General features: G+C 46.4%; 1 protein-coding gene and 1 long non-coding RNA gene across 3 annotated transcripts; one reads left to right on the forward strand and one right to left on the reverse strand.

Annotated features, from left to right (window-relative positions):
- Positions 1-7,262: 7,262 nt before the first annotated feature.
- On the reverse strand, positions 7,263-46,101 carry ANP32A (acidic nuclear phosphoprotein 32 family member A). Of its 2 annotated transcripts, none has more exons than XM_070796981.1 (7): positions 45,947-46,101; positions 15,501-15,650; positions 15,146-15,268; positions 12,365-12,563; positions 10,888-10,985; positions 8,690-8,753; positions 7,263-8,489 (listed from the first exon to the last, which is right to left on the reverse strand). In XM_070796981.1, exons 1-7 carry the CDS (start codon positions 45,998-46,000, stop codon positions 8,428-8,430), a joined length of 750 nt encoding a protein of 249 aa, XP_070653082.1. In that variant the 5' UTR covers positions 46,001-46,101; the 3' UTR covers positions 7,263-8,427. The 2 variants fall into 2 exon arrangements, with proteins under 2 accessions (XP_070653082.1, XP_070653083.1); XM_070796982.1 differs by lacking the exon at positions 45,947-46,101 and adding an exon at positions 42,569-42,685.
- LOC139185199 (uncharacterized) lies at positions 42,893-53,374 on the forward strand. The gene is made up of 2 exons (XR_011568736.1): positions 42,893-43,556; positions 46,023-53,374. It is a non-coding gene; the product is annotated as an uncharacterized lncRNA (long non-coding RNA).
- Positions 53,375-71,738: the final 18,364 nt, after the last annotated feature.

Below are 71,738 nucleotides of genomic sequence, written 5' to 3' on the forward strand. Positions count from 1 at the left end.
TCTCCAGGCAAGAATATTGGAGTGGGTTGCCATTTCCTTCTCCATTATACCCAGTGTCCGTTCTTCTAAAGATTGTCCATTTCCTCTAGGTTGTTCATTTTGTTGACATATAGCTATTCATAGTAGACTTTTATGATACTTTGTATTTCTGTGTTATCAATTGGAACTTCCTTTTAACTTCTCATTTTATTGATTCTGTTTTTTTTATTGATGAGTCTAGCTAAAGGCTTATCAATTTTTACTTTTTCAAATAAGCAGCTTTTAGTTTCATTGATCTTTTCTATAGTTTTTTTTTTTAGCATCTATTTCATTTGTTTCTGCTCTAATCTAATCATATGATTTCTTCCTTTGTACTAACTTTAGGTTTTGTTTCTTCTTTCTCTAGTTGCTTTAGATGTAAAGTTAGGCAGTTATTTGAGATTTTTCCTTTTCCCTGAGGTAAGCTTGTATTGCTATAAAGTTTCCTCTTCAAACTGCTCTTGCCGAGTCCTGTAGGTTTTGGATCATCATGCTTTCATTTTTGTGTCTTTAGGTTATTTTTTATTTCCTCTTTGATTTATTCAGTGATCCATTAGTTGTTTAGTAGCCTATTTTTTAGCATCCACTTTTTTTTTCAGTTTTTTCTTGTAGTTGGTTTCTAGCCTCATCGCACTGTGGATGGAAAAGATGCTAATATGATTTCAAGTTTCTTACATTTACAAATGCTTGTTTTGTGATCCAGCATGTGATCTATCACAGAAAATGTTTCATGTGCACTTGAAAAGAATGTGTATCCTGCTGCTTTTGGACAGAATTCTCTATAAACATCAGTTAAGTCCACTTGGTAACCTACCATGGTACTCCCATCCCAACAGTCATTCAGTTCCAGCCATTGTCCAGTCTACCAACCATCTCCTGCTTTATCACTCTGTCATGACTCACTTCTCTCTTTAGCCAACTTAGAATGCATGGTCCGTTCTTACAACTTTCTAAACACCCCATCTTCCTTGCCCCCACACTCTATGCATTATACTCATCTGGCTAGTTAAATCCAACTGTCTACAACCTTGATGCCTGCACTAAGCAGCTGAGCCATGCTGACAGGTCCCACTTTAAAGCTACGGTCATCTGTTGCAGGTAACAACAGGCTTTCCAGAGGTGGTGGTTTTCCCACCCTTTAGAACAACATTTCATACCTTCTTGCCTCTCCTCAAACCTCAACAGCCATTCTGCTCCTTTCTGCTCCCACTGGTGACCTTGCCTCACATTTCCCTCAAAAGCAGATGTCTCCTCCGCCAAAGCTATCCACCTAACTTTACCTATCACTTCTCCCTTCTCTTCTGTCACAAAGGAAGAAGTTTCCTTTCCTGTACTGAAGACTAAGCCTCTATTACAGGACCCCAGGCCTCTGATTTTCTCCCAGATTCTGTTTCTTCTCCATCTTAAGTGCCTCCCTCTCCTCTGGACCAGTTCTATCAGCACACAGACATGCTCTGTGTCTCCGGACACTTCTGGGAGGATACCCACTCCAGAAAGGTGGCTCTACCCTGATCATACAGGCCTCCCAGCTCTAGCTCAGGATGGTACCATCAGCCATGCTATCTCTTCCTATTTTTCAAGCATTAGAAAGCGTTGTTGGGGGAGGGGGGCAGTTGTTGTTCGCTTGTTTTTGTCATTGGCCATGGGGCATGTGGAATCCTAGTTTCCTGACCAGGGATTGAACCCAAGCCCCCTGCATTGGAAGCACAAAGTCTTAATTACTAGATCACCAGGGAAGTTCCAGAAGAGGTTGCTATTTATCCTTCAAAACATCTAGTGTCACTCTCTCCAGAGGTAGCCATCCATCCTCCTTGTTCCTGAGGTTCTGATCACTTTTGTTTTAAGACATCTATTTCCACGGACCACGGAGAGGCTGATTTTTGTCACAAACTTAGAAGTCTGGAGAACCACAGAGATGAGTGGGAGGAGCGCACTGGTTCTGAGAGCTAGATTCTTGAGAAATGTTGTGAAATTAGTCAAACCAAGATTTGCAGAAGATGAATCTCTCTGCCATTTGGTGTAGGCTTCTCAGGATCTGAGAAGTGAGGAAACACCTCCATCCTTCAGGCCAGGAAGCCATGGGTTCTGATACCAGCTCATGCCTTCCTGGGCTGTGTAACCTTGAGCAAATGACATAGTGTCTCTGAACCTCAGTGTCTTCATCTGGAAAGTGAAAAGAATCATAAGTATCTCAAAGCAGATTCGGCTGCGAGAATGAAATGAGAGCACCTGTGTCAAGCTCTGGGTACCTGGTGAGTGCTCAGTTCAGACTGGTTTTCTCTCTGTTTCGTTATTGGGCTAGCTGGACGACCCAGGCAATAGTGGGTGTGTAAAGACTGGGCTATCTACAGGTTGGGACCTCAAAGTCATTTTGCTAGTTTCTCATCAAAGAGCTCCTACCTCAGCAGAAAGACTGCTTCTCCCACATTTAACCCTTTTGTTATCCCAGAGTTCTTACCATGAATACCTTTCCTAAACTTCACATTCAACAAAGCCTAAACTGGAGCCTCAGGGCAGAGAAGGAAAGAATGTAACAAACTATCAACTGAGGCTGTCAGAAGATGCACGGCCCATGTCACTCTTCTTACAAGACATAAAGGTGACTTGTCCACAGTCACCCAAATTGTTAGTCTCAGAGCTAGGACGTGAGTCCAGTCTCCTCTGAGTCACAGCCAAGACTTGTAACACTTTCAGAAGTCCATCAACAAGACTTAAGACATTCCCAGAGAGTTGATCCATTTCTTTTTACAACTAAGATCTATAAACTAAAATCTAGTCTATCTGGTGGTTGACACAAAGAGCGAATTTTATTATATGCAAATTTTAAAAGGGAGGAAAAAACTTCCATGTAGGTCATCTCAGTTACCAAGTGGTTTAGGGCTTTCCTGATAGCTCAGTTGGTAAAGAATCCGCCTGCAATGCAGGAGACCCCAGTTTGATTTCTGGGTCAGGAAGATCCACTGGAGAATGTATAGACTACTCACTCCAGTATTCTTGGGCTTCCCTAGTGGCTCAGTTGGTAAAGAATCTGCCCTCAATGTGGGATACCTGTGGGTTCAATCCCTGGGTTGGGAAGATCTCCTGGAGAAGGGAAAGGCTACCCACTCCAGTATTCTGGCCTGGAGAATTCCATGGGGTTGCAAAGAGTTGGACATGACTGAGCAAATTTCACTTTGAGGTCTTTTGTTTTTCTCTTGTTACTTGGGTTTCTTTTTCATAAATCACCACTTCTCTCTCTGGGTAGTGGTTTTCACTTTCCACTTTGTGACGTTCTTTCCATCATTTGAGTCTTTCATGACCTGTGAAACATACAGGCAGTTGTTATCATCCCCTTTCCACAAGGAGTGTGAAAGTCAGGTAGATCCAGGTTCAAACCCCAGCTTGGTCACTCGCCACCTGTGTCAGCTTGGGCAGGTTACCTAACCTCTCTTGAGCCTTGCTTGCCGCAACTTTAAATAAAAATGTCTGTAATAACCTTTCTCGGTAGGCTGTGGTGGGGATTGAGTCGAATGCATTTCCCAAATGTCCTTGATGCTGAGAATCCTCAGGGCACTTGTTAAAACACAGATTCCTGGGCCCTGGTCCAGAGCTCCTGGACCAGAATTCCCAGGGGTGACACCTGGCAGTCTGTCAAGCCCTGAGGATCCTTTCTAGGGAAATCTGGGAAACACCAGGCTGATTGGTACAGAGCAGCTAATATTTATCAAGTACTTATAGGTGTTCAGTCTTTGAAATGGGGATAACGATGACCATCAGGATTATTCTGAGAAACGAGCAAAATAAGGTACAAAGTCCAGCAAACAATAAGTTTGTGCCGGTATGTCGGTATCTTCACTTGTCTGAATTCGTCAGGACTCTCTCAGGCCAAAATGGAGACATCTAGAGTCTCTCTCCAAGAGATGTCCCTCCATCCTCCCAGCCCAGTACCCCTGGTAGCAGGCTTCTCAATTTTCCAGATCCCAAGGACCAAGCCTCATTTAACCAATTTGGTTTCCAGGCTCTCCTCGGACCAGTCACTATGGTCAAAGTTTGGAATATGCTGATTGACCAGGACAGGGTCGCTTGCGCATCCCAGGAACCACAGAAGTGGGGGTCAGCCCCATCTGAACTTCAGGAATGGGAGTGGCCCATATCCGTGTGAGTCCTTTTGTTGGTCTCTTAACCAACAGCAGCTGATGTTTGGTGGGCAACTCCATGATGTCCCCTGCATCAGCCTCAACAATCAGACCGTTAGCAGTCCACAGAAGCCCTGTCAGGTTTGAATCTGTCTCTGGTCTTTCCTTTTGCTGGCATATTTGTGAGTACCTTGAGGGCCTCCGTCAGGCAGAGGAAGCCTCAGACCTGCCCTCATCTGTCTCACCATCTCCAGTCCTTGGCCCCGCTCACCCCTGGTCCAGCCGGCCACAGGGGCCTGTTGAAGGGCTGGTCCCGGGACTCAGGGCTGCCATTGTCCAAAGCTGCTTATTAGGGACCCACTGTGGGAATCTTTCCAACCAAGAACAATGAGTTTCTGAATGAGGATAAAAACAGCCTTTGCAAGTCAGCAAATGAGACAAACTGAACTGCTTATCCCCTCTTCCCTCATCTGCCTGGCTCTTTCGATGTAGTACATGAGAACAAGGTCTCTTGTATCAGAAAGACAAGTTTGAGGCTAGCTGTTTCACCTCTCTAAGCCTTGGTTTTGTCTGAAATCTGTATGAGGATTGAGGGAGGCAGTAGATACAGCACATTACACAAAGAAGGAACTCATGATCAAGAATCGTCACATTGCTCTCTCCATCAAGAAATTCACACCCTTTTCTAGGATGATCAACCTCTCAGACACTACCAGGAAGGCAAACCCACTGTGAATATTGAAACACACAGGTGAACTCCAAAGTCACAGAAAACAGATGTGTCATGCACTCACTACATCCTGTCCCCCCAAGACTTGGCTGTGTTCTGGAAGACATTACACCGTGTACATCCTAGATCTTATGACAGCTGGCTTCCCTGCAACCACAGGATGTAGCTGTGAGAGACATGGCTCTTCAGAAGCCCAGGAATGGGAGTTTGGGCTCTGCCACTGTCTTGCAGGATGACCTTGGGCACATCACTTAACCTTTCCTGGGTTGGTTTCTTCTTTCATCAAATCAGAGGGTTGGTTGAGGACTAGGTGATTTCTAACGGCCCTTCTGTCTCAAGGGTCCATCCTGTGGCATTTGCTAGACCTGGTGGGGCAACCTGGCACCAAGGGTGAGGAGGGGTAACTGCTTCAACACAGCTGGTTGCAGCTTGGGGGAGGAGGCTGGAGGTACTCTGGTGTGTGTGTGCATGCTAAGTTGGGTCCAACTCTTTATGAATCCCTGGACTGTAGCCAGCCAGGGTCTTCTGTCCACAGCTGGGAAAGTATATAATTTCCTCCTTCAAGGGAAAGTTGCCATTTCCTCCTTCAAGGAAATAAATTTCCATTTCTTCCTGACCCAGGGATCTTCTGCACTGGCAGGATTCTTTACCACTGAGCCACCTGCTAAGAGGGATTCCCTTGTAGCTCAGTCATAAAGAATGCCTGCAATGCAGGAGACTGGGGTTCGATTTCTGGGTGGGAAAGATCCTCTGGAAAAGGAAATGGCAACCCACTCCAGTATTCTTGCCTGGAGAATTCCAAGGACATAGGAGACTGGAGGGCTATAGTCCATGGGGGTCGTGATAGTCGGACACGACTTAGCGACTAAACCACCACCACCTGCTAAGAGGGCTGGGGCTGGAACCACAGATCCCTGGTTTATTCTTGATGCTGCTTTTATCTGACTGCATGACCTTGGGCCTGTCACTCTCTGAGCCACCCGTATAACAAGGATTATGGCACCTATCTAAGATGGCTGTGAGGATTCAATCAGGTCAATGAGATGCAATACCAGGTATCCAGCAAGAGCTCAATGAGGAGCTTAGCTTACTGCTTCCCTCCCTCTGGTTGAGCTTCCTCTTCTACTTGCCATACATGACTAAGTTTTGTGAAATGGAAATAGCCCAAAGAGACCTAGGTTTCACCCTGCCTCCTGTTCTTCATACCTCCAAGTCACTGGACCTGTTTTCCTCATTAGTAAAATGGGCACAGTGAGACCTTATCTCAAGGGCTGATGTGACTGCCTAATGACTGACACAGACAGGTTTTTCCTCCCTGGATCTCATTGGCATCAACCCACCCACCATCATTCATTTTACAATTTATTTCCAATCTATGTGATTAACTGATTGTTAAAAGCCCTCATAGGAGTCAGTATCAGAAAACCTGAGACCAGCGTCTCTGCATTTCACTCCACTCCCATGTTCCTTTCCCAGCTCTGTGAGGCAGGGCACACCTGGTCATTCTCACAGTCCTGATGCCAGGCACAGCACCGGGCCTCTGGGGGCCACCTCCCCAACCTACACCTGGAGCCAGAAAACGTCCATCTGCTCCAAAGAAGGGGGCAGGAGGTATCTGGGCACCACCCAGAGGCAAGGTGGGTCAGTCTCTCCTGAGAAGCACCTTTCTGCTGGAATCACATAGGATCTAGGGCTTGCTGTGAGGTTCAAGCTCTTATGGCTGAGAATGAATTTCTGTGTATATGTATCAACTACCACAGTATGTGGGATGATCTTTTTGGAAAACACAGAACCTTGCACATGAGACTTATAAACGTCTATTTTTGGTACAATGACTCCTAAGCATTTGGACTATCAAATCCATAAAGAGTGTAACACAATGTCTAGTGGTTAAGTTGAAAATAACCTGAGTATCTTACCATTTGGTTAGAATTAAGTAAATTAATAGACTACTACATAGCCATTTCAGGTATATGCTTTTAAAGCCTCTTTAGAGGGAGAAACTATCATACTTAACGCTAAATGAAAAAGGTACAGATTTGTTTTGTACATTCCTTTGGTTTTCCTGTATTCTTTTTACGGTCTGAACAACAAAACAATAAAATATACTAAAAATAAGGTCCCAAGGCCAGCTTTTTGGTGTTTAATAAACCTTTTTATGTCTTTATCTTTTTAAACTCCCATCCCCCACCACTTCCCTGCCCAAATCCAGTCTTTAATGAAGACTGCACACCAAGTCTTGAGTTGAGACCCAGAGTAGCCAAACTTCATCAGGTTACAGATCTTCTAAGAAAAACTATTTTATCAGGTAACCAACGTGAAGCTTCCTGCCCCCCACCAGGTTATCTAGATGGCATCACCAATGGCATGTTGGACTCAAAAGAAGCCACCCCAAAAACAATTGTATAAAAAGATTTATTGAAATTTATCAATGGCAAACAGACATAAAACTCAAAAGTTTGGCTCTTCTGAGGGGGAGGAAAACCGGTGCAGATGTTCTTTTATACAGATGAAACATGGGCTAGGAAGTCACGCGTCACTTGGAAAGCAATCCAGAAGAGGGACAGGAAAGCGAGCCTGTACATTCACTAGGAATTTGCAGTCACTTCAGATCTCCACTAGGTAAGAAAATACAATTTTGCGTTAAGTTTTTCCGTGCTCGGGTGTATGAAAAAAAAACCCAGCCGACATGCAGCAGTGTGTCCCGTGCCTAGGTCTGTAAAAATGGTCTAGGCCGAGCAGGACGCACAGAAGAGTTCTCCTGTCATTTTGTAAAACAAAGTGTTCTAATATTTTACACAACAAGATAGGGAGAGTTTTGTTTTTTTATATCTTTGAAAGAGGTTGAAGTTTGAGGGTTTGCTTCTTCTCTTTTAATTAGAATTACTGAATCCATTTTACTCCTAAACTCTGAAGCCTGCTGTTTCCAGCTCTCTGGCTCATCACTCAAGAGTGACATCAGAGTCTTCTCAGGAGAGCAAAGCCCACCACCGTCTGGGAAGAGAGAAAGGGGATGGAAGACAGGGAAGGTCCCCAGACCAGGGCCAAGATTCGCCTTTAGGTTGCTATTTACAAGCCAAGGCGCTTGCTGCCTCTAGCAGGCCCAAGAAACGTGAAAATCATGGGATCCGGAACAAGAGGTAAGACGCGGCTGGTGCTCAGCCCTCCTGGGCTTTGAGAAACCAAACTGAGGCCAGCCCCGGCCTTCCAATCAACTCAAGAGACTTGGGAAGTATCAGGAAATGTCAGAGATCTCCAAATTGTCCTCTCTGAGGGTAAGGAACAAACGTTCACGTGTGTGTACTCAGCTATTGCATTTACAGGGACAGAACCAGACACAAAGAAAAATTAGGGGAAAAAAATAAAGAGTGGCAGTAAAAATAGTATTTTATTCCACCCCCTCCCACCCTCCCTCCCCCCACAACCCCCAGTACACTTTTCCCCTCTCGTTCCCACAGCAACGTTACAATCAGAAAAAAATAAGTTTCAGGGGGCGGGATTTGGGGGGGTACGGGTAAAAACAGTCAAATCACAATAGGAATTTTTCAAAATAGGTTATTCCACTTAGTCATCGTCTTCTCCCTCATCTTCAGGTTCTCGTTTTCGCTTCTGACCCCTTTCTTCTTCTGGAAGAGTAAGGAAAAGGCATTCAGGTTAGACATGGATCTCACCTCTGACTCCGTCCACCCACCAGGAAAGCAGGGAGCCCAAGTCTAGGACGCTCTGCTGCCCCTGGCAAACTGAGGCCTGGTCCTCAGGGCCCAGCAATCTACCATGACCGAAGGGGTCAGCCTGCTACCCTCGGAGAGTAAAAAGGCTGCCATACCACCAAGCTCCTCTTCATCTTCCTCATCGTCTACTTCCCCGTCGTTATAACCTTCCTCATCCTCCTAGAAGAGAAGATGACATTGGATTTTAGGAACGCCCGGGCCTCGGGACATGGGGAAGAAGCCACTTTCCCTGATGCTGAGCTCAGAAAGGTGAGGGCCAGCCTCTCAGCAGCCCCAAGGCTTGGTCAGGTGAATCGAAAGCAGAGGTTCTTTTATATCCAGGACCACCTTTATGCCTCTGTAGAAAGCTTTGAACCTCTTTTCCAGGAAATACCCATATCACAAAAGTACCTGCAAGAGCGGGGAGTTGGGGTGGATTCTGCGCCCAGGTTAAGAATTACTGACCTGAAGTCCTTGTAACTCAGGCAGCTCTGCAGCGTGCCCTCCCAGAGCAGTGAGTTCCCCCAGCGACTCTCCATCACATGAAGCAGGCTGGACTTTCATCTGCCCTCAATCTAGTTTTGGTTCACGGGAAAACCCCAATCCAGATTCCGTGGGTGAGTCCAGCCTTACCCTACCCAGCCCCTTCACTTCTTGCAAACTTGGATCACTCGGAGGAGAGGGAAAATGCAATATCCTCCCCTCTTCCCCGCCTCAAAGAAAATCACTTCCAGCTCCTTGAGATTCAACAAGGGGTGTGAATTCACCCTCAACCCAGGACCACACTTTATGCTGCTCCTGGGGGTCCAGGCTAGTTGAATCTGCATGATACTGTTCCTGAGGCACCAGGCAATCCATTGTTTAAAAAGAACTTGGCAATAGACTTCTTTTTGTCAAGGGAATATCCTTTCATAATGTCACCAAATAGTTCCTTAATCAGTATGTTTGCTAAGACTGTGTGTGTGTGTGTGTGTGTGTGTGTGTAATCTGCACATGGTTAATGAGATTACAGAAGAAGGAAAAAAAAACCCAAAAAACACTCCACCACTACCCAATCCCAAAACAGAAACCCTCTGCATTCTGGAGGCTCCTGTGACAGGAAGAGCAAGTCCATTAGCCAAAATGCCTTATTGCCCTGTCCTGGGGGGCGGGGCGCGGGGGCGGTGTGCTGTTTTGCTGTCTCTATTTTTAAAATACATAATATTCTTTAGCAGTGAACTCAGCAGCCTACACCTGGGCAGGAGAGACACCCGGCAGCACCTCTCGGGGGGAACCAAGCCTACGTCACCAGCTTTTCCTCTGACCCTGAGCTGCCTCTCTGCAGCATGAGGGACCAGCCAGGAGGTCCCACCTGAGAGGGCCTGTGTGGCCAATAGGTGTCCATTCCCTTGATGGGGAGAGACAGGAAGTTATGGGAGAAGGCAGGTACCTTGTCCGTGCTGTCACCATTTTAAACCTCTCTCCATCTAACTTTTGCAGTCAGATTTAGAAAGCTGAAAAGTCAGAGAAAATGACTCTGCTCTAGAAAGACTCAGAACATCCATCCAAGTACAAAACCAGGCACACAGAGCCAGGACCTTGAAGGGTGTGAAAGCCTAAAATAGTAAGTGGTCAAACACTCCCTGTCCTTAGGGATTTTACTTACAAATTATTTTATCCTCTTAACAATCCAGTGAGTTGCTCCCTATTTACAACCCAGCTATAAAATGACACCTATAAAGAAACGGGCTCAGAAGGTCAAGCAACTTGCCCAGGGACACACAGCTAGCAAGTGGTAGAAACGGGCTGCACCGTGTCACAGACACATCCCAGACCTCGCTAAATAAGAATGCCAGTCAGCGTGTCAGGATAACGGCACTTTATCCGCCGTGTGGGGGACCCTTGCCACCCTCTGATGTGGAATCCAGCAGTGTCTTATCCTATTACCCACCAGTCCAAGGCAGTCCTTGATTTTTCCCCAGCATACTGTAAGTGCTGAGTATCTAAATTAACACACAAACGCAAAAAGGTGGAAATGGGGATGTGGATTCTATAAGAACTGATTCTTACATGGAAACAAATGCCAGGCTGTCCCAGCAGAAGAGTCCCCTCCTTACTGGCCTCCAGAACCCCTTCTTTCTTTTCCAGGGCTGACTGCAAGGCTTGCCTTTCCCAAATCAGCCCAGTAACAGGCCCTAAAATGATTCAATACACACTCAGGGCTCCTGGCTGCTAAGGCCGATCAGTCAGGCAGTTAGTGGGACTGATTCAGACACAGCAAAGCAAGTAAGGGGGGCTCCAAGACATGGTCCCCCAGCCCAGCCCAGCCTCTTACCTCTTCCTCTCCACTCACGTCCTCCTCTTCCCCTTCCTCCTCCTCCTCCTCGTCCTCCTCGTCTTCCACTACCTGAGCATCTTCATCATACTCTTCCTCTGCGAGCAGAAATGGGGACAAGAACAAGGGTGTGGTGAGCTGACCCCTCTTTCCCACAGTACAGGCCCCAGGTCGCTGGCCTAGCACGAGATGCACTCCTTGATGTAGGGGCCACGACTCCCACACCCACCCAGCTCACAGCCTGGATGCTTTAATGTGACTGAACACACCCTGAAGTCATCCAAAAAATAAGCATCCTAGAATGACCTCAAAGGTAAGCCCTCTTCCCAAGGATTCTGAAAAGGAAAGATCCCACATGGAGGCTAAGATGGCAGAGAAGATGCCAGCTCAGGGAGCCAAGTTACAGGGCCCAGGAAAGCCAAGAAGTCAACTCATTCAGAGAGAGCATTGAGCCAAACTCTACGAGTCCCAGAGGGGAGAAGTGACTTGTTCAAGATCACACAAGGAGTCAGTTACAGAGCTGGGCTCAGAAGCCCAGTCTCAGGATTTTAGTCCTAAGACTTTTCTGTCCCAGCACAAGATGAAACAACTGGATGTCTGAATACCTAGTAAAATATTCCCACCTAAGAAGGGATAAGCACTCTCATCTGTGAAATATTCAGGCAAAGTCTCAACCCTCCACTTCGGCCACAAAGCCCTGCACAGAAGTGGCACTGAGCTGGCAGTGTGGAGAGGAGATGAGACGGGAGGTCCCCCTTCCTTTTCCTTCTCTCCTTCCTGCAAGTCCCTGAGTCCTCACTGTGCCACTAGGGAGCCCACTGTGCTACCTACAACCTCCTCTGCTTCCAAGATCCCTGGGGCTCCTGAGTCCTCAACCCCCAGGTCCTGCCATGTGGTCCTATGGGTGGCAGCCACCAGGGGGCCCCACAGTCTCTCCAGCCATGACCTCATCTCCACCACCGGACCCTAAATGAAAAGAGGGGACCCTCACGCCTTGCCCCACCTTCCTCTATCTGCTCATCTCCTCCCCGTAAGCAAATCCAAGTGAGACATCGTAGGATCTCATTTTGGGGAGGACTTTGGAAAAGGGAAAAAACTGAAAGGAGGATTCAGATGTTTTTTTTTTTTTATGTGGACCAATTTTAAAGTCTTTTAATCTGTCACATCTTTTCTGTTTTGTTTTGGCTTTTTGGCTGCAAGGCATGTGGGATCTTAGTTCCCTGACCAGGGATGTCCCTCAGATGGTTTCTAAGGAGCTACCATGCAGTTGGAGAACCTCGGGTGTCTCTCTGGGCTCAGGTCCTTTTATTTAGGGGTGTCAACCAATGAGACAGACCATTGTTTGTCTACACAGTAAACAAAGCAGACGGCCTGCCCCCTCCACAGCTCTAGAAAGAGGTCGACAGCTCTCAGGGACCAGCGACGCCCAGTCTGCCCCCCGTAAAACCCGGCCTGGCCTCTCACTGGCGCCACCCACCATCCTCGTCCTCTTCGTCATCGTCCAGGCCCTCCACGTAGCCCTCGGCATCTGAGTCGGGGGCCTCCTTGTCGTCCCGGTCGTAGCCATCAAGATACGTGAGCTGCGGAAGGAGCTTGAACACGTTTTCTCGGTAGTCGTTTAGGTTGGTCACCTCACAATTGAAAAGGTCTAAGCTCTTGAGGTTTTCTAACTTTTTCTGCAAGGAAACAGTGAAGTCAGACAGTGAGCAGGATGAGGAGACTGGTGGGGGTGACGTGAGACAGCACGCAGAACTCACAGGTGAGGGGCAAACCCTGGTTTGGCTGCGCTTGGCTGTGTCACCCCTGGCTGGGGAGCCTCCTGTTCATCCATGTGAAAGATGGGCAGTTGGACCTGAGGATCTTCAGAGCCTCACCCAATGCCAACACTTCTATTCTGCAATTAAAGCCTCTGCCATAACACTGACAAGTTTGAAATTAACCCGGGGTTTTCTTGGTGCATAAGCCAAGAGCTCTGGAGCCTGCCCTGTGTCTAAGGAGCCAGAGAGGAACTGAAAAGGCCACAGGAATGCAAACTACCTCCTTCTGGGAATAATAATAATGGCAATTAATACTGCACTTTGTATTAACTCAGTTTATCCTCAACAGACTGATAAAGCAGAAATAATTATTAGTTCATTTTACAGAAGAGGAAGCAGAGGGCAGAGAACTGGGTTTTGATCAGGCAGTCCAACTTCAGACCTGTGTTCTTACACTCTGCAATACTGCCTGTCAAAAAGGACAAGAGAAAAACCAATGAAGGATCCAGATTTTGTCCACAGTACTTAATACCAATGGGTTTAAGTGACGGGCTCTAGTCCATGTTACACTTGTTGGCAGCTGGATTCTGAGGCCCAGGAAGTGAAAGGGTCACACAGCTAGCAAGAAATTGCTACATCTTTCCAGTTCCCTCATCTTCCAGGAGGAGGTATCCCACCTCAGGCCAAGTCCCTGTTCCAGTGGGGCCAGGCCTAACTGGTGATTAAAGCTACTGTCCCTCAAGGTCAATGTCAGGAACAAGGTCATTCTCTTGAGATTGGTCATTTTTAGCAGAAGGTCAAGGGTAGAGAGGAAGTCTGGGCTGTGGGCTGGGTGGGTGAGGCCCGCCTCTCCCAACCAAAGGCGGTTCCCCACTGTCAGGGGTGAGAGAAACACAATAATCACACTGATAACCAGGGAAGAAATCACACAAACACGAGTATTCTAGGCCAAAGGAACACTGTGTGTGTGCACGCGTGTGTACACAGTCTCCATAACTTGCCTCCCAAAACACACATATACAGAACTTCAAAGATTTTTTTTCAGTTTATAATAAAATTATGAAATTGAGGTTTCTAGCTAGATAAATAGAATTGCTTTCCCCTAGGAGATCAGAAGAAGTCCTAAAATAAAGTTCTATGGGAAATCTATTCTAGTAGCTGACCACATGCCACAGATAGGCAGGTAAGGCCCGAGTTTGGAGGAGAAATGCCAGCCTCCCATTCTGCTACACGGGCACATCAACCAGCCCCTCAAGTGCCCACAAAGTACGAGGAATGCTTTTTGGACAAGAATCCAAACTGAGAGATAGCCCAACTGGTACCCTCTATACCCAGAAAAGGGAAAGGTGCAAACTTGGCCAAATATCCTTATGGCCCTCTCCTGATTCTAAGGGGACCAACTTATGAAGTAATTCTTATGTATATATTTATGCTAGGTGTCAGTTTAATGCAGTAGTATTTCTATACTTCAACAAATAGAAATCAATGATTAATTAATCAAAAATTAATCAATGGTACATCTTACAGTTGATTTCCTTAAACTCAAGTGAATACAGTCATTCGGATATGCGTAACACAGAAATCGGAAAAGGTGATGGCACCCCACTCCAGTACTCTAGCCTGGAAAATCCCATGGATGGAGGAGCTTGGTGGGCTGCAGTCCATGGGGTCGCGAAGAGTCGGATATGACTGAGCAACTTCACTTTCACTTTTCACTTTCACGCATTGGAGAAGGAAATGGCAACCCACTCCAGTGTTCTTGCCTGGAGAATCCCAGGGACGGCAGAGCCTGGTGGGCTGCTATCTATGGGGTCACACAGAGTCGGACACAACTGAAGCAACTTAGCAGGAGCAACATAGAAATTGCTATTCTGATCATGACCTGCCCTTTTCTAGTGAGTGTATCGTGAAGTCTGGGTGTGCTCAGCTCTATGTGGACAAGCAAAGGAGGACATACTGCCCATGTCTTTGAGTCCGTGGTCACCATCATAGCCAGGACTGCTGACCAGGGTCACTCTTCTCTATACCCTTTGGAGAAGTGCATGGGGCTCCTGTACCACATAGCTTTCTGTCATCCCATGGGACCCGCATCAGGACCGACCCACCTTCAGAGGCACCAGCCTCTGGGCAGTGACCCAAGGAGAAAATAGGCAGCGACCTTCAGGGTCAGCTGAGTTCCTGGATGGCTCCTCTCTCCCCAGTGAAAGGCACAAGCCAGGTTCTAAGCCTAAAGAAATGACAGCTCGGGTTTCCGAAGCTGAGTGGAAATTCTAAGAGGAAAAGCACTAGGACCAGAAATTGAGACCCGGGTCCTACGGCACCCTTCAGCCTCTTGGTCAAGCTCTCTGAACTTCTCGAGGCCTCAGTTTCTCTATAGAAGCTCAATTCTATCTCATAGCACATAATTAAACACAAAAGGCGTGTCATGCAAATGCAAAAGTAGCATTCCCTGGTATCAACCCCTCCCATCCCAGAGGAGAGGGGAGGCCCCGATGACTCACCAGTGGCTCTATTGTGCTGAGGTCTTTAATTTTGTTGCCACTTAAATTTAGATGCGTGAGGTTCGGACACTTTTCTGCCAATACTTCCAGGCCCCCTGAGATTCTGTTATCACTTAGTTCAAGCTAAACAAGGCAGGGAGAGAAAAAGCAGAAACGACTCTTACAATGAAGGCTCTGGGCTCAGGCGTTCATTTCCTTGCAGATGGGCCAGGAAGGGAGTCGGCTCAGGGAAGGGGCAGGTGTGCTGGGGCTCGCCCTGGCCCCCCTGCAGTTATGCTCCTTCAACTTGGAGAAATGACCGGGTCCTCCTCCCCAGCCCAGTTCCCGAGCACACCTGCGCCTCCGCTCTATTTACCTTCTTAAGTTTGTTTAACTTTGGTAAGTTTGCGACTGAGGTGAGGCCGACGTTGATTGTACTCAAGAACTCCAGTTCTTCAAATTCATCTGTGAGGCCTTCGATTTTGCCTTCATTCGACCGACAGTTGTCCAGGACGAGTTCTTTCACCTGGGAAGGGAAAGAGGTTGTGAATCAACCGGGGTGAGGAATGGGGGTTGAGGCCAGGGATGGGGGGAGGACAGGAGGCAGACTGGGAAGCCTCGCAGCGCCAGCGCCCACCCTGATCTTTCTCTGCTTTTAGCAACACTGAGGCAGGGTGGGGAGAGGTGCTGGGGTGACTGGAGCTGCAGAACCAGGGGGCCCTTCTGGACAGGTGTCTTGGCTGGACTGGAGAAGACAAATCCAATAATCCCACTGCTGACAGCAAGACTGGGAGTTTCTTTCCAACCCTGCTGCCGCCCCTTAGCCCCCAGGCTCCCCACTGCACCAGCCACAATGCTGTTAGGGAACCTCCGGGCCTTGCCGTTCCTTCTGAGCCCCTCACCCCAGGGTCCGCCATGGTCCCAGCCTGACCACCTTCCTGAGGCCCCCTACCTACTACTCTCCCTCCTCAGTCTCCACCGTCCTTTTACCTCTGAGTCTGTGACCCACTGCATGCGGATGGGTCCCGGGATGTACCTGAACCCAATCCTCCACCACAGTCAGAGACAGCCCACCCAGCCTGGCAGTCATCACCTGGTCACTGGCTTGGCCTGCCCCACAGTAAGGGCTGCAGACCAGGGACCCCTCCAACTCTCCACTCTACAGAATGGAGACCAGTGCTGTCGAACAGAACTTCCTGTGGCGATGGAAACCCATCCAGGAGAGGAGCCACTAGTCATATGTGGCCGGTAAGGTGAGACTGAGGAGCTAAGCTTTAAATTTTATTCAGCTTTAATCAAAGTGCAAAGAGATACATGAAAGTTACCATACAGAATACCACAGCTCTAGATTTTGCTCTTCAGGTCCTGAGAGCCGACACGGAAGGAAAATGGACATCCACAAGCCCAGGATGAACCCACATAGAAATGCTGGGCTTGGCAATGTCCAGAAGTTGGTCTTTGGAGACACTTCTGCGGCCCTGCAGGCTTCCTGCCTCCCTGGAGGTGGTTCTGCCCCGTTAAGAGACCTTAGATCTTCTCTTTTGGCCCTAAGCCCTTTATTTCGAATGAGGGAGAAAGAACTGATAAAGAGCTACCATCTCACTGGGTTGTTAAAAGGCAGATTTGGCTACAAGAGAGGGTCCAGGCTCCAGCACAGATGGTAGGGAGACGGGCTGAGGAAGAGTCATCAGCTCTCAGGCCTGCCATGACCCAGGGGTGTCAGCAAGGGATGCCAGGGTGCCTGGCCTGCCACCAGATGCCCAGAGCTTTCCACTCCTGTCCTGAGCGGACAGGGGGCTGCTCCCCAGCCTTCCATGGATGGCGGGATCCTTAAAGGTGATTCCTCCTGGCTTCATCTGGTGCTTGACACTGCATCCCCACTTGCCTGATCTCTGCTGCTGCTGCTGCTGCTAAGTCGCTTCCGTCATGTCTGACTCTTAGCGACCCCTTGGACTCGGGCTCCTCCGTCCGTGGGATTTTCCGGCAAGAATACTGGAGTGGGTTGCCATTGCCTTCTCCAGCCTGATCTCTGCAGCCTCCAGGAAATGTGTACTGATGTTGCCTGGATCTGATGCTCCCTGGGACTTCCAACCCTAGTTTGGATTTCACACCAATGGGTCACTCAGACCAGGCCTGTCCTGTTGACAGCAGTCCTGCATTATCATTCCTGCCCCTCACAGCCTTTTTTCCTCCTGGATAAGTGAGCAAGGCCTGTCCTAACCAGTCACTGTCCAGGGCTGCTCCCCACCTCTGAGCAGGTCCATCTGCCCAGGGTGACTGTCTGCCACAGTGGTCCTCTTCCTCGGGCATCACTGGACGTATGTCCACGTGGGAGAAGAGAATCCACAGCAAGCTGCTGCGCCTCTCCCTCAGCCTGCCCTTGAAAGAGGTCAGACTAGGAGAGGTCAGGGCTTGTTTGGGCCACAGTGCCCTGCAGGTGCCCTGCTGTCTTCTTCCCTGGTGGAGAGAGGTGGCCTGCTCAACTCAGGACAGCAACAATTTGGCAGGAGGGGTGAAGCCAGGTGCAGCAGCTCCTATCCAGAGCCAGCAAGCTCTCAGCCAGGCACCGGTGCCAAGGCTCACCTTTCCCTTGCATCTGAGACAGGGGAAGTTAAGTCCTTTCCCACTGTTCAGGGGAGGACAGATATCCAGGTCAAGCCCCCTTCTCAAGGTCACCGGCAAGAGACTGGGAGTAAACCCCGTGAGGCCTTCTGCCCTAGGGCAGGAGGTCAGTGCAGAGCCAGGAAGCCAGGCCTTTGGGGAGCAGTGGCGGGAGATCACCTGTCCTGAGGAGGGAGCGCCACCTCCTTCGTGGGCAGTTCTATCTGGGGTCACACAGCTAGGCTCCTTCAGTCACTCCTTTCCTTGGAAGGCCCTGGGAATTCTTTAAGTTCCATTACGGAAAGACAAATATGAGGAGGGTTTCCAGTCCACCTTCAAAGATTTCAGACATGTGGTTCTCTAGATGGGTCAGGGCTTCTATTCCTGTGGCCATCAGCCAAGGAGGAGGCCTCAGTAAGAGGGGGCCAGGAGGTGGTGCTGCAGAGTCAAGGGAATTCCTCCCGGAAGTCTGCCTCTTTCCCAGAACAGCTCAGTGCTGCCTGGGAATTCTCCAGATAGACCCAAGGTTCCAGTCCCAGCACCACGCCCAAAAGGGTGGCCATTCTTCTTGGGGACAATATGCAAGACACCACTACTAACAACGATTGTTTCTTTATTAACAACAATCAAGGGCTCTTTCCTGAGCCCTCAGCAGGCACTCTCTTTGCAGGCACTGTCTCATTTGATCCTCATAATCGCCTCATGGGGTGCTCCTGGGGTGCTATCCTATTGTACAGCCACACATCAGAACCACTGATCCTAAAACTGTAGGAACAGGCCCTGATGGTTAGTGTTGCCACAGACGAGGAGGGTTTCCTTGCTGTTCCCAAGCAGGGCACAGGTTCTCCCAGACCCCCAAATTCAATCCTACAAACTACCCTGACTGCACTAAACCCCCTTCAGCCCCTTTTCTAGCTGTTCCACTGGCGGGATGGGGGCTACTCCCAGAAGTCCCCACGCTGGTTACACTTCTTTGGTAACCAAAGCACAAAACCTAACCCAGCCCCCATTCCAATGACACTGCAGTCAGGAGCAAGGATCTGGACAGAGGCTGGGGGCCTGAGACCCTGTTCCTCCCCAAGGAGCAAAAGGCTGCTTCCTGTCACTCAGGAGGGAGAGCCTGTGGTATATGGAAGGCCAGGTGGCTGCTCCAGGTCTGTGGGGACTTTGGGATCCCCATGGTTTCTGCATTTCCTTCCTGGCCGGGTTTCAAGCACAGTTTGGGGAGAGATCAAAGAGGGCGGGGTAGGTGGGCTGAGGCTTACACCCTGAGGTTGCTGATATTACCAGAAAGCCCAAACCACGGGGGAAACCCACAGTTTCTTTGTGGGGTGATGAGTCACATCGGGGATGGCAGGTAAGCAGACTGTGATGTGTCTGTAATGGACCAAACAGGAAAAAACAAAAGGTCCAGTCCAACAGCTGACCTGTCGAAGGCATGGCATCCAGCCCAGTTCCACCTGCCTCCATGCAGGGCTGCGCTTTCTTACAGCTCCAGGGCGTGTTTCAAAACGTCCAACCCACCCCAAGCTTCCTTAAATTGACTCTTAGAAATCCTGCCGCAATTCCAACCCACTTCCTCCCGTCTCTCCTAGTGCTGCTGCTGCAAACCCTTCCTCCATGTGAAGAGAACATCCTTGTTACATCCAGGGTGTGTTCTGCTTAAAACAGAAAAAAAAAAAGTAAGGCCCATTCCCCCCTGCCAAACCCTGGGTGTGAGCTAAGCGCAAAGTTAAAATTAAACTGAAAATTTGTACTTTGGGTTTAAACTCTCTCCCAATCCCACTGGCCGTTTAAAAATACCAAAATGTGGTTACTCTCTCTAGAACCAAGGACTGGACTTACTCTGCTTCTATCGGGAGCTTTTCAGTCACCCCAGTGACAACCCTCCACAGGAGCCTTTGGCTCATTCCTCAAGTGTTAACACCTAAGAGGTGTCTGCATATTCATACTCGGGCCCCCTTGGAGATGTCAGTAGGGAGGCACTGAAGGTTCCTAAGAAATCAGACTGCCCGGCTCCGCATTTCCTGAAAAACACGTCCCCAAAGCAAGATGTGACAGTCATTTCTCACCAAGCGGAGCTGAACTGTCCGTGATAAACACGAACACATTATTACTCTAAGGAAGAACCCGTTGCTTGTTTCAAAACTGTGAAATCTTGTCTTCACACATCTCTCAAATTTGACCATTCCTCTCTACTGCCAGCAACATGGTCCTGTTCACGGTAGTCTAAGTCACTCTAGGTCTGATTCTGCTTCCAAATGGGGTCTCTGTGACAGCAGGAATGCTAGACTACTGGGCAAAGACCTCCACACGGAGGCCCGGCCCAGGTTGCTGAACGACCCTGACTCTATCCCCGAGGTCTCAGGCTCTGCCTTGCAGAAAAGGGACAATGATATCTGTTTAGCCTATAAAGCACAAACTCTGGCCTAGAAAACATTCTTGGCTTCCCGCCGCCTCCGGGAAAAAAAATCAAGGTTCTAAACTGACCTAAGGAGGCCTTTTACTCTCAACCTCAGCCAACTTCCTCCAATCTCATTGCCCCCCACCCCACCTCTCACCCTTGCCTTCAGACCGAGTTAAGCACCCCTCCCCAGGAAACCTTCATCACCCAGCTCTGAGCATCCCAGGGCACCGAGGGCAGCTGCCACATGAATCATTTAATCGTGTATTAAGCATCCGATCCTCCTAGAGGTCAGGGACTGTCCTTCTCTGTAATCAGCCTAGCAGGGAGCGGACAGCCAAGCAACTGCTTAACAAATGTCCTGTTTATCGTGCTGGCCACAGCACTAGGTGCTGGGCATGCAAAGGGAGACAAACCATAGTGAAATTAACAGTGCAACTGGTCTGACACAGGTTGAATAAGCCCTCCCTTTTAGAAACAATAACAACGTGTTTTGGTGTGTCTTGTGTCCGCCAGGCAAGCCCTGTGAGGAGCGCGGTCAACACCGCACCCTCTCTTGACCTGGCCCAGTGCTCTGCATGCAGGTTCTCTTGCCCGTTAAGAAACCCCCTCTCTCCACCCAGCAAGCTCCTGTGACACTGTCCATCTAAGCAGCGGAGGGGACGTGGAGCCAGTAACGATCCACAGCTGGGGTCCCTGCCAGCAGGAGGTGTGGTGGCAGGCTAGGAGACAGACGGCCGGTAAACAACTCCAGTCCAGTGTGCCAGGTAGCAGGCCCGAGGCTGGAACAGGGTGCATGCTTCACATGCCTCTGCCCGGAGAGGACGGGCACGCTAAGCACAGGCAGGAGGGACCCAGCAAGACCAAGAATCAGGACGCACTCTAGCAACGCCAGGGCTGGCCAGATAATCTGCAGGGCCCAGTGCAAAATGAAACTGGAAGACCCTTGCTCAAAAACTGTTAAGAATCCCCAGACCTTCCAGGCGTGGGGCCTGGGTGGTCACATGGCCACATGCCTGTGAAGCTGGCCTGGATTTAAATGGACAGCTTGGGCCTAAAGCAAAGCCCTCTGAAGGCTAGAACCAGAGAGAAGGAAGCTCAAGAGGGGACTGCTCTTTATTTTTCCAGCATTTCCCGAGGCAACATAGAGAGGTGGACAGAAGGCAGGCTCTGGAGGCAGACCGACCTGGTTCAAGTCCAAATTTCCCATCGCAAGCTCATCACCTCACTTCTGAGCTTCTGTTTCCTCCAACGACAATAGTGCCATCACCTGGGGTTGGATTAGATGAAACAATGCACGGAAAGCACCCCCAGCTTGGAAAAAGCCACCTGCCTTCTCCTTGACCCACAGCCACCTTCACTGCTGTGTCCATGGTCAAGGGACAGAATGGGCGTCAAGGCAGGCCCGCAGCTCTGAGTCGCCTCTGCTGCCCGCAGGGCCCTTTCATGGAACGAAGGCCTCCCCATGTTCTAGAGAGCCGAGAATGGTGTGCCTCAAAGACGCGCCTCTGGATTTTACAGCTACACCTTGTTCCTTTAGTCTTTCCCACTCACCTCCAAGTCTGATCTTTTCTTTCTCCAAATGGGCATGCAACAAATATTTGTAGCTTTGGTTTCAACCTTGTCAGTCCCTGACCAATCTAGTTTTCAGGTCCCAGCCTTACAACAGAAGAAGACTTAAATCAGATTGACCCCGTGTTTTTTTGGTGCTCGTGGGTTTTAAATAGGTCAGCTTTTAAATGGGCCATCCCCTGTTGCAGATCCCATTTCTAGCTCGAAGGCCAACCTAAGACACCAAGGCAGCAGGGAAAGGGGCTTCTTCCCAGAGGTGTTCCATAGGAATGACAGATGATTGTGGTTTTGTCCTTTTAACCATAAAATCTCTAGTTTTGCTTAACAATCAGTGTGGCAAAACCTGCAAAAATCAGTCATGTTCCATGGGGGAAACGTCAGGCTCTGGGGGAAAAGTTGGACATTGATTTCAAAAGCTTAGAAAGGCCTTCAGGATCATCTAGGTCAGTGGCTTTCTGACCACAACCCACAGTAAAAAAGACATCGACACCTTGGCTCAGCACACATATATTTTTGTGTGTTTACATGCACATACACAGAAACAAAACTTAACCCTGTTTACAATTTTTTCTTTTCTATTACATTAAAAAAAAAATTAACGTGATCCACAGTTTTCAAAATGTTGCTCTAGTTTAGCCCTCTTTTTCTAGAGGAAGCAGTAAGGTCCAGAGTTGGCTGAGAGCCGAGGAAGCCCAAGCTGGGTGATTCTCCTGCCACAGCACGCCACTGCTCTGATCAGAAATCACAGTCCCCAGTGGAAGACCCTGGAACCAACCATGAAGTTCTCTCATTTCTGCTAACAGGAGGTTATTCTGCAGCCTCAATGGTAGCTAAGACTGGGATCTCCACACCGCATAAAGATCTTTTAAATTCTTAACTAAGGGGCAGGGTCCTCCCTTACTTTAACACACAAAAAACCTCTCTAAGAAAAAAGCACCTAGGTGTCTGGATTTTGTTTGTTTCCTACAATAGAGCTCTGAAGGCACTGGGTGGGAGCACATGGCCGCGGAAGTCGGTGACGCCATCCTTATTATTTTAGGGAACCATGGAAGGCAGGCTGAGGCTCGCTGCGCCACTAATGAAGCTGCCGGCAGGGCCCGGGTAATAGGCTAAGCGCAGGCTGGGGGAGGGCCCGCATTAACATAAACCCTGTGACTGGCTCCCTCGCCGCCTGCAACCGGCTTCCTACCTCCTCCCCCAAGCGTGCGGAGGGCTCGGCTTCTGCCTCGGCAAGGCAGACAGAGGAGCTGGTGCCACTGCAGATGCTTCCCCGGTCAGAAGAACAGACTCAGGGCGGTAAAGGGAGGACTGGCGCAGTTGGTGCAGGACCTGGGCTTTGGGCTTATCAGAGGGGCCTGGCTGGGCAGTGGCCTCTCTCTTGTGTTAAGCCTTTGCTTTCCTCCCGTAAGGCTCACTCTTTCCTTCCTGCAGGAAGCCTTCCCAGACTGCCCACCCTTGACCTAGCCATGCTTAATTTAAGGGCAGGTGAACAATTCCCAGAACAGGGGAAAAAAAAATAAAGGCCCAGAAGGCTGTTTGGGAGAGAGGAAGTGGGGAGGAGTCAAGCTGGGTCTGACTTTAGTGTGTGTGGGTGTGTGAATGTGTGTATGTGTATGTGGTGGGGGCACAGGGCAGTGGGAACAGGGGAGCTGAAGGCTTTAGAACTGGTCAACGCCACGATCAAGCAAAAGTTTAGCAGGCTGCATCTTTTAAGTAGTGGTCCCTTGCTACCTTCAGTGGGTACTGGAAGGTGTGAGAAGCAGGAGTTGGAAGCAGGCCCCAGGGAGGTCTGCTGGGTTGTGTTTGAATGGACACCAGGAGAAGGAAGGGGGGCAAGAAGCACGGGGGTATAGTGCCAAAGATGCTGGTCAGGAAGGCTCATGACCTGGACTCTGGGGCCCACTTTGCCACCACTTGGCTGTGTGCCCTGAGGGGAGTCATGTCCACCTCTCTGGGCTTCTGCAGTACCCTAATTCGCACACTGGACAGACAGACACAAGATCCCTTCTAATTACAAAATTTTGAGGGTCTGTCCACTTCTAGTCTTAGCCCACATCCAAACTCAGTCATTGGTCCCCAAAAGGAGGTGGGGAATCTTATGGGCCAGAGAAGCCCAGTATTCATCGTTGATATGCCAAAAAGGAAATCTGGGCCGCCAGGCAATTATGTTGATAATTACTGACATTCGAAAATCAATCATATTGTCTCTTAAAACACACCAGGATCATAAAAACAGCCCCCAGGGCTCAAGGTGTTGGGTTTCCAATATGGGAGACTGGCACCATCCATCTGATGCCTGCCACCTTACAGGACAGCTGGGAGCAGGCATCTCAACTCATAGAGTTGTTCAGGCTGCTCTACAGTCCTGTGGGTCATAAAACAACCACGACATCCACGATTATCCAAGAGCTGCAGCACTGGCCCTGTGCAACAGAAGACCCGGAGGAGACTGAAGAGCAAGGCCCAGAGAGCAGAGAGGTACATCTGACAGGACCTTCCCAAAATGCTGTTTTGATCACGTCAAGTCCTGTCACTCCTTGTCCAAAAGCCTCTAATGGTCACGGGAGTCAAGTGTCAAGTCCAGAGGAGGATCCCCAGCCCCCGCCCATCAATGCCTCCGACTAAACGCTGTGCCTCTTTTCAGGTGCATCCCTGCCTCACCCTCTGCCAGCCTTCCTGACTTGCCCCAAGTACAGTGACACCACCTGGTGTTCCTTTCCCATGTTACACTTCACAAAGGGCTTCCCCAGGTACTACACTGAACCTGCAGGCAACTGGATCCTACCCCAGGGAAACCCCCTGTCCACCCACCAGGGTCCTCAGGGAGCCGCAGCTCGGCCACAGGATGCCTGGCCGTCTTTCCTCCTGCGGTCTCTCCTCCAAACAGTCTTGCTAAGGTCTGAGGTCTCGGTGTCCCTTGCTGGTGCCCTGCCCAGAGGGGCTGGCTAAGTAGTCAAACTGGACTGGGTCACTGGAGAGGAAAGGATGGAGCAGAGGAGGGCAAGAGTTCTGACTCTTCATTCACTTTTCAGAGGAGGGCAAGAGTTCTGACTCTTCATTCACTTTTGAAAGCAAAGCACCCGGTTAACTCCAATGGGGCAAATCAACAGAAGGTACAAAAACGGCTTCCTGGGCCCTTGAAACCAGTTTCCAGGGATTTGAGCCCAGCGGGGCTGGGACCACTTGTGGAAATTCCACCGAGTCCTCAGTCAGCAGGGTCTGAAAAGAGAACACAGCTCAGGGTCTCTGCTGTGGGTCTGGTGTGGACAGTGACAGATACCCACCCCTCAGGTACCAAGTGGATGAACGGTCTACAAAACAGAATTTAATTCATTTCCTCAGCTTCATCACGCAGTGATCCACAGGCCGGCAGTTTACAGCCCCTGACCCGCTCAGCCCAGGCAAGCAGCACAGCCCACCTAAGACGACACCACACCTTCAGACACAGACCTGGACACCTTCCACAGCCCTTGTATGGGCCTCTGCCTAACTTCCAGCTGGCTTTAGAAAAGTGCTTCAGAGAACCAAAGGACCCATCATCACACCTCTCGGGAACCACTGGATCTAATCCACCTACTCAGGCAACTGACAAAGCCAGGTGGAAACCAACCCTGTGACTTACCCAGGGTCACAGAGCCCACTGTGAACTGAACCCTGGACCATTCTTATCCTCCTAACTTAGGGCCCACACCCCAGAGTCGCAGGTTTCTCCAGGGTGATCTCCTGGAAGCAAGAGGAAACAGAGGAGGAGAAAGAGAACAACTGTTAGGAAAAGAGCCCCAGGTCTGAACCTGACCCTCTTCGTGCCTGGCCTGCCTCCCCACGTGGCCCAGGAGGGCTGGCAGGGCAGAAGAGGCGGGGGAGGCTCAGCAGACTCGGAGAAGCAGCCCTCGACCTTGGCCTCCTTCCCTGCCACCTCTACCAAAATGACAGCAGCATTGGCAATGACAGGAGCCGAGCAAACACTGAGACACAGAAGCCCTCGTGTCCAGCCACCAATCGGAAACCGCTGATTTGGTCAAAAATGGGAACCAATCACGCAAAAAAACCTGAGGCTGAGGACCAAAAGTTTTCTCTATCCAAGACCGCAAAGCAAATTAGCCAAGGGTCACACATAAGAAGCGATCTAATCTCTTTCTCCCTTAGAGAAATGTGACATGTGCAGCTCGCCTTAGTCTGGAAATTAAGGGCTGATGGTAAAAGTATTGGTGATGGAAGTGCAGGAAATGCTAAGGAGTAATGTTAGTTCCATATGCCACTAGCTGGAAGGGGGAACACGGAAGAGCAAGGATGGAATGGGAGCCAAAGGGCTGATAGGAGGCGGCGAGAGGGCTGGAACATGGAGGGAGAGAAGGAGACAGACAGACACTGGGAAAAGGACACGGGCAGCCAAAAAGAGCAGAGAGGAAAAAGTCAAAGGCTCTGTGGGTTTTTCTTTACTTCCAGAGTTCCATCCTCTTCACCTCGATCTTGGTGATAGAACTTTGCCCGTATTGACTGCATTTAAAAAAAAATATAGTACAGGTTGAATTCACTGCTGTTCACGGATTTACAGCTGCTTTAATCTTGAAAAGCCAAAAACAAAGACAAAACAAAACCTAAAAACCTTTACGATTCTTGAAGAGTTAGGGAGGGGCTGGACAAAGAGACGGATGTAAAAAGAAGAGAAAAAAAAAAGTCTAGGGACTTCCATAGTGGTTCAAGGCCTAAGAATCTGCCTTTCAATACAGCGGACCTGGGTTTAATCTCTGGTAGGGGAACTAAGATCCCACTTGCTGTAAGGCAACTAAGCCTCCGTGCCGCCACTCCTGAGCCTGAGTGCCACGGCGAGAGTCTGGGCGCTGCAACAAAGAGCACATATGCGGCAACCAAGACTTGATGTAGCCCAAAATAAATAAACAGAATAACATTAGAAAAAAAAAGAGCCTAGAGATTTCGCTCTTCATCAGAAGCTCATAAAGGCCCCTGCCAAGGTGGTTAACAGACAAGGCTGTCCCAGGTTGTGTGGACGGAAACAAGGCTGGTGACCAAGGGTCCTCCGTCAGGGTCCCAGAACACTCTGTCTGACGGGACCAAACCCTCAGTGCCAACGCCTGAAGCGGAACAAATCTGAGGAAGGCGACGAGGGTGGAGAGGCTTCTGAAAAGCGTGACACTGGAAGAACAACGGAAGGAACCAGTGGTGCTTAGGCCAGAGCCGAGGTAGACTCACGATAGCTGACTCTCTCCAACTGTTTGGAGAGTCCTATGCAAATACAAGTACATTTATTCTGTGTTCTCCAGCGGCTCAAGAGCCAAGATCAGTGTGCAGGAATTACAAACAGGCAGTTTTCAAGCCCAATGTAAAACACAAGAGGGTATTTAAATCTTTACAGCTGTCCCACGAAAGAAAGGACTGCTCTAAAAAAAAAATAAATAAATAAATGAGTGAGTCCCCTGTCCCTGTACGCGTACACGCTGGAGGCTGCTCGGTGACTGTCTGCAAAGAACTGTACACATACACAGCACTAACCAATTATTAAATGAATTAATAATACTGTGTAACGAAGCTCTGCAAAGAGATGAGCCTCGGGTCTTTTCACCTCTTAAAATGCTATGACTTAATGTTTAGGCCTGATTCACTCATTCAACAATATTTACAGAGTATCTGTCAGATATTGGGCACCCGTCGTAGGCAGTGCCCAGACAGCAGTGGCCAAACCTGGGTGCCTAGCACATGGATTTACAATCTAGCGGGGAGTGAGATAATAAGCCAATGTGTGTATACGTCTATATTCACCGTTGTTGCTCAGCCGCTAAGTTGTGTCTGACTCTTTTGGGACTCCATGGACTGCAACCCTCCAAGTTCCTCTGTCCATGGGATTTCCCAGGCAAGAATACTGGAGTGGGTTGCCATTTCCTTCTCCAGGGGATCTTCCTGGACTAGGGATCAAACCCACATCTCCTGCATTGGCAGGTGAATTCTTTACCACTGAGCAACCCGGGAAGCCCTTATGTCCATATACAACATATATAAATGCTAAAAGGGGGAAAAAAAGAAAGAACCACAATCGTGATGAGAGAGAACTTTACAAAGTCTACCACGGAAGGCCTATCCCAGCTGAGCTTTCCCTGGGGACTTGAAGCCAAGTGAAGAGAGGGCTGAGGGAACAGCCTGGGAAAAGACCCGAGCAGGGGGCATGCTTGGCCCTTTTGGGGAACAGCTAGGACAACAGGTGGTGGTAACAGAATGTGTGGAACAGAAGGAAAGTGGCGGGAAGAAAGCCACTGTCACACGCACTCGTGCACACCCGTGGACATTCTACACCTAACTGGTGAAGGATGATGGATTTCACAAGCAGCAGAAGGCAGAACTGTCTGAACCATAGTAAGACCCAAGAGCTGACCATAAGCCAGAGATTTCTCTTGCTCTTCCTTAGAGGAAAAAAAAGAGCGTTAGGATTGTGCTCACCCAACGTTTCCAGGTATACACACGCCTTGGCTACACTCCTGGGAAGTATCCTATGGCAGAAGTGTTTGCTTATGAGTGTATGGGTGCATAAGAAGTAGTTAGAAAACGTGGTTTCGTTCCAGGCTTTATCATTCGCAACTGTGTGGCTTAATTTCCTCATCTGTAAAATGGGGAGAAGAATATCCCTAAAAATCCCACAGGTCTCTGTGAGACCAGATGAGGTAAACTGTGCTGTCCTGGAGGGTACAGGGAGGAATTTTACAAGCAAGTTTTGTACCCAGAACTTGGCACCCCAGGGAGCTGAGAGGAGGTGTTATGTAGCTCTGATTTCCCCACACTGCCTTGCACTTAGCTAGCAATAAATGTTTGCTGAACTGAAAAGCATAAAAATAACCTGGGAAAACATTCTGCCATTTTTTTCCTTCCTATTAAACGGTAGCACTTTGCCAGAATGCTCAGAACAGTCTCTCTTCTCGGAGATCCTTCACTTTGGGGGAAGAACCAACTAAGTCACATCAGGGCAGAGTGTTCAGAGGATAAAGACCCAGGATGGGGACAGGAACAGGTCTGACTCCTCTGCAGAAGGCTCCTGGCTCTCTGTGTCACCCCAGGCTTTCTCCAACAGCCTGAGCTGATCCAGGTCCAGGCCGCCAACGGAAGAAGGGACTGCAGACTAGGATGGGGTCAGTAGCTCTTGGAAAAGCCCATGAAAACCAGAGATACACAACATATACAACATGCCATCCAGATGAAGCCTTAATCAAACTGCCTCGATGCAGAGAGGGGGAGAGAAGCCCAGATACACAGAACAGCTGAAGTCATTTCCATTCTTTTTTCATTTTTTTAGTAAGTAACACATTCATTCTCAAGGTCTCAAAACCAAAAAACATAAGACACACAGTTCATTCTCCCTTCCATCCTGTCCAATTAAGTGTCCTTCCAGAGTTTGTTTACACATATACAAATTCAGAATCTTATTTTTCTCTCTTTTATCCCAAATTCACATATTATAAATTGACCTTTGCCTTGCCCTTTTCCATGAAGTTTGTGTTATATATCTTTTGCTGTAATGTTGCAATATAGATAAGCTGGCACATGTCATTTTGCACTTATCCAGCTTATTAACCAATGAGATAGAATCAAGACCCCACTTCTGATCTGCAGGGCAACAGTCATGGAGACTTGGGCGTTCCAGAATCTAATGGGCTGACCACTGTACCCGTGTGGACAAGTTATCTCGCCTCCAGCCATTCAGCACTACTACTCAGCACCTGCCAAATGCTGCCAGTTGCACCAGGCTCCAGTGATAAAGGTATCCTGCCCTTTTGCCCCCAGACTGTCCAGTGGTGGATGGACAGGCAGAAGGGACCCCAGAAGCAAGTTCAGTGTGCCTTGAAGGCCATCTGACCTCTGTGGGCTTATCTCGCTATCTGGTAACAGGGTGGCCACATCTGCACCTTAGGGGACATTTAAAGGATCAAAACACAGTATCTGCCAAGTACCTGACATGAAGCAAGGCCTGGAGCAGGTGCTCAGCAAAGGATAAGTCTAACTCCTGTCACAGGAGGAGTCTTGCTGATGGCAAGGACAGCAAGGTGTTCTAGGCAAAATACACGGCCCTGCCATGCCAGCAGTTCACCACACGTGCCTTACAGAAGGCAGCACTCAAGCCCCTAATTACGTCTTAGCCCACTTTTCTTGGAAAATGGTTTGGCTTTCTCCCACTTTCCAGACCCTCTTTCATAGTTTGAGATCTCCTGGGTACGGCTCTCATTTGTGTGCACAAGCTCTCCTGTTTGAAGTACATCAGAGTGGCCACACACATTTTGTTAAGGCCCTGGCACAGACAGGCAAGGATAGGCATGTGCAAAGTTGATTTTCCTGGGATTTCACTGACAGTGATTTAAAATAATCATTTAAAGGGAAAAAAATCTAAAGGAGAAAAACCACTGAAACTCACATTTGTTTTGTTTACTCTGAAATGTGTTCTCTTTCACAATAACACACTTTTAAAAAAATCAGAAATTCTGGCATCATCTGTTTTGCTTTCCTAGGGGAACAAATGCAGCAGACTTTATAACAGAAAAATAAATGGAAGTCAGGAGTCTAGAGTATTTCCATATTAGCAGCAGCTAAGAGGAGGCAAGAGGTCAAAGTTAAGATGCGAGGTTTCACGCACTACTGTGAAGCCATAACCTGGCTTTGCACCCAGCACAGCTCCTCAGCACTATGTGACCTTGAGCTAGTTCACTAGCTTTCTGAGCCTCACTTTCCTCATCTGCTAAAGTGGGAATAACCTCATTTTGCAGTGTTTCTTTACAGATTAAATAAGAATAAATGAGTATCTATGTACCAGACACCGTAACAATTAAAAGCAAACAAAACACACAGAAAAGATACTACTTTCAATACTTAGCAAAAAAAGATGAAAATCTAGTGCCTTTAATTTGGAAGCTTAAAGCAGAACAGTAGGCATCAAATTATCCAGCCCCCATAATCCTGGGACGCCAGGCTCCTAACAGGCTGATTAATGAAGTCTTACTTCACCAGAAGCTCCTTTCATATTCATGCAAGACGCCTGCTTCCAGCTGAAAACTATCAGCCAATTAAAGCTCATCACGGTCCTTGGGAGAGGTGGGTCACAGCTGGATTTGTGACCTAACTGTGGGTTTCGCTCTCTAAAATAAGCCCCGGGACCTGTGAGTCCTGCCTTACCACCCTTCATCAGAGGGTTTGGCAGGGTCTCCTTCTCCCACCCAAAGGCATCTGTCCCCCCAAATCAAGTGGGAGGGCCTGAGAGGTCCAGATGGAATCCGAAAAGTAGCAATAGGGCCCCTCAAGAAACTATTTCAGAAGCATGGAGAGAAAGTGTGCTAGGCAGGGAGAGCTTGTGGCTACCCAAACAGGGCCACATCTCTGCCCAGACAGGAATAAGACCAGTTCCAGGTGGTGGGCCCGTGCCTGGGAGGCTGACTGTTTCCCACCCCCAACCCTGGCCACGAATGAGGAAATAAATCTACTACTGTTAACAAACATGATTTGGAAGTACCAATTTTTCAAAGTATAAGCGTCAGCTGGCTTGGGGGAAGGCCTAAGGTTGTCACTCTTTTATATCATGTCATTAGCTCATCAATTGGCATCTTAACCTCACTAGGTCTCAGCTTGCTTCTAGCAAGATGATTCGTAGGTACTTTCAGATGGAACGTTCTAAGGTTCCAGCTCCTGGGGGGCAGAAGTCTAGTGTAGGTTACATACTGCTGCTGCTGCTAAGTCGCTTCAGTCGTGTCAGACTCTGTGCGATCCCATAGATGGCAGCCCACCAGGCTCCACCATCTCTGGGATTCTCTAGGCAAGAGTACTAGAGTGGGGTGCCATTTCCTTCTCCAATGAGTGAAAGTGAAAAGTGAAAGTGAAGTCGCTCAGCCATGTTCAACTCTTAACAACCCCATGGACTGCAGCCTACCAGGCTCCTCTGCCTATGGGATTCTCCAGGCAAGAGTACTGGAGTGGGGTGCCATTGCCTTCTCCGAGTGTAGGTTACATGAGTCTCTGTCAAATGCCACCTCCTCAAGGAAGCCTTCCTGGATTACTTCTCTCCTTTAATACAGCTTTATCTGTCTCCATGGAACCTGTCACATGAGCAGTCACACCTCTGACTGGCTTATTGATGGTCTCCCTCTATGGAATAGAGGCCCGACGTGGGCAGCCCAGATAACGTCCTTCTCCTGTTCACTGCTGTATCCAGAATGCTCAGGACAGAACCCAGCACACGGTAGGCATGCCATCAATACTGTAAGTGAGAATGAATGACCCTGCAGTGTTTTCCATCTGCAGATTTCTCTCTCACAACTCTGGCTAACAGGGACTAGCCAGCCAGCGCTGCTCATCATCAGAGATCTGTGGCCACAATGAGCCTCCAGGGGCTAGCAAGCCATGTGCCCAATACAAGTCTGATTTCCAGCACAGTGGACACCTTAAACCAGGATCCAGATCCCACAGGAGTTTTAGGCCACGGGTCAGGCTCAGAGGTGCTTTTTCACTTCCACATCCAACTCTCCTGGGTGGCCACTCCTGACAATGACCACACTGGCCACGGGAACTGAGAGGAGATTGCCGAGCGCTACAGAGGCCAACTGTCTGCTCTGAACCAAGTACTCCCTTGGTTTTAAGAAGCCAGAATGCCACTTCTGCTCCTGGACTGGCTGCTTTCCCCGCAACACTGCAACCCTGGAGGGTCCTACCCGAGAAGCCTCCCCAGGCTCCTAGACCACAGCTCAATGTACAGACACACCAGCGCTCTTCTCCAAGACACACAAAGGAGTGTCTGCAACAGAGCCGCAAACTAGATGGGGGCTCAGAGGAGAACCACTCATTATGGCAGCAGGCCAGCCTCTGCAGAGGCTGAAGAATCAGGCCTCCCAGACAGCGGAGGAGCTCCACTCAAGTCCACGCCTGCCCACTCTCCCTGGGCACCAGGGTACACCCGAATCTCCACAGGGAAGGGGAGACGTGCAGCAGGGCAAGGAACGCCCCCGTGACTGCGATGGCCTGTTCCTGGCCCTCCATGTGGAACAGGCCCCTGTGCCAGAACAGACAGATCCTCCCACCAGCTGCCAGGCAGGAGGCTGGAGGCCATGACATCATCACAGCGCCTTCCCGATGCACCAGCTGCAGGGGAGCTGTGCTGGGCTCTGCAGACCCTCAGTGTGGCCCTCCAACAGGGTGACCAAAAAGACACTGACCAGTCCAGAGACAAGGGCCACCATGCGCACCCCAAGGAGGCGATCCCAGACTCAGTGGAGAGCCAGCCACGGCTGCGTGACCTAGAAATCCTGGGGACTTGCACATCTCGACAGCACTTGGGACGGACACAGTTTCCTCCCCTGCTTCCAGTGCAGGAAAGACTTCCTGGAGGAGACTTCTCAGGAGCTGTCTGAATGAAAAGATGAAGGCCTGAGAGGGGCAGACCCAGAGGTCTACAGCCAGGGTGGAAGGTGAGAGGCGGGAGGGGCTGCTGACACACAGCACTCCGAGTAGAGTGCTAACCCCAATCCCGAGATGGCAAGGGGGAGCCTGGAGCAGGGGATGTCACTCCAGCCCCACCTCAACAAAAAACTGGGGCTTGGTCCCTTGCCTGGGGCCCCTCCTGCCCTTGCCCACTGCCTGAGCAGCTCCAAGTAAGGCCTCCTTCTGAGGCAGGCAAAGATAGCACTCCCAAGTACTCCCACCACACATAAGCTCAGACACCAAGCAAGGGGGGCTGGCCCCACCTCGTTCCAACAGCTCAATCAAGCCCAGGCTGGTTAGAACCTTTAGGGGCTGCCCACAATACACACCTGGCATAAACCTTATTTCTTTCAGTCCTGACAACAGCCCCTGGGAAGAAATGTTAGTCCCATTTACAGATGAGGCAACTGAGGCTCAAAAAGGTGACCTGCTACTGATCCCCCAGCCACCCGGCTCAGCAATCCCCGCATGGCTCAGAGGATCTGACTGCTTGGCCCTCTGGCTCTCTCTTTACAAAATGCCCACTGGCCTTAGTCCCTGGAGATCAAGGATGGGCCAAGTCCAGCCTTGCACAATAAATTCCACTTAGCACTCAGCAGCCTCAAGAGTACAAGTAAATGAAAACTCTCAAGTGTGATGAGCAGGAATGTGGGCACATGTGAGCTTTGTGTGGCCATGGTGGGTGGCTAAGTGTGGGACCTGGGGGCGGGGGTAAGGTTAGCAGGCCAAGGACTAGGTACCAACACCCCAGTAGCTTAAATCCTTCACCCTCTTTCCTAGTTCCTGTTTTCCGTGCTCCATTTTTCTCTCTCTTTCAACCACTTAGTTTATCTCTTCCCACCTGCTGTGAAGTTCCACACCCTGCCTCAATGTGGTAGCTCCCAACCCTGTTTCAAAGCCCCTTTAGAGGATTCTAAAAATACACAGACTGGGCACCACCCTCAGAGACTGATTCTGTAATGGGATAGACTCTGGGAATTTCTCAAAATGCTCCCCTGGTGGTTCTGATACACAGCTGGGGTTGAAATCAGCCTTACCAACCACACACCTTTCCTCCTGCCTAATGTGCTGTGTTACATACACCTCCCAACTCTGCCCCTGCATCATTCTGGATGCTGTGGGCACAGACTATGCCAGTGGGCTCCCCTCATCCTCCCCTCCACAGCCACACCATTTACACCTGTGGATGAGACAGTAGCTCAGGTGGAAGCTGGTTGAGTCTCTCCCCAGGATGCATGCCCCAAAAGAAATCTACAAGTAATCCCTTTAAATTTACTGTAAGAGTTGCGCTCCCCACCAGCCCTCTCTCTCAGGCATCTCTTGCACGTTCTGCAAAAGGTATTAGAATCCACCGATGTAGACCTTCAGGGCACGTCTGACTGTAGAGTCCCACCCAACCCTACTGAAGTGTTCCCCAGAAACACACAGGAACACCAGCAGACCTCTCTCCTTCATGCTTCCCTCGGTCCTCCAAGCCTGCTCTTCCTGCCTGCACAGATTCTGTCTTTGACTTATTTCCAGCCTGCGGGTAGGTAAGAGAAAGCCTCCTTCCCCTGCACTGACCGACTGAAATCTATGGCTGATAAAATCCTCTTACCTCAGACACTTGCAGGCTTTTCTAAGCATCTGCAGGAGCAGCCCAGGGGTCAGCTTTACTGAACCAAGGAAGACCGGAGGGAGCCTGGATGGGTCTGTGTACACGGTCTGACCAGGCAGAACCCAGTTTACATGTAGCAATGGATCCCTGAGCACACAACACACATGCATTCTTGTATGGTGTGAACCTTGGTAACCAAAATTAAAGATAAAGTAAGCAATTGATTGGAGGAGTGGTCTCCTAAGTGGACCATCCTCAGACATTCCACTGGGGCACTTGGGCTATTAATATTTTTTAACTTAACCTTTTAATTTTTTGGTGTTTTACAATGTACATATTTATAGGTAGTATAGTGAATGTGTGCTCAGTCACTTTAGTGATATCTGACTCTTTGCAACCCTATGGACTGCAGCCCACAAGGCTCCTCTGTCCACGGAGTTCTCCAGAGAAGAATACTCAAGTGGGTTGCCATTTCCTTCTCCAGGGTACCTTTCAGACCCAGGGATTGAACTTGCATCTCCTGCCCTGCAGGTGGACTCTTTACCGCTGAGCCACCGGGGAAGTCCAGTGTATGTGAATAATTCCTAACTAAAAGGTAGACATCCCGGGGCCGGGACTCAGGTTCAGATTTTACAGACACAGGATATAAAACCCAAAAATGTGAGGACCCCTGGGCTGAGAAAGTGTGAATCAGCCGTCGAGAGGCAGGAGCTCACAGTGACCCAAGAAAAACCGAGGACACTAAAGCTGGTGATGCTTCAGATGCTTTGTTCCAGTGGCTCTGTGCGTGACTCACAGACTGCGGGTGAGGAAAATGACAAGATCTTCCAAGCAGTGTGGCTTCTTCTCCCAGCCAATACTTCTACAATGCCCGACACGTGCCAAGAGCAGTGTTGAGCCCAAACAGGCCCCTTCAATCATGCAGTCTACCGGCTACAGGGGACAGAGATGCTATTTCGAACACTCACATGCAGGAATGCCTAATTACAAACTGAAGCTCTTTGAAGGCAATTTCTGTAAGAGTTTTAGAACAAAAGAACTAGACCGACAGCTGAGGAGGGTGGGAGAGATGATTAGATGCTAAGGAAGTGATGATGGCAGTTCCCATGAGTAGGTTTGAGGGCATAAATGGTGGCAAGTGGGGCCAGTGCAGCGCAAAGGGGAGAGGGGAGGGCGGGGTGAGGAAAAAGATGAGAGCAAGAGGCAGACCACACAGGACCCTCACAGGTCTTACTAAAGCTTTTGGGCTTTATCCTAAAGAAAACGGTGTGCTGTTAAGTACAGGGTGACATGATTACTGCTGCATTTTGCTAAGATCATTCTGACAAATTTGAAGCCTGCCTTCAAGAGGGCTGTGTGCAGGGGCAATCTGCTGGCAAGCAGTAGAGAGTGCTATTTTGAATCGACAGGATCTGTGATGGATATAAAGATCACATGTGTGCATGTGGGGGAATGGAGGAGGCTGCAGAGGTCATGGGTGCCCATTGGACATTCTGAGTGTGGGGTGCGGTAGGGGCACTTGGAGGGAGACGTTAGGTGCATCCTGAGCTCAGCCAAGAGGTTGATCAGAGGTGTTAACAGTAAACATCAGACCCCAGAAGGACAAAGCGCCTGTAGCTGTCAGTGAGGAAGAGCAAGTAAGGACAGGGAACACAAAACAGGAGAGCGCTCAGGGCCTGGGCCTGACCGGGTCCAGCACCTCACGTCTGCAGAGGAGAGTGAAAGGGCCCCAGCAACCGAGGAGCGGCCAAGGCTATAGGAGAGACACTGGAGAAAGGGAGAGGTAACAGGGAACACACCTCCTGAAGGTCAAGGGTGGGAACACTGCTGCTGAAGAACATAGAAAAAGATGACAGTGAAGGCTTCCGGAACTGGGGGGTGCTGTTTAGAAAGCCAACCAGACTGAGAAGGCTGAGGTGTGAGAGAGGTGGGAGAAGGGAGAGACCATTCAGGAAGTTTCAATGTCAACGGGAAGAGAGATGGCCAGTAGCAAGAGTGAGACATAAGATCACAGGATGTTTGCCGTCTAAGATGGGAGAAACATCCCAAGCTTGAGAAGGATCCAAAGGAGTAGCTAGGCACCCAGGAGGAAAAAGGTAACTGAAGGGCAGGCCCAGGTAAGACCCAAAGGACAGCTGAGCTGGGCACAGGTTTGATCTAGAAATTTCTTGGGAAATCTGGAGGTTTCCACTTTCTCTGTGAGAGGAAAGTAGACATCTCTGCTGGCTGGGAGGCAGAGAGTGGAGGGTCGGTGGGCAGTTTGAGGAGGAGAGTCTGAAACAGTTGCTGGAGGTAGTGACCAGGCGTGTCCAGGAAAAGGGCAAGTTGAAACTACTTGGAATTCAGTGCTGGGGCTGTTCTTGACATGTAGATGCTGTAACTACACAGAGAAACAACACATTCACTGTTGAACTGCTTGTGGGGAAAAACAACTTCTGGCAAGTTTGAAAACCTTTTTTCCCATTGAAACAAATGTTACTCTTTGATATGTCTGTTGATAATGTAAGCTTTTTTAAAAAAGTGAAGGCCAACTGTGGTGTTTCAGCAGAACAGACCATAACAACAATGACATCTAACACTTATTGCGTGCTTACTGTGTGCCAGACTGGGTGGTAGGTGCTATTACATCATCATTTTACAGAGACAGACAGGGAAGGTACTGTGAAGTGGGGGCTACAGTCTTGGGGAGAGCAGGGGCCAAGTGCACCCCCCAACCCTGGAAATGTTCGAGCCCCCAGGCACCCAGTGCTGCACCCTGAGGTATAGTGGAGGGCAGCAGCAGGTAAGGCAGAGAGAATGGGGTGGAGGAACACACTTGGCAGAGGGTAGTTGGCACATTCAGGACACTTGGAAGGCATCCATCCAGGCAGGAACTTAGGACTGTTGTTGTCTAGTCACTCAGTTGTTTCCGACTTTTTGTGACCCCATGGACTGTAGTTAGCCAGGCTCCTCACATGGAATCTCCCAGGCAAGAATTCTGGAGCGGGTAGCCATTTCCTTCTCTAGGGGATCTTCCTGACCCAGAGATGAAACCCATGTCTCCTGCATTGGCAGGTGGGTTCTTGACCACTGAGTCAATTTAGGATAGTGACTCCATAATGCTGGGAGAAGGTGAGGGTTGGGAACGAGTTAAGGAGAGCAGCTCTAGAACATGGGACCCAAGATGAGCTGGCTTAAAAGCGGAGGAAATCACTACTGACTCTTGGTGGACAGGTTTCACAAAGCTCCAAATGGCATTCCCACTACCTTCCCCCAAAATCAAACCACAAAATATGTGTGAAGGAAACTTAATATTCATCTTTAACTGTCTTTCAAACATTAACAAGTAATGAAATCAATTTACAGGTTAAAGCCAGCACTTTTTTTGGAATGAATAGAGAAGTGTTTTATCCATAGTAAAGGAGTATATTGTCAGCTTTTTAGATAGCCTGTATATGTACACATATACTATAAAACATTTCTTACTATATGAATGAAAAGCTTGAAAATCACTGATCTCAATTGAAATTCCCATTTTAGAGTGGAGAAAACAGAGGCCCAAAGAAGACAACTTGTTCAAGTTAGTTAAGAAAGCTGAGAACAGCACCCAAGTCTCTAATAGTTCTCTGGTAATTTCCTCACCAAACCGGAATCTCCAAAGGCAAATTTCTCTGGGAAAAACAGCCCAGACTTTAATCCACATTAGAGTCATAGTGGGGTAAGTAAACTGATCTCTTAAATCTGCTGCAGAAGAAAAAGTTTCGGTAAAGAAAGCAACAGATGGTTGCACCAGGGCATCTGCCGAGTCAAAACAAAATAAATTTGCGTGAAAAGACAAAGGTCGCAGGGTGTGGCCAATAGACACTGGATGGGGCCCAGTGCTGGTGAACAGACACATCTTGTCTGACTTCACAGGCTTCACCGTAACAAGTGTCATCAGGACAACCGGTTCTATGCAGGCTGCTTCCATGTCTGGGAAAGGGGCCCAGGGCCACTTTGCTCATCTACCTTCAACCCATTTTATTAAATGAGAAGTTTGGAATAGCAGATGCCTTCACAATTCTCCATCTCTGGCAGACTCCATTTCTTTAATGAAAACATCACTGCTGGGTATTAATCATCTGTCATATATTTCAATATATGTAATATAAGATTCAGACTCAGGTCACTATTTCTTTACTTGCTTGTGGGAGGAAGGCAGTGTGATGGGGTACCAGGGGAGGGTACTTTCCAGGAGACTAGAGTACTAGCTAGAATAGAGGGCGGACAGATCAAAATGTGTGTGTTGCCAGCGAGGGCATGGCAGTGAATATCTCGAAGGGAGGACCCTGTCTGGACACCAAGAGTAATGGGCCTTCTCTTCACCAAGTCAGAACGCAGACTAAACAACTGGGTCAAAATCATTCAACCAGGGTTCCTGACCGCTCAGCAACAAGCTCTCTGCCATTTTCCTAAGTGATGCAGTAGAGTAGAGGGCAGGCATGTGGAAAGGACACATCTGATGAACGTCCTATACAATCTCCATAAAGGATACCCAACAGTCCTGAGGTTTTTTACTTCAATGTGATAAAATTAATATGAAATAAAACTCTGGATGACCAGCTTCCAGAGCTCAATCACGTGCCTGAAGGGCTGTATAAGTCCAGTGCAGGGAGAAGGAAATGGCAACCCATTCCAGTATTCTTGCCTGGAGAATCCCGGGGACTGCGGAGCCTGGTGGGCTGCCGTCTATGGTGTCAGCATACACAGAGTCGGAACGACTGAAGCGCCTTAGCAGCAGCAGCAACAGAGCAAGTCATCTTGAGAGGCTGGTGGTGCAGCAGCGGCCCAGAGAGGGAACTGGGTCTGCTATCCTTAAAGTACAGGCCACAGTTATGGGGACTGGGATTTGCACTCTTAGATTTATCACCTCCTCCAGAGGTCTGGCCAATCTATCCATACCTTCATCAGCTCAGGCACAAGAGGCTACCGGTACAAAGAAGGGTTCTGGAACTCAAAGCCACTTTGCTGCTGGTCCGTCCCCAGGCAACACGCACTATGGAAGAGCAGCAGGCCCAAACTAGAGATTCCAGGATTATCTGTGCTTTTCAGTTAACTGTGCTCTGAGGGTCTGAGTGTCAGCCACCAGGTACACAGCTGTGGTACCTACCAGGCCTCAAAACTCAAACCACCGCACTTCAAAGTTCTTTCCACCTCTAAGACATCTAAAACTTAAGAGTAACTATTTAACTACAAGACATGCAAAAGCCTTTTGAAATATCCTGAATAGGCAAGATAAAGAATTTCGGTTGGTTACACTGAACAACTTCTGGATAGAAGGGATGCTCAATTTTACACCAGCAACAAGTAGGATTTCTCTTCTTTTGGATGTTCATGGATCGAGGCCGATTTCTACTAGACATCAACACCACATGTAAAAGGACTTGGAAAAACCCCTAAAGCACCACCCACATAAACTTTAAAAACTTATGAATTATAAAAAAATTTTTAAACACCCAGATCAAAAGTTCCTTACCAACAATCTGTTAAACCAGGGATTACCAAATCTTTTCTGTAAGGGGCCAGATAGTGAACTTCACCTAAAGCAAAACTGACAATACTACATAGGCAGTTTTTTATAATGAAAGAAAACAAATTTCCACAATTCTTTTATTGATAAAATTCAAAATATATAATGAGTACAATTCTTTTGGTAATAAAGGTCCAAGGAGACAAGTGGAATTTTTTGCAAGGGGGAAGCGGGGATAACATTTCACTTAATTGGGATTCAAAGTGTTCCACATTATCAAACTGATTGCAGTGTTTACATGTACAAAGTATTCTTAGCTCACAATACAAAAACAGGCAGCTCACCCCAAACCTGGCAATGCCTATGCTAAACAAATGCAGAAGACCCAGGTTCAATCCCTGGGTTAGGAAGATCCCCTGGAGGGCACGACAACCCACTCCAGTATTCTTGCCTAGAAAATCCTATGACAGAGGAGCCTGACAAGTTACAGTTCACAGGCTCCCAAAGAGTCAGACACGAGTATACATGCATGTGCTTAAATCACAGTCTAGAGGTGGGGCCAGGAATCTGCATTCTACATGCTCCCCAGATGATTCTGGTGATGGGTCTCAACAATTAAATAATATTCAAAGTTCTTCCTGTCTAACTAAAGGATCTCTGGTTTTACGGTAGGAGAACCCAATTCTGCTATGTACCAGCTGTTTTCCTTTCTCTTCCAATCTGAATGATTCACCCTCCCAGGAGAGGATGTCACCCTCCTTGGCTTACCCTTAAGGAGTTGTTGGAGGATTAAGTGAGATGATCCAAGAAGTGTTATTGGTAAACTAGGTCTTGGAAACCAAGGACATGCCAATTCTGTTTAGCTTTGTGTCTGCAGAAGGAGACTAATAAAAGTGGGTAACACATTACATGCACGATCCCCAACACACCACTGCCTGACTGGCTCCTGCTTATCCTCTTACTCAAAATGTGTCCCCCAACACCTAAAAGCCCATATTTCTTTCAGCCTAACCAGATGTGATGTGCTAACCCAATCTAGGGAAGTAGATGTTTGACTCCTCGCCTCCCCTCCCCACCCCATCCCCATGAAAATCCAGAGAGCCTCTGATCCTGCCCACCCACCTCGGTATTTTCAACTAAGAAGCTGTCCAGTCTTCAAACTTTCATATTAGGGTAGCACCATTTCAAAACCAGGGAAGAAAAAGCTTTTCCTCACTGTACCTTACAAGTAAGGGTGCTTCAGGGGAGGCAGTAGAGATGAGGGATGGAGTTTGAAGTTTGGCTGTGGTAACATCTTTGTGCCTTGATTTCCTATGTTTATATAAGGATAATGATAGTACCTGCCTCACAATGCTGCTGTGGGGACTAGATTAATTGATTTGTGTTATCCACTCAGAACTGTAACAGGTATACATGGGTGCTACACAAGCATTAGTTATTATTTTTGTTCTGTAAACTCTATAGAAGCACAAAGTTGTACCTCATTGTACCCCAATATCTGAGAAATAAAACTATCACATACTAAGCACCTGAGGGCCAGATCAGGCCAGTTTTGTCACTGACTTATTAAATAGGATTATTCCCATTTTACAGGTGAGGAAACCAAGAATCAAAGAGGCAGGTTAAGTTAACCTGCCTGCGATCACAGGGGCAGGTAAATTTATCTTACTTCTGTGGCAGGAGGAATTTAAACTCAGGCCTGTGTGGTTCTACTACCCACCTCCCCCGTGAAGCCCTTAGGCTCAAAACTGCCATCAGCAGCAACAATCCAGTAACAAAACATAACTGACCATGACCATACAGAACTCATGCTCAATTTTCTGCTCCTGGATCCCTGGTAGGCTTGCACAAACTGGAGTTAATATCAGGCTACTTGAACCCAATTAGGCAGTAAGTCAGTCTGGAAAACATCATGCGATGTATTCCAAAGGTCAAAGTTAAACCTGGCTTCCTGGGCAGCCTTGGCCGGCCACTGCCATGAAAGCTAGTCTCCATGCAGACGTGTACCAGAGTTTAACCAGTGAGGTGCTTAACCAGCATGGATATCAGCTTTAAAAAGTCTGAGAGAGATGCTGGCGACGCGAATGACTTGCCTGGCTCCGCAGTCAACAGCCAAAGAAAGGCAGTTGGAAAAAGATAACATTGACTTTTAAAAAACCAAGCCTCATTCCCTACTCTTCTCGGTTTAGGATTACATTTACTACTGTAGCCGCCCTCCCGCGGGCAAAAATAAAAGGGGGAGAAGCCGAGGAAGAGTGAGAGGGCCTCCCCTAGCAGGCAGCAGGGCTGCTGCAACACCCACCTGAAACACGGAGCGCGACCTACCTTCCCGGAGAGCCCAGCCCCGAGGGCGTTTCCCCAACGCATCAACTCGTCCCTCCCGGGTAAGCGGCTGCTGTCCTTGGCTCCAGTCAGGGCCGCTAGAGTCGCGTCCGCATCGCCGCCCGCCCCCCCACCACAACCCTCCAAAGAAACCTCGTATTTAATTTCTCCCCCTACCCTCCTATCAGTTCCGCCGTTCGTCTTTAGGGCCACACTCAACTACCTCTAAAACGCCTGCCGGAGGAAGGACGAAATACTGGAGAGAAGGGGGGCGGGGGAGGCACGGAGCTCGCTGGGGGGTGGGGGGAGCACTCGCAGGGAGGATCGTCGCCCTCCCACAGCAACTGCCGCCGCGACGCTCCAGAAGAGCCTCAAGCCGTTGGCAACGGGAGGGGGACCCCCCCCGCACATCGGGGCCCAGAGCACAACTCGGGGTCCCCGGAGCCCGTTCCCCTTGCTGCTTCCACGTCCGGGGCCGTCGGGGCGATGGCGCAAGTCTGCGGGCCCCCCCCCACCCCTCCCACCCCACAGCGACAACAGCCACGGTGACAAAATGGCAGCCCGGCGCCCGGCAGTCCTGCCACAGGCGTGCAGGGCCCTGGCGGCCGCCCCTGGCCCCCAGTAACGCCTCGGCACCCTTCGGGTTCGGTCTCCGGCGGGCCTGGCCGTTAAAAATACAATAATAAGAAAACACCTCGAGCTCCAAACCAGTTCGGGAAGCCAAAAGGCCCGCCCGAGGGCCAGCCCGGCGCGCCCGCGGCCCGGCTCGCGCGCACGAGGCCCGGCCGCCCCGTCGCCCGGCCGCCGGCCCGCGCCCCGCGCCGCATGGAGCCCGGCGCCCGCATTCGGAGCCCCGCGCTCGGCGCCGGCCGCGCCATGGGGGAGGGGCGGGGCGGGCCGCGCGAGACCCGGGAAACATGGCTGCTCGTCCTATTTCGGCGTCGCGGCGTGGCTACCAGCCCCCGGATCAGAGTTGGGAGAGGCTCCCAAGGTGGGTGTGATGGGGGTCCCGGGGGGAGCAGGGCGGGGAGGGGTGCAGGGGGCGCTCTCCGGGAGCTATTTATTTTAAGAACGTTTAAAAAACCGAGCCCCTCCTCCCCCACCCCTTTTGTCCCTCATTAGCTAGCTTTCTCTCCCTCCTCCCCAAACGGACAGAAAGTGCCCCGTCCACCCCACCCCGCCTCAAGGCAGGGGGCAGGCGAGTGGGCCGGGAGGCTCGGAGGCGAGGGGGCGAAGCGTGAGAAATCGCTCCCAGATCGGCGCGGCGCGTTCCCCTCCCCCAGCACACTCTCGGGAAGTTTAAAGAGCCGGTTCGACCCGCTTTCGATCTCGCTCCCAGTTGGCCAGCAGCGGGGGGTAGGGTTGGCCGCCCGAACCGCGCCTCCACACCCTCCCACCGCGACCCCGGCCCCCTACTTGGCGCCCTTCCCCCTCCGCACGGGGGGCTTCCGGAAAGTACGCGGGAAGCCCGCGGCTCCGGCCCCCTCCCCCATCACCACACCCAGCCCCCCAATCCTCTGGCTCGGGGTCCAAGCTGGGACGAAACTGGCCAGAGAAACGCAAACCGCCGGCAAATTGTTCGCGGAAACTCCAGCGTCCTCCGGCGGGCAACCCCTCCCCTCCCTCCGCCACCCCCTCCCCGCCCTGCGCGCCATAAGGCACTGCACGTCTACAGTCCACAGCTGCGTTATGATGGGGGGGGGGGGGGGGCACAAAAAGGATCTTGTTTTCAAAAGTCTCACTCAGGTTTGGGGGAGGAACTAGAGAAAAGAGGAAGCAAGGCCTGCCTCCGCCAGGGATTCGGGTTTTAACGGGTTGGAGGGGCGACAGGTCAGCGCACAGTGCCCCCCAAACTCCCAACTCTGTGGAACCCTGGCCACCGGGGCTGGGGTGAGGGTGTCCACCCGCCCGCGCTCCGCTGGTCCCAGAGGGGCCACCAGAGGAGTCAGCCAGCGTCTCCGCCCCAGACCCGGGGTCTCCTCCGCTGAGCCACCAACTCACATAAAACAGTGTTTGAAAGCGAGAGGGAGACAGAAATAAAAACGGGCGTCCGAGTAACCCACTGTCACCTTTCCCTTCCTTGGGGGTGAGCTTTCGCCCGAGCCTCCCAGTTCCCATCCGTGTAAGTTTCCTCCGGCTGTACTCCCGCTGCTGCCCAATCAATAACGGCGACGGGAAGGCAAACTCCCATCCCCGAGCTGCGTGTCTGCTATGCCCGCAGAAATCTGGACCCAGCCAATACCCACCACGGGCACCAGCTCTGGGCAGCTCGCGTCCTGACAAAGTTTCCCGGGCCCATTTATTAATCGGGCGCCGAATGGCTGCCAAGGAGCCCACCCTAGAGAAAGACGGGCCGGGGGTCGAGGCCGGAGGGCGTCAGGGCTCAAAGGCTGGCATCTTAGGGAGGCCGGAAGGAGCAGAGGCGAGGGGGGACCGGGACGTAGCCTTTGGGTAACTTGCAGTAGCGATCGCGCGAGGTGGGGAGGCGCGGGGATTATATGTGCCTTTGCACGTTCGAAAATCCCTCCCCCCCTTCTTTCCATTTATCCTCCCTTCGGAAGGAAAGGAAGAAACATCAGCATCTGGCCCGAAGGTGGGGTGGAAAGAGTGAGGGAGACAGAGGAGGAGAGGAAGGGAGGCAGAGAAAGGGAGGGAGGGAGAGAAAGGGCGCGTTCACGAACACTACAAAGTTACAAATATGGCTCCCCCGTCTCTCGCCTCATCACTGCAAAGAAATGAAGACGCACTTTAAACTCGAGCCATTCCCAACTCCGCTGCAGCCCCCTCCCCACGCGCTCTCCCCAGGGGCCTCGGCCCACATTTATCAGAAACTAAACCGGACTCGCGAAGCCCAAAACTTATTGTGTGTGTGCGAGAGAGAGAGAGAGAGAGAGAAAGGGAGGGGGAAGGCGCGGGAGGGGGGCGGAAGGGGGGATTCATTTATAAAATATAAAACCCCCCTTTTTTTGTTGTTAAATCCAGGAGGCAGCCCCTCTCCTCCTCCTCCCTCGTTAATCTTTCCCCCAGACGGAGTCACGGGAGCAGAGAGCTCAGAGGGTTATTTTGCCTCATTCTCTCCGACCCAAACGCGTGCGCCCGCTGGCCCCCGATGGGTGCACACTCGCACGCACACTCTCGCACCCACATTCGCACACGCGGGAGCACACGCACAGGTAGTCACACACCAAGGGCAGCGGCGGCGGCAGCCGGAACATGCTTGGATGGCATTGCAACCCCCCAACCTTGCAATTCATTTGCAGTCCGACCCCCAAACCCACATCTCCCGGGCGCCCCCCCTCAAAAAAAAAGTGCCTCCCCCTAACGCGCACACACACAAAGTAGGAGAATGGACCGACAGAGATATTTTTGGCAAATGCTCACATCAGAGGGCGTCCTGTTCCGCAGCTCTAAATGAATCCGTTTGTCCATGTCCATCTCTCGCGCTCTCTCTCTGCAGAGGCTCCCGCGCCGGCGGAATTCAATCAATAAACCCCGAACCCACGGCCGCGCGTTTTAGGACTTTGAAGGCTCAACCAGCTCCGCTCGGTTCTCGAGCCCCCAGCACCCGCGGCGCACACTAACCTGATCACCGTGGAGGCGGGATCGGCGGCCTCGCGAATGAGTGACAGCAGCGTTAGCCAATCGCCGCCGCCGGTCTCCGGGCAACAGCGAATGGTGGTGGAGGCGGGGGGGGAAGGGACCAATGGGCGGGCTGCGCAGCCGGCCAGGGAGGCTCAGCCATTTGGTTGTGGTGCCGGAGACGGACCCCTTTAGATTTCGGGGCGGCTGAGGAGCGCGGCGGCAGCTCGGTGGCTGAGCGAGGGGGGTGGGCGGAATGGCGGGGGAAGGGAAGGCGACTGTGCCTGGAGGGCCGAGCCGCCTGGCCTCGCCAGCCCGCCGCCGCCTCAGCTTTTGGCCGGGGGCGGGGCCGCAGGTGCGTTACACCAAAGGGAGGGGTGCGGCCGGAGGGGCCGGGGGTAGGGGTCCTCGCCGGGCCGTGGGCTTCGCCCCGGGTCTGTCCGCGCCGCACGACTGGGCTGTGGAAAGAGGCAGGCGGCGAGAGGTCTGGGGGCCGCGAACTGCTCGGCGGGCGGGCCGATGAAAGGCCTGGAAAAAGGGGGGAGGGATCAAGGGTGCAGTTGGGGGAGGGGCTGGTCATTTTCTGGGTCCAGAGGGCCAAGCTAGCGGAGCGAGGCTGCTGCCCCCCATCTCCTCCGCGGGTTCCCACTCCGGGTCTGCGGCTCACAATCCGCGCGACCCTTCCCCTCCCTCCTCGTCGTAGTCCAGCCGTGACCATCGCAGCCCCTTGAATACATAAGTAAATAAGATGCGTCCACCTTTGGGTGACTTAACTCGCGCTCTAGATCCTCTACTTAAAGGGGCATTTCAGTTTGTTGTCATATAAGGTCAGTTTGGAAGGAGTGATCTAGAGGCACCGGCAGTCTTGTTTAGTCAATAAATGAGTAAAGACCATGGACCAAGAATTGATGCTGAATATTTTGAATATTTTAAAAATGGAAAAGGAAGGTGCTAGTAAGTCTGGTTTTCTGGACCAAACATTATTTATGGGCTTTATTGACCTAGTGAAAGAAAACGGCGCACAGTTTTTAATTGTCCACCTGAGTCATTTGGTTCAATTTGGACTGCCAAAGAGGCTCTATTTGGAGCACTTTCTCCAGGTTTTACGGTTTGCTTGCTTTGGGGTTTCTGAATCACAGTTGTAAGAGATCTTAAAGCCTTAATTCCCACCTGGTTACCAACTTATTGTGGCCAGTTCTAGAACATTTATTGTGTACTAAGTTGGCTGCCTATGTCTGTTAATAGGTAATAGGGACTGCTGTCAACAGGACAAATACATCCCCACACAAGTATTTTTCGATTCTTTTATTTCTACACGTCTACACTCTTCCTCATGTGCTCGAAGGTAGTTCTTTTGGATACATTGTATTTATTTTTCAGAGACATGGGTTCAAGGGATAGATAAACCAATATGTATGTATGTTGCAAGTCTGAAATATTTTTACATAACTCTTATACAGTTATATTCTTGAATATATAAAATTTAGGAGGAAATAAAAAGTGACAATGTAAAAGGCACATAGTGAATGCCTACACTGGGGAAGAAACTGTAACTTTGAAATTGTAACCTGATGGATTGCAAATGTGAAATCCTGCAACTAAGCATTTTACTCAGTAAGTTCTTTCAGGTAAAATATTAAGTGAAATTTGAAAAGGGGTCATATTTACTTTTTGAGTAACTGGGAGATGCAAAATAAAACTGGGAAGCCATTGTTTTATTTCATCTGGGTATAAGTATTATGGGGTGTTTTACTTGTGTTAGCAGATGTCAGTCATCAGTTTTGTTAATCTTATTGACATCAATTTGTGTAGTTGGAATTTATCGTTTTAAAATATATTGGTTTCATTATAAAACATAGAGGGACCCCAAATTACTTCTCTTTGCCAGAGTCAGTTGTTATTTCTGGATATGGTATTTAAGGTTGCTTGAAAACAGAGCTCTTCATCACAAACACAGTATGCTGACATGATACATAGAATCTGTGTAACACAAGAGTCCTGAAGTTTGTTCTCTCTGGTGGTAAATGCTCATCTTCAATTTAAAATTTTAACTGCAGCTAAGTCCACACCACTAGCAATGTGATATGAGACAGTATCTTTCCAGAGAAGTAATCCTTTAAAAGTCAACCAATCAAATGCAGAGCTACCCACCATCCAGCTCTGCTGAACTGAAACAAATAGCTCAATTTAACATAGGAAGACTGGAGAGGATGACTTGGGAGCCCAAACCTCTGTTAAAAAGAATGTACAGGACCAAATCAGAATTGGAAAAGTCGTGACTTGATTACTACTCAAAATATTAAACTTATAACAGCTTTTGTACTGGTTTTAGAAAATTGAAGGCTTTACTGGATGTCAGTCATTACAGAAGTTAAAATATCCAAGAAGTGTATTTAGCCAATTGAATACTTCCAACATACTTTGAAAGAAGAGATTTTTCTCTCACTCACAAATAGATTTGTTTGTAGTTTATTTCTCAGAAAATTTTAGTGATTTTTATTTTTGTTGCCAAAAAGAAATAATATAGCTCAGCCAAAGCTGAGCCATTTGCCCCAGGCTACTTAACCAAACATCAAAACAAAACACCACCACCACTGCCCTTATAGTCCCTGTTTTACAGAGTTTCTTAAATTGGACTTCATTGCATATTACAGGAAATAAATGTTCCCTTAATGGCTCTGAATATCAGGCATAGTGAGAAGAGAAGCCCCATATCAAGGAATGTGGCTGAATTTTGGAGAAGATGAGTTCCTAACTCTTGAATGATTCTACAATGGGAGTTAGGTTATGAAAGATACAGAGTTTGTAACTTGTAGAACTGGATTTGATTCACATTGAGAAGAATAAATGAGATACAATTCAAAAGTTTGAGCCCCTAGGGAGAAAGATGGCCTTCAAGTAAGGAAAGATACCTTCCTGCCTTCCAGAACAGGAAGAATATTTTCCTTCAAGAACCATTCCCAACAAATGAGCAATCTTATTCTCTAAGAGGTATGAGCAATGGGTGTCCTTAGTCTCTCAATACATTTTGAAAAGTACTGTTTTATAAGTAACCCACGTTGATGCTGCTGCCATTTTAACTCATTTACACTTGCCTGGCCTCTAAAAATGGAGACCCTCTGGTTAGCATCCTTTTAGGAGTCAAGTTAAGGTATTCACAGTTGAGCTTCTTGCTCTTCAGCCTGCATCACATACACTGGAACCTGGCCATAGTACTTTTTCACCTACATCATGGTTTCGCTGCCTGGACCCCAAAAGACAATGATATGGAAAGGCTCCAGCTTAGTTATGTTCTCTTTTGTCTTTCTATATAAATAGCTTTTACAAATGCAGATTATTTTTTTCCTTTTTTTTTAGAAATGTAAATTATTCTTTTGAAATTCATGGTAACAAATGTGAAGGCTACTGCATTTTGATTTGAATAGCAAAGGCATGTTGAGGTTCAGGATCTAAAAAGTTAAAACATTCTTAATTTGCTTAATAAAGCATTGGATGATTTTATCGTTCAAATTACTGAATTTCAGAATTATTGAATTTTATTATTGACACCTTATCATTGTGTTGGTTATGGAGAAAAAGCACTGTCATTATGCAATATATAATGAGAATAGTCATTATATGTGATTTTAAAATAGTAAAAAATCACAAAAGCAGCTTAAAAGTAGTTTAAGAAAAAAGAAAAAAGAACTATCACCTATATACTTGTTAGGAACTCACTAGAAATTTTGAGTCTGTTTCTTTAATATACTTATTAAAGGTAGTTTGGGAGTAGCAATAAGGAAAGTTTGTTTACCATTCACTGGGAAGAAAACCATAGCATTTTAGTATTAAATATTTTAGTATTATAAACATTTTAGTATTAAATATGGCTATAAAAGGGCTTCCCTGTGCTTTAGAGGTAAAGAATCTGCCTGCCAATGGAGGAGACCTGGGTTCGATCCCTGGGTTGGGCAGATCCCTGGAGAAGGGAATGGCCTAGAGAATCCCATGGACAGAGTAGCCTGGTGGGCTACAGCCCATGGGGTAGCAAAGAGTCAGCCTGGACTTACTGTAAACAACAACAGCAATGCCATGAGAAAAGAAATGAAAAAAAAAGCCTTAAAGGCAAATAACGGAATGAAGAGCCAGAGAACAAGGCTGAGGGCAACAGAGGTTGAAAAAATAAAAATGCATTTAGAATCTACTAATTCATCTTAATCTATCTGGGGTTGAAGTTATCTCTTTGAAGAAGAGTACTGAAGTCTATTAAGAGGGAAGAGGAAGAGAACAGACTTTCTTAAGAACTTTTAATATATTTACTATCTGCAAATAGTCTAAGTTTAAGCCTACCTGGTAAAGTTGTCCTCTCAGCTTACCTACTTTGTAATGGCAGTTATTTGTATATAAAAGAAATTATTTAAAAATGTATATTCTATAATTCTTCTTAGAGATCAATATAATGCACTCCAAGAAATTAGTAATTTTAAAATTATTTCATGGAAACATTAGGACCTGAACTTATTCTGAAATTCTGAATTGTAACAACTTGAATGTAAAAATTACATATCACTTGACCTCACCAAGAGTCATATGAGGATTTTTACCCAGCAGAGGAACCCTGTCGTCTGAAATCATTTTGTATGCCTTCTTGTGTAGGAGAATTATGTCACTTCTACATATGTTTATTCAAAGGCAACTTGCCTAAGTGTGACAAATACTTTTCACAAGGCTGGACCAACTCATGATGTCTATATTCATGTTCATGGGGAGAAGCAGTATTATAGATGAGGCAGAATAGCAGGTAAATAACACCCATGTTGATCACGGTATGGCAGCATTTTTTAATAATAGCTAAATAAACAGAATATGTTCACATATCCAGGGGAAAAGTCTAGGAGAGTATGCACCAGAACATGTTTAAAACTTTTTACAGAGGTTCTTTGTGGGTGTTGCGGTTACACTGGTTTTTGTTCCTGTCTATATAATTCCTAAGGTTTTCAGTTGATAAGTATTTTTGCAAGAAGAAAACATTATTTTAATAGGAAATATAGCAGATTTCAGGGATGTTTGTGCTAGTAGGAATTCTTAGTGCAGACAATAGAAACTTTCCCTGACTGAACAAGCAGTAGGCAATTTCTTATATCTCATAACCAAAGACCAAGGTAGAGGAAAAGAGCAGTAAAGCTGAGTGATCTGGAGCATTTAATGTGGTACTCTAAGGTGTAGTCTTCAGAGGACCCCCATACCTCAGAAGTCAGCTCTAGCCTGTGGACTCTACACCCCTCCACTGCTGTGAATGATTTTTCACAAGCCTTCATTTTTGTGTCACACCTTCAAGGTCCAAAGCCCTGGGCAGGACTGTTTGCAGAGGCCCCAGCTATCAGAGGAAAAGATTATCTGCCCCCTGTAGCTTCTATAGTGCCGCTTCCTATCTATTTAAGAATCCTGCCCAAAGAGTATTCTGATGCTAGATGACCAAAAGCAAAACCCACTGAAATGTTTTGATTAAATAATACTGTGAAGGTTTCCTAAAGATCCAAATTAGCTTTATTTGAGCTCCTCCCCTGCTCACTACTATTTACTACGAAGAGACTTGCAATGGTCTGAATGTTTGTGCACCTTCCCCTACAATTCATATGTTGAAATCCTAATCCCCAAAGTGTTGGTCTTAAGAGGTGGGGCCTCCTCTCACAGGAGGTGACTAAATCATAAGCCCTCATGATTGAGATTTGTGCCCTTATTAAAGAGGCCCCATAGTGAGAAGTCTGCAACCTGGAAGATAGCCTTCACCCAACCATGCTGGCACCTGACCTTGTACTCCTAGCCTCCAGAACTGTTAAAGAGAAGTACATTCCTTTTAATTTATAAACCATCCAACCTGTGGTATTTTGTTAAAGCAACCCAAAGAAACCAAGACAAGATTGCATTACATATCTAGGACCAACCTAAAACAGAGCTAATAGCTGAACTCTAATTTTCTTTCAAATGCTTCCCTCTCCAAACCTGAGGCCACAAGAAACAATGTGATGTCAACGAAATACTTACAAAGTTGAGCTGGTAATAACTAAGACTTTGAGAAGAAGGATCTGCAGTAGAGATAATTGATTTTAAGTCACAAAGAATTTAGTCCTAAGGGCTATGCTAAGGATAGAAGTAATCTACAAGTCATACGTCATGAATAAATGCAGAGATCTCTGGATATCAGGTGATACAAGATCATGAGTAGTGATGTTTTTACTGCTGATGGATTTCTATCTACTGTGAACGTATATTCAGGCTCAGGTGCAGAACTAAGCTGATCAGTATGAGATTTGTAGTAAAAATTTATTTGAAATAGGCAAATGGTCACAGGCTAAGTAAGGGTTCACAATAGGATACAGTCTCTTTAAGGACAATTTTGAAGAAAAAATGCTGATGGTAAAAGAAATGCAAAAACCACAAACACATCAAAGAGGCCCATGTTCCTGGGAACAAAAAGGAAGGTCGGAAAGGATCTGCTTATAGAAAACATATTAATCTTGGGATGCTGTCCTTTTTCCTCTTGCCCCCCATCATCTCAGGTCACTTAGCTTAGATTGCTTTTCAGCTGGAAAAAGCAAATGATACCCTGGCAAGGACTCTGCACAATCTTATAGGAATTCAACTGTTTTATTTTTACAAATATAAAGCATGGTTTAACTGTTACATGAATAGACGTTCCTTATAAATGGCAGTAACTTCTCTCCAGAGATGCAGTGCTCAAGATTCTATTTATTGACAGACTAAATGCTCTTCATGATCAAGTGCTTCACTTATTAGAATCTAACTCTTTCTCAGACAATTTATTAATAATACAAACCGTGGCAGACAGCTAATTATTCAGCCAAATCCATTTCCTCTTCTTCCTGGACATAAAGCTTGACTGTGCCTCCCAGCTGCCCGTGTTAGATTGAGCCATATATCTGAGTTCTAGCCAGTAGAGTGTGAGTAGAAGCCATGTTTGCCACTTTGAGGGATGAAATCTTGAATGCATGCTGACTGAGATGGAAGTGACAGAGTGACTTTAGAAGCCATGTGTTGTTCATGCAGGTGGAACCTCTCATCTGCCTGGGTCTCCTTGGAGAGCCATTCTACCAACCTATTCACTTGCTCATCAAGAGACAGAGTGTGACCAAGTGAGAGACTTTATGGTACTGTGCTATTACACGTTTGTTTATTTGTTACTGAAGCCTCGGCTAACCAATACACTAATAAAACTTTTTTTCAGTCTTAGTTTTTGATTCATTTATAATTTTGTAGATTAGTTGTAAATTTTAGATATTTATTATTGTATTTGTGATATATCTTTGAATTAGTACCATAAAAGTACTTCTAAAGTACCATAAAAGAGAAATAAAATAGCTATATTGTTGACTCTTGAACAATATTAGTTTGAACTGTGTAGGTCCACTAACATGCAGATTAAAAAAAATAAAGGCAGTAGAACACAACCAAGATTGGTTGAATCCATGGATGCAGAGGGAAAGCTTCAGAGGCCAACACTGGAACGCAAGCATCCTCAGATTTTGGTATCTGCAGTGGTTCCTAGAACCCATCCCCCGTGAATCTCCAAGGATGACTGTATAAAGAAACAAGTACTTAATGAAGAAAAGATCATTGTAAGGGAGTCTGTATAATTGACACGCAAATATATCTTTTCCCCCCAAATTCAGCGCTTAGCTCGCAGTAGGTATAAAATAAATATATTCTTTCATCAAGAAATGACCTCTCTTCCAAGCTCCAGACTGACATTTCAGTTGCCCAAGGGACATTTTTCAAGTTTCCTACAGGATCGTCCACAGAACATTGCCACAACTAAAATGATCTTCCCTGGTTAGCCTCTGACTGCTTTGAGTGAGTGGAAGTTGCTCAGTTGTGTCTGACTGTTTATAACCGTATGGACCATCAGTTCAGTTCAGTTCAGTCGCTCAGTTGTGTCCGACTCTTTGCGACCCCATGAATCGCAGCACACCAGGCCTCCCTGTCCACCACCAACTCCCGGAGTTCACTCACACTCACGTCCATTGAGTCAGTGATGCCATCCAGCCATCTCATCTTCTGTCGTCCCCTTCTCCTCCTGCCCCCAATCCCTCCCAGCATCAGAGTCTTTTCCAGTGAGTCAACTCTTCGCATGAGGTGGCCAAAGTATTGGAGTTTCAGCTTTAGCATCATTCCTTCCAAAGAAATCCCAGGGCTGATCTCCTTCAGAATGGACTGGTTGGATCTCCTTGCAGTCCAAGGGACTCTCAAGAGTCTTCTCCAACATCACAGTTCAAAAGCATCAATTCTTCGGCACTCAGCTTTCTTCACAGTCCAACTCACATCCATACATGACAACAGGAAAAACCACAGCCTTGACTAGACGGACCTTTTTTGGCAAAGTAATGTCTCTGCTTTTCAATATGCTGTCTAGGTTGGTCATAACTTTCCTTCCAAGGAGTAAGCGTCTTTTAATTTCATGGCTGCAGTCACCATCTGCAATGATTTTGGAGCCCCCCAAAATAGTCTGTTTCCAGTGTTTCCCCATCTATTTCCCATGAAGTGATGGGACCAGATGCCATGATCTTCGTTTTCTGAATGTTGAGTTTTAAGCCAACTTTTTCACTCTCCTCTTTCACCTTCCTCAAGAGGCTTTTGAGTTCCTGTTCACTTTCTGCCATAAGGGTGGTGTCATCTGCATATCTGAGATTATTGATATTTCTCCCGGCAATCTTGATTCCAGCTTGTGCTTCTTCCAGCCCAGTCCATGGAATTCTCCAGGACAGAATACTGGAGTGGGTAGCTGTTTCCTTCTCCAGGGGATCTTCCCAACCCAGGGATCAAACCTAGGTCTCCCACACTGCAGGCGGATTGTCTACCAACTGAGCCACCAGGGAAGCCCGATGCTGCCTGCTTTGCCTCTACCAAAATGCCATCATGTCCCTCACTCTCCTGCTTTCATTAGGCTACCTTTCGACACATAGCCAAATGGTTGCTTCATCTTCTAAGTGTTACTTCCCAAATATCTTTCCTCCTCTCAGCCCACTTTCTCCATTCTGTCCAAGAGTACTCAATCAGCTCCAATTGGCCCTATATGACAGTAGCTCCCAGGCTTTAGTTTTCTGACCAATAATATAAAAAAAAAATGTTTTAAGGACCAATATATGATTGTCAACTTTTAATTTCACCAAATAAGAACAGTACTTTAAAAACTTCCTTTTTATGGCTGGATAATATTCATATATAAATATATCACATATATATCACATATTAATATTTATAAATAAGTGTATATCATAATTTATCCATTCATACACTGACAGTTTGTTTCCATGTCTTTTCTACTGTAAATAATGCTGCAGTGAACATGGGGATTTATCATATATTTTCTATAGACTATGTTTTAAATAGTAGAATAGAGAGGGCTAATTTCAGAATATAGGAAAGTCTTTTACCTTAATTAAATTAAGTTTTATGCAAATCATTACCTTCTTCAAGATTTTCTACTCAGGTAGTTAGAAACTTCTGTGAACCAGCACTGGCCCTGAGGTCCTGATATCCTCCCATGACCAAATGAGCTCCAGTCACAGTGTTCCTTCCATCAACAGTAGCCTCTTTGGTTCCAGGTGGCTTACACCCCACAAACTAGCATTTAGTCCCCCAATGAGAAGATCCCACACTACCTTCCCATTGTTATCTCTCATTTCTAGACAAATCAGATCATCTGCTATTCCCCTCTTTTCTACCTTTGATGTGACTCTCCCTTTGTATCACTTTGATGTGATATGCCCTTTCCTTTTAATCCTTATCAAAGTTCTGCCCAAAATTTAAGATCAATTTTGATAGCACTGCATCATGAAACCTTTTATGATCCACCCAAACAAATAAGATCTTCCCTTCCTTGAGCTTTTTTAACACTACAAAAGTTATCAAGAGACCACTTACTCCCATGTACTGTGTTCAATTACCCCTCCCACAGTAACTCTGTGAAGGTAAGAATGTCTGACACATTTGGAGGATCTGACATAATGGAGGGGTAACAAAAATGTTACCCCATTATATATATTTACATATATCTAGAGCTTCCCAGGTGGTGCTAGTGGTAAAGAATCTGTCTGCCAACGCAAGACATATTATGAGACACAAGTTTGATCCCTGGGACAAGAAGATGCCCTGGAGGAGGGCATGGTAACCCACTGAAGTATTCTTGCCTGGAGAAATCCATGGACAGAGGACCCTGGTGGGCTGCAGTTCAAAGGGTCAAAAAGAGTTGGACACAGCTGAAGCAACTTAGCACAGCATACACACAGACACACACACAGACACGGCTAAATAATGCTTCGAGCACAGCTGGCATTCTACTTTAAAAAGTTTCTTTGAAACATTTAAATCAGTGGTCCCCAACCTTTTTGGCACCAGGGACTAATTTCATATAAAACTATTTTTCCATGGACTGGGGGTGGGGGGAGGATGGTTTTGGGATGATTCAAGGGCATTACACTTATTGCATGCTTTATTTCTATTATTGTTACATCAGCTTCATTTCAGATCATCAGGCATTAGATCCCAGAGATCAGGGACCCTTGATTTAAATAACTTTGATCTTCAATATCACATAAATAGCAATAGGGTATTGGAGAACCAAAGATGGCTAAGCAACTTCTTTATTCTTTCCAACATGAAGGAAACAAAAATAAATTCTTGTTTCTATGACCATAACACAGAAGCTTTTCTACTATAAAATTTTTATTTTAGATTTCTACTCAGGAATTGTCTTTTATTTTAGGCTCCTACCCAGGGATTGAATTGTCTTAAAAGACAATCTGTAGGAGAGATGGGAATTACAGAGCTCCCTAACTCTAATTTTGTGTCTCTGCCAGTTTTAATGAAGGTATACAATATTTGTTCCTTTGGGTTTTACACTCATCAAAAAGCAAGACAGAATGATATGACAAAGCTCAAAGACCTGAAACCACAACATTTCTGGAAGAAAACATAGGGGTAAACTCCTTGACAGTAATTTTCACCGTGATTTTTTGGATTTGATACCAAAAGCACAGGCAACAAAATTAAAAATAAATGGGTAAGACTACATCAAATTAAAAAATTTCTGCACAGCAAAAGATACCATCAACAAAGTGAAAAATCAGCCTATAGAATGGGAGAAATTTTCTGCAACTCATGTATCTGGTAAGGGGTTAATAGTCAAAATATATAAACAATAATTCCATAGTAACAAAAACAAAAAGAATCCAATGAAAAAAATGTATAGAGGAACTGAACAGACATTTTTTTTTTCTGAAGAAACATACAAATGGCCAACAGGTACCTGAAAAGGTGCTCAGCATCATAATTATCAGGGAAATACAAATCAAAACCTCAGTGGTCTATCATCTCACACTTATTAAAATGTCTTTGATCAGAAACACGAGAGACAACAAGTGCTGTCAAGGATTTGGAGAAAAGGGCACACTCGTGTAGTGCCGTAAGGATGTGCATTGGCACATCTGCTACAGAAGACAGTGCGGAGTTTCCTCAAAAGATGAGAAATAGGACTATCATGTGATCCGGAAATTTTACTTCTGGGTATACAGCTGCAGGAAAAAAACCACTACCTGGAAAAGGTATCTGCACCTCCACGCCCACTTCGGCATTATTTACAACAGCCAAGGTACAGAAACAACCCAAGTATCCACTGACGGATGAGTGCATTGCAGCAACATGGATCGACCTTGAGAGCATTATCCTAAACAAAAGAAGTCAGAGAGATATAAACACTGTGTAATCTCACTTTTAAATGAAATCTTAAAAAACTGAACTCATAGTGCAGAGAACAGACTGATGTTGCCAGACATGGGGGATAGCAGGTGGAGAAAATGTGAAAAGGCAGTTTTTTACCTTTGGGTACAAACTTCTGGTTATATATCCTGGGGATGCAATGTATAGCATGATGACCAAAGTTGACAATACTGTGTTGTACATTTGAAAGCTGCTAAGAGAGTAGGTCTTAAAAGTTCTCATAACATGAAAAACAAAGAAACAAACAAACAAAACTGTTTGTGGGGATGGATGTTAGTTAGCTAAACTTATTGTGGTAGTCATTTTGCAACATATACATATATCAAAGCATCATGTTCCACACCTAAAACGAAGGGAATCTGTTTTAGCACTTGCACTATTGTGTTCTGTCTTTGACCTAAGAAACGTAACTTTTTGTCTGTAATGCTCTATAAATATGAAAAGCAATAGGCACATGTTTTTGTTTCACTCCAATTTTATGAATAGAAAATTTAGCAAAGATTAGAATGAATATATTTTATTAAGCTATTAATGATTTTAAGAGAGGCATGAAAATAAAGGCAAGAACTCTAAAATTATGACTTTCAGTTTGGAATCTGAATTTGAGTGGCAGCAGTTAATAAGAGGATCTTTATGCTTAGCCTTTCTCTATGGTTACAGATGAGAAAAATATAAATGTTCCTTAAATTCATTCCGTTTACAAAAATGAATCTCCTGATTTCCAGCTCTGGTTGTGATTGAGTACCTGATATTTGATTCACCTGCCTGCTGTAAACAATAAAAGTTAGACGAACGGTGTAAAACAATGATTGATGACACTGGACAGCAACCAAGGCAGAAGAAGGAAGCACTTGAGGTCAGCTTCATGTTCTTCCTACCCCAGGAATGGAGAGCCCAAGCAGAGAACAGGAGTGTCTTGGGGCACAGGAAAGAGATCAAACTTCAGCCCTGCTAACCCAGCTGGGTTTGGAGGGCAAGGTGCCTTACAGAAGGGAGCTGTGGAGAAGAAGCCCTCCAAAATTGCATAAAAATTTCCCTCAGTTACTTGGCTCACTGTTGAGATGTGAAGAGCAAGGCAAGAATCTAGACTCTAGGAGACCTAGCAGAGAACAATTTCTTGGAGGCTGAGAGCTGAACAGAGATTTTCAGAGGTTTCACAATATGGGGAGACATGAGAGGTTTAGTTCAGTTCAGTCACGCAGTCGTGTCCAACTCTACGACCCTATCGACTGCAGCATGCCAGGCTTCCTTATCCTGCACTATCTCCCAGAGTTTGCTCAAATTCATGCCCATTGAGTCAGTGATGCCATCCAACCATCTCATCCTCTGTGACCCCTCTTCTCCTCTTGACCTCAACCTTTCCCACCATCAGGGTCTTTTCCCATGAGTTGGCTCTTCCCATCATGTGGCCAAAGTACTACAGCTTCAGCTTCAGCATCAGCCCTTTCAATAAATATTCAGGACTGATTTCCTTTAGGATTGATTGGTTTGATCTCCTTGCAGTCCAAGGGACTCTCAAGTTCAAAAGCATCAATTCTTCGGCACTCAGCCTTCTTTATGGTCCAACTCTCACATTCGTACATGACTACTGAAAAAAACATAGATTTGACTAGATGGACCTTTGAAGGCAAAGTGATGTCTCTGCTTTTTAATATGCTGTCTAGGTTGGTCATAGCTTTTCTTTAAAGGAGCAAGTGTCTTTTAATTTCAGGCTGCAGTCATCATCCACAGTGATTTTGGAGCCTAAGAAAATAAAATCTGTCACTGTTTCCATTTTTTCCCCTATCTACTTGCCATGGGACCAGATGCCATAAACTTTGTCTTTTGAATGTTGAGATTTAAGACAGCTTTTTCACTCTACTCTTTCACCTTCATCAAGAGGCTCTTTAGTTCTTCTTTCCTTTCTGCCATTACCAAGGTATCACCTGCACATCTGAGGTTGTTGATATTTCTCCCGGTAATCTTGATTCCAGCTTGTGAGTCATCCCGCCTGCATTTTGCATGATGTACTCACTTCATGGCAAATACATGGGGAAACAATGGAAACAGTGAGAGACTTTGTTTTCCTGGGCTCCAAAATCACTGCAGATGGTGAATGAAATTAAAAGATGCTTGCTCCTTGGAAGAAATGCTATGACCAACCTAGACAGGATATTAAAAAGCAGAAACATTACTTTGCTGACAAAGGTCCATCTAGTCAAAGCTATGGTTTTTCCAGTAGTCATGTACGGATGTGAGAGTTGGATTATAAAGAAAGCTAAGTGCCGAAGAATTGATGCTTTTGAATTGTGGTGTTGGAGAAGACTCTTGAGAGTCTCTTGAACTGCAAGGAGATCCAACTAGTCCATCCTAAAGGAAATCAGTCTTGAATATTCATTGGAAGGACTGATGTTGAAGTTGAAGCTCCAATACTTTGGCCACCTGATGCAAAGAACTGACTCACTGGAAAAGACCTTGATGCTGGGAAAGATTGAAGGCAGGAGGAAAAGGGGATGACAGAGGATGAGATGGTTGGATGGCATCACCGACTCAATGGACATGAGTTTGAGCAAGCTCCAGGAGTTGGTGATGGACAGGGAATCCTGGTCTGCTGCAGTCCATGGGGTCGCAAAGAGTCGGACATGACTGAGCAACTGATCTGAACTGAACTGAACTCTGCATATAAGCTAAATAAGCAGGATGACAATATACAGCCTTGCTGTACTCCTTTCCCAATTTTGAACCAGTCTGTTGTTCCATGTCTAGTTCTAACTATTGCTTCTTGACCTGCATACAGGTTTCTCCAGAGGCAGGTATGGTAGTCTGGTATTCTCATCTCTTTAAGAATTTTCCACAGTTTGTTGTGATCCACACAATCAAAGGCTTTAGTATTGAATTTTCCAGGCAAGAATACTGAAGTGGGGTGCCATTTCCTACTCCAGGAGATCTTCTTGACCCAGGGATTGAATCTACATCTCTTGTATCTCCTGTACTGGCAGGTGGATTCATTACCACTAGTGCCACCTGGGAAGCCCTGTAGAATGCATAAAGCTTCACAAATTCCTCCACACTGATGAGGGCCCCAGAAAGGCTACATCCTAGCATTAAGGACCATGAACCAGCAGTGTTACCTGCAGGAGTAAGGACTAGACTTAAATTGATACTTGTTTCCAGAACAAGATTCAACCTTAGAGGGAAACAATATAATCTAGAACCTCTTCATTTTGTTAACCACTGTATTAACTAGTGGATACAGACACACACACACACATGCCCAATCCCTGAATGTGCAGAGGAAACAAAAAAACCCACAAATCATCATAAGATAAAGCAATAAAAGAAGCAGACCCAGAGATGATTCATAAATTCAAGTTACCAGACAAAAACTTCAAAATAGCTATACTTAGTATGTTAAATAAATTGGAGGAAAAGATGAACAAAATTGACAAAAAGAGCACTTCAGTAGAGACTTTAAATCTAGGAAAAGAATCAAATGGGCATTCTAGAAATGCAAGTTGAAACATCTGCAATTAAGAGCTAATTGAATGGTTACAGTATGAGTCTAGATTCAAATACAGTCATATAAAATATTTAAACTGAAGACAGAAAGAAAAGTATTGAAAAAGAACAAAGTATTACAGAGATTTGGATCACAGGCAAAAGGTTTAACATACATGTAATCGGAGTCCCAAACAGAGAGGAGAGAGAGACAAGACATATGTGACATTTGAAGATTGACGGCTGAGATTTTCCTAATTTAATGAATGATAAAGCTCACACATTCAGAAAGCTTCATAAACACCAAGCAGGATAATAAAAGAAAACCATGCTTAAGGATACTATAGTCAAACTTCTGAAAAGTTAACTTATAAAGAAAATCTTTAAAGTGGTCAAGAAAAGCCACAGTACCTCCTGGGGAAACTATTATAAATATAATAGTTGATATCTTAACAAAAATCTATGGACATTGAAAAACAATGAAATAACGTCCTTAAACTGCTAAAAGGGATTCCCTGGTGGTTCAGATGGTAAAGAGTGTGCCTGCAATGTGGGAGACCTGGGTTCGATCCCTGGGTCAGGAAGATCCCCTAGAGAAGGACATGGCAACCCACTCCAGTATTCTTGCCTGGAAAATCCCATGGACAGAGGAGAATGGTAGGCTACAGTCCATAGGGTCGAAAAGAGTTGGACACAACTGAGCGATTTCACTTTCATTTTCACTTTCAAACTGCTAAAGGGTCAAACAAACAAAAACCACAAAAAAACTTTTCAAACTAGAATTCCATATGAAGAAAAAAATGCTTCAAATATGAGAGTTAAAAAAAATGTTCTCAGATAAATAAGAGCTGCAGAATTGTATCCCTAGCAGGCTTCCATGACAAAAAAAATAAAAAAGTCAGATTAAAAGGCAAAGGTCCTACATCATCATACTGAGTAAATATAAGACTATCGACTAGTAACAATAATGACAAATATTTGTAGGGTTTATAACATAAGTAGGAAATAAAATACATAAAATCAATAAAAATATGTGCATGGAGATGAAGATAAACTGTTGTAAGATTACTGCATTATTTGTGACAATAGTAGGTATACTGAAATAATACACTTTTAAAAAAAATTTTAGGATTAATTGCTGAAAAGATTGACAGTTAAAGGGAAACAAAAAGATAAAATGGGGTATCAAAATACCTGATTAATAAAAAGAAGATATGAAGGGAAGAAGAAAAGAACAGATGGGAAAACTTGGGGGAAAAAAACAGCAAGATAGTACACTTAACCCAGGCTGCAGTCCCTAGGGCCACACAGTCTGACACAACTGAAGCAACTTACAGGCGGGCAGACTTAACCCCAATTTAATTATGTCATAATGAGAGTAAGTGTAAATGTAAAGGAACAAAACAACCAATAAAAAACAGATTGGCAGAAGATTAAAAACAGAAAAAGACCCGGGGCTTCCCTGGTAGTCCAGTGGTTAAGAATCCACCTGCCAGTGCAGGGGACATGGGTTTGATCCCTGGTCTGGGAAGACCCCACATGGCACAGGGCATGTGCCACAACTACAAAGCCCATGCACGAGCTGCAGCCACTGAAGCCTGCATGCCTAGAGCCCACGCTCAGCAAAGAGAAACCAGCACAATGAGAAGCCTGTGCACCAAAACGAAGAGTAAGCCCTGCTCACCACAACTGGAGAAAGCCTGCATGTAGCAATGAAGCCCCAGCACTGTCAAAAATGAATGAGTAAATAATAAATTAAATCTTTAAAAAAGACCCATTACACGCTGCTTACACAAGGCATGCCAAAATGCACAAAAGTATGAAAACACAAATAAGTGTTGTGTGAAAAGACAAACCAAACATGTCATTTAAACAACTAATCAAAGAAAGCAAGTATGATCACATTAATGTTATTATATGTAATCAAATAACCAGAGAAAGTAAAATTTAAGCCAAGAAGCTATTACTTGAAATAAAGAGAAATTCCAAATTGATGAGAGTTAACTCAACAGGAAGCAATAACAATGCACCTAAGAATACAGCTAGAAAATGCATAAAGCAGCAGTTGATAGAGGAAAAGGACAGACAAATCCACAATCATATTTGGAGAATTCAATACAATACAATTCCCACATGCCACGGAGTGACTAAACCCGTGTGCCACAACTACTGAGCCCACACTCTTGAGCCTGCAAGCCTCAGCTACTGAAGCCCATGTGCCTGGAGCCCGCGCTCTGCAACAAGAAAAGCCGCGGCAGTGAGAAGCCTGCGCATCGCAGGGAAGAGTACGTCCGGCTCGCCGAAACCAGAGAAAGCCTGTGCTCAGTAATGAAGACCCAGCACAGCCAACAAATAAATAAATCTTAAAAAAAGAGAAAGATAACATTATGAATAACTTTATGCCACCAAATATGAATATTTAGATGAATGGACAAATTCCTTGAAACACAGTTTACCAAAATACAATCAAGAAGAAATAGAAAATCTGAATAGTCTTATATCTATTAAATAAATTGATAGCAAACCTTTCTAATAACATTTTCACAAAGTAAACTCCAAGCACAGATGATCTATCACATATTTAGTGAAGAAAAGATACTAATTTACATACATTCTTTCAGTAAATAGATGATAAGAGAATATTCTCTAATGCATTTATGAATTCAGCATATCCTGGATATAAAACTTTACAAGGATATTACAAAAAAGGAAATCACAGATCAACATCTTTCAGGAACATAGGTACATATTCCTAAACAAAATTTAGCCAATGAGCTCTATTCCATGGTGGCAAGGATAGTTTACCATGGGAAAATCAGTCAATGAAACTGGTCACAATAATAAGGTACAGGTAAAAACCCATGTCATATTCTCAGTAGATTCAGAAAAAGCATTCAATAAAAGGGAACACCAGTTCACAACTAAAGCACCTTAAACTGGCATGGCAGGTTCTTCAACCTGATAAAGGGCATCTAAGAAAATCCCAGAGCTAACATGATACAATTATGGTTGAATGTTGAAAAGATATTGCCTGGAAGTCAGAAAAAGGCAAGTGGTTTCACTATTGCCACTTCTGTTTGACATTGTATTGGATGTCGTAGCAAAAGACATAGGAATACAGATTGTAAAAGGTTGAAGTAAAACTGTCTTTACTACAGAAAATATGATAGTTTACACTGAAAACTCTTTTTCAATCTATGAAAAAAAATACTAAAATTGAAGTGTGAATTTAAGAACATTGTATGAACATTCATGGCAACCCACTCCAGGATTCTTGCCTGGAGAATCCCATGGACAGAGAAGCCTGGTGGGCTGCGGTCCATGGGGTCGCAAAGAGTCGGCTATGACTGAAGCAACTGAGCACTTTCAGTATATCGTGTCACTCCCTTATGGTCTGCGGTTTCTGCTAAAAAATCAGCTGATAGCCTTAAAGGAGTTCCCTTTACTGACAAAGGTCCATATAACCAACACTATGGTTTTTCCAGTAGTAATGTACAGATGTGAGAGTTAGACCATAAAGAAAGCTGAATGCCAAAGAATTGATGCTTTTGAACTGTGGTGTTGGAGGAGACTCTTGAGAGTCCCCTGGACAGCAAGGAGATCAAACCAGTCAATCCTAAAGGAAATCAGTCCTGAATATTCATTGGAAGGACTGATGTCGAAGTTGAAGCTCCAATACTTTGGCCACCTGATGCAAAGAACTGACTCATTAGAAAAGACCCTGATGCTGGGAAAGACTGAGGGCAGGAGAAGGGGACGACAGAGGATGAGATGGTTGGATGGCATCACCCACTCAATGGAGATAAGTTTGAGCAAGCTCCGGGAATTGGTGATGGACAGGGAAGCCTGGTGTGCTGCAATCCATGGAGTCACAAAAAGTTGGACATGACTGAGCAACTGAACTGAACTGTATGATATTTATTGCTTTTTCCCTTGTTGCTTTTAATATTCTCTCTTTAACTTTTGTCATTTTGATTACAATGTGTCGTCCAATAATAGTCCTCTGTGGGTCAATCCAGTATAGGACTATAGGTGGTTCCTGGACGAGGTCAATTGTTTCCTTTCCCAGGTTAGGGAAGTTTTTACCTATTATCTCAAAATATTTTCTCTGGCCCTTTCTCTTTCTCTTCTCCTTCTGGGACCCCTACAATGTGAATATCAGTTTGCTTGATGTTGTCCCAAAGTTCTCTTAAACTTTCTTCATTTTGTTTATTCCTTTTTCCTTTTACCTGTTTGGCGGCGGTGATTTCCACTACTCTGTCTTCCAGCTCACTGATCCGTTCTTCTGTCTAATGTAGTCTATTTATTCCTTCTAGTTTATTTTTCATTTCAGCTATTGTATTCTTTAATTATGCTTGGTTATCCTTAATATTTTCAAATTCTTTGGTAAAAACCTCTAATTTCTCAATTTCTCATTCTGTGCATCCACTCTTCTGAATTCTTTGATCCTTTTTTTTTTCTTTTTTTACCATTTCCTTGTTTTTAATTTTTTTTGGCCTTACCACATGGTGCAGTGGCAAGCGGTATCTAGTTGTCTGACCAGGGATTGAACTCTGCAGTGGAAGTGTAGTCTTTACCATTGGACTGGCAGGGAAGACCCCTCTGATCATCTTTATAATCATTACTCTGAACTCCTTCTCAGGTAGACTGCCTGTCTCCACATCACTTGGTTCTTCTGGGGTTTCATCTCTTCTCTTCATCTGAAACATATTCCTCTGTCACCTCATTTTATCTAAGTTGTTATTGGTATTTTTATGTATGTGGCAGGTGATGTTTCCATATCTTGGAGAAGTGGCTCTCAGTAGGAGATGTCCTGTGTGTCCCAAGAGTACACTCCTCTTGTTACCCAAGGGCCAGGGGCCAGCTTGTCCCAGTAATGATTGGCCTGCATTAGCAGATGTGGTGTGCAGGGTGCAGGACCATAGTTTTCTTGCTTCTGGTGTCTGCCCCCTGGTGCGTGAAGCTGGTCTAGAGGCTTGTTCAGGCTTCCGGGTAGGAGGGACTGATGCCTGCCCCTGATGGACAGAGCTCAGTCTTGGTGCTCTGGTTGGCAAGGCGCTGTCCAGGGGTGTGTCTAGAGGTGCCTGTATTAGGAAGTCTTTAGGCAGCCTGTCTGCTGATGCATGGGGCTGTGCCTCTGCCCAGTGTGTTGTCTGGCCGGAGGAATCCCAGCACTGAAGCCTATAGGCTGTAGGGTGGGACCAGGGCTTGGTGTCAAAATGTAAGCCTCCAGGGGAGCTCATACAGATGAATGCTCCCTGATAGGTCCGTCTCCAGTGCCTATGTCCCCAGGTAGGCCAGACCTCCTCCCTGCGTCCCCAGGAGACTCTTCAAGACCAATGGGTAGGTCTGGTCCAGGTTCCCATCAAATGATGGCTTTTCCCTTGGTCCTGGTGCATGTGAGATTTTGTGTGCACCCTTTAAAAGTGAAGTCTATTTTCCCCAATCCTCTGGAGCTCCTGCAGTCAAGCCTTACTAGCCTTCACAATCAAATGCTCTCAGGGCTCCTCTAACCATTTCTAGACCTCCATGCTGGGTCGGGGGGTGGGTCTGACATGCGGCTAACTCTCACTCCTGTGGGAGAACTTCTATAATATAATTATTCTCCAGTTTATGGGTGGCCTTCCCAGGGGGTATGGGATTTGATTAGATCACAAGTCTGCCTCTTCTACCCATCTGTTTTGTTTCTGTCTTTATGTCATTAGTTGTAGAGGATGCTTTATGGTAGGTTTTCAGTCTACTTTATCGATGGTTGTTGTTCAGCAAATTGTGATTTTGGTGTTCTCATGAGAGGAGGTGAGCTTAGGGTCCTTCTACTCTACCATCTTGGTCGATCTCCCCTCCAGGTTTTTCTTAATGCAATTCCTTCACCTTCTGTTGCTTTGGTCAGGGGTCCCAGGCCTGCCAGTGCAGAGGACATGGGCTTGATCTCTGGTCTGGGAGGATTCCACATGCCATGGAGCAAGTAAGCCCATGTGCCGTAACCACTCACGCTAGAGTACATGAGCTGCAACTACTGAGCCCATGTGCTGCAACTACGGGAGCCCCTGCACCTAGAGCCTGTGCTCTGCAACGAGAAGCCCCTCCAGTGAGAAGCCCGTCAGTGAATGACAAGCGCACCTCACTTGTCACAACTAGAGAAAGTCCTCATGCAGTAACAAAGACCCAGTGTAACCCATAAAGAAAGAAACAAAAAAAAGGGAAGAAAAGGTCACAACTATAAACAAGAACATTTCAAAATGGAAAAGCTCACTGGTAAAGGCAAACATAGAATAAAAGTAGGAAATCATCCACGCACAAAGCTAGTAGGGAGGTTAAAAGACAAAAGGAGTAAAATCATCTGTATCCACGGTAAGCAGCTAAGGGATGCACAAAAAATAGATGTAAAATATAGTATCAAAAACAGTAATCATAGGGGAGAAGAGTACAAATGTGGGGTATCCAAAATGCATTTGAAAGTAAGAGATTGGCAACTTAAACACATAAAAATATAGACCCCTAAAAAAATATTTCATGGTAACTGCAAAATAAAAATATATAATAGATATACACACAAAAAAGAAAAAGGAATCCAAATATAACATTAAAGACAGTCATCAAATCACAAAAGAAAAGAAGGGGGAAAGACGTACAAAAAGAATAAACAATTCACAAAATGGCAATAATTACATATGTATCGATCATTACCTTAAATATAAATGTATTAAATGCTTCATGCAAAAGACACAGACTGGCTGAATGGATATAAAAACAAGATCCAAATATTTGCTGCCTACAAGAGACTCACTTAAGATCTAGAGACATATACAGACTGAAAGTAAGACAATGGAAAAAGGTATTCCACACAAATGGAAATCAAAAGAAAGCTGGAGTAGCAATACATCAGACAAAATAGAGTTTACAATAAAGATTGTTACAAGAGATAAAGAAGAGCACTACATGATGATCAAAAGATCAATCCAAGAAAAAGATATAACAATTATAAATACATATGCACCGAACATAGAAACACCTCAATATGTAAGGCAAATGTTAACAGACATAAATGGAAAAATTGACAGTAACACAATAAGAGTGGGGGACATTAATACCCCAGTTACAACAATGGACAGATGATGCAGACAGAAAATCAATAAGGAAACACAGGCCTTAAATGATACATTAGACTAAATGGACTTAACTGATATTTATAGAGCATTCCATCTGAAAGCAGCAGAATATACATTTTTCTCGTGCACACAAAACATCTCCCAGGTAGAGCAAATGTTGGGTTACAAAGCAAGTCTCAGGACATTTAAGAAAACTGAAATCATATCAAGCATCCTTTTCAACCACGACACTGGCTACAAGGAAAAAACTGCCAAAACTACAAACACGTGGTGACCAAACAATATGGTACTAAGCAAGCAACGGATCACTGAAGAAATCAAAGAGGAAATTAAAAAATACCTAGAAACACATGAAAATGAAAACACAATAATCCAAAACTTTTGGGATGTAGCAAAAGCAATTCTAAGAGAGAAGCTTATAGCAAAACAAGTTCACCTTAAGAAATTAGAAAAGTCTCAAATAAACAACCTAAAGTTATCCCTAAAGCAACTAGAGAAAGAAGAAACAAAACCTAAATTTAATACAAGAAAAGAAATCATAAAGATTAGAACAGAAATAAATGGAATAGACACGAAAAAATAAAAATAAAAAAGATCAATGAATCTAAAAGCTGGTTCTTTGAAAAAATAAATAACTAGGAATAAAACTGGAGAAGGCACTGGCACCCTACTCCAGTACTCTTGGCTGGAAAATCTCATGGCCGGAGAAGCCTGGTGGGCTGAAGTCCATGGCGTCGCCAAGAGTTGGACACGACTGAGCGACTTCACTTTCACTTTTCACTTTCATGCATTGGAGAAAGAAATGGCAACCCACTCCAGTGTGCTTGCCTGGAGAATCCCAGGGACGGGGGAGCCTGGTGGGCTGCCATCTATGGGGTCGCACAGAGTCAGACACGACTGAAGCGACTTAGCATTAGCAGCAGCAGGAATAAAACTACCGTGTGTGTGTGCATTAGTCGTTCAGTCATGTCTGACTTTTTCCAACCCCATGGACTGTAGCCCTCCAGGCTCCTCTGTCCATGGATTCTCCAGGCAAGAATACTGGAGTGGGTAGCCATTCCTTTTCCTAGGGGATATTCCTGACCCAGGGATCGAACCCAAGTTTCCTGTATTGCAGGTAGATTCTTTACCATCTGAGCCACCAGGGAAGCCCAAAACTACCATGTGACCAGCAATCCCATGACCGGGCATATACCCTGAGGAGACTATAATTGAAAAAGACACACGTACCCCAATGTTCGTGGCAGCACTATTTACAACAGCTAGGATAATGTAGATGTCCATCAACATGTGAATGGGTAAAGAAGATGTACATACACACAATGGAATATTACTCAGCCATAGAAAAGAATGAATTTGAGTCAGTTCTAGTGTGGAGACAAACCTAGAGCCTGCTATACAGAGTAAAGTAAGTCAGAAAGAGAAAAACAAATATAGTATACTAATGCATATATGTGGAATCTAGAAAAATGGTATTGATCCTATTTGCAGGAAAGAAATGGAGATGCAGATATAGAGAATGGACTTGTGGACATAGTGGCCGAAGGAAAGAGTGGGATGAATGGAGAAAGTAGCACTGACATATATACACTACCATGTGTAAAACAGACAGCTGGTGAGAAGCTGCTATATGAAACAGGGAGTCCAGCCTGGCCCTCTTTGATGACTTAGAGGGGTGGGCTGGGGGAGGGGAGGGAGGCTCAAGAGGGAGGTGATATATGTATAATCACCAACGTAACATTGTAAAGTAGTTTTCCTCCAATTAAAAAAAAATTTAAACTAAATTTAGAGAATAAATAAATGAAATTGATAAGCCTTTAGCCAGACTCATCAACAGAAAAAGGAAAAGGGCCCAAATGAATCAAATTGGAAGCTAAAAAGAAGAAGTTACAATCAACATGGCAAATAGACAGGGAAACAGTAGAAACAGTGGCTGACTTTATTTTTTGGGGGGCTCCAAAATCACTGCAGATGGCGACTGCAGCCATGAAATTAAAAGACGCTTACTCCAAGCTATGACCAACCTAGACAGCATATTAAAAAGCAGAGACATTACTTTGCCAACAAAGGTCCGTCTAGTCAAGGCTATGGTTTTTCCAGTGGTCATGTATGGATGTGATAGTTGGACTGTGAAGAAAGCTGAGCGCCGAAGAATCGATGCTTTTGAACTGTGGTGGTGGAGAAGACTCTTGAGAGTCCCTTGGACTGCAAGTATATCCAACCAGTCCATCCTAAAGGAGATCAGTCCTGAGTGTTCATTGGAAGGATTGATGCTGAAGCTGAAACTCCCAATACTTTGGCCACCTGAAGCGAAGAGCTGACTCATTAGAAAAGACACTGATGCTGGGAAAGATTGAAGGCAAGAGAAGGGCACAACAGAGGGTGAGATGGTTGGATGGCATCACCGACTCAATGGACATGAGTTTGGGTAAACTCCGGGAGTTGGTGATGGACAGGGAGGCCTGGCGTGCTGCGGTCCATGGGGTCCCAAAGAGTCAGACACAACTGAGCAACTGAACGGAACAATCAACACCACAGAAATACAAAGGATCATAAGAGTCTACTATGAACAACTATACGTCAATAAAATGGACAACTAGAAGAAATGGACAAGTCCTTAGACAGGTACAATCTTCTGAGGCTGAACCAGGAAGAAATAGAAAATATGAAAAGACCAATTACCAGTACTGAAATTGGATCAGTAATTTTAAAATGTCCCAAAAGCAAAAGTTCAGAACCAGATGGCTTCACAGTTGACTTCTACCATACATTCAGAGAAGAGCTAACATGTATACTTCAGAGACTATTCCAAAAAATTGCAGAGCAAGAAACACTGTCAAACTCATTCTATGAAGTGACAATTACCCTGATATCAAAACAGACAAAGATATCATACACAAAAAAAGAAAATCACAGGCCAATATTACCAATGTTACCTTACTAATTATGATGTTTAAGTAGGAGGATGTCCTTATTTGTACTAAATGCACACTAAAGAATTAGGGGGAGTTGAGGCACCAGGTTGGCCACTTATTCTAAAATGGTGAAAGAAAAATATTCTTTGTACTGTACTTGTAACTTTTGTGATTGTGCTATTTTTAAAAAAAATTAAAATTATAATGACACTAAAAAGATAATACCAAGTATGGTGAGGATGTAGAGCAGCTGGCCCTGCTTGATGGTTAAATGGTACAACCACTTTGGAAAATTATGTCAGTTTCTTATAAAATTAA

The sequence above is a fragment of the Bos indicus genome, chromosome 10 (assembly GCF_029378745.1).
Source record: "Bos indicus isolate NIAB-ARS_2022 breed Sahiwal x Tharparkar chromosome 10, NIAB-ARS_B.indTharparkar_mat_pri_1.0, whole genome shotgun sequence".
Classification (NCBI taxonomy): domain Eukaryota; kingdom Metazoa; phylum Chordata; class Mammalia; order Artiodactyla; family Bovidae; genus Bos; species Bos indicus.

What these genes read in the sequence shown, in the direction of transcription:
- ANP32A (XM_070796981.1), bottom strand. Translation starts at nt 46,000, where the DNA reads ATGGACATGGACAAACGGATTCATTTAGAGCTGCGGAACAGGACGCCC. An exon ending in TCAGCACAATAGAGCCACTG is followed by an intron (nt 12,564 to 15,145) that starts GTGAGTCATCGG and finishes GTTTCCTTGCAG; the next exon opens with AAAAAGTTAGAAAACCTCAA. An exon ending in AGATGAAGAGGAGCTTGGTG is followed by an intron (nt 8,490 to 8,689) that starts GTATGGCAGCCT and finishes TTACTCTTCCAG; the next exon opens with AAGAAGAAAGGGGTCAGAAG.